General features: G+C 43.3%; 1 protein-coding gene across 1 annotated transcript; it reads left to right on the forward strand.

Annotated features, from left to right (window-relative positions):
- The first annotated feature begins 807 nt into the window (after window positions 1–807).
- Window positions 808–31,364, forward strand: GRK7 (G protein-coupled receptor kinase 7). Its single transcript, XM_032852378.1, has 4 exons — window positions 808–1,597; window positions 2,963–3,400; window positions 21,680–21,954; window positions 30,846–31,364. Exons 1-4 carry the CDS (start codon window positions 986–988, stop codon window positions 31,180–31,182), a joined length of 1,662 nt encoding a protein of 553 aa, XP_032708269.1. The 5' UTR covers window positions 808–985; the 3' UTR covers window positions 31,183–31,364.
- Window positions 31,365–62,663: the final 31,299 nt, after the last annotated feature.

Consider the following 62,663-nt stretch of genomic DNA (forward strand, 5'->3'; position numbering starts at 1 on the left):
AAGCTTCCTGGCTTCGTGAGGGGGTGTTGGCAAAGATGTGGAGGGGCCACGCCTGAAAGCGCCCAGCCCCGGCTCTCAGCCTCTCAGTGCAAGAGGCTCCTTCACATTCAGATTCTGCTCAGTAGACTGTGCCCTCAGGACGGTTGCAACCACAGGTGGTGAAGTGGTGTTCTCTTTCTGCTTATGTCACTTCATGGGATGTTTCAGGTCAAGATGACCTCCCCCTCTTTTCCTAGCCTAGTACTTGGGTCTCAGGCTCCTGGGAACGAGGAAAGCCATAACTGGACAATAGCTGCCGGCTGTTCAGCATGCAAGTGGCTGTGGGAAAGCCACCACCCACTCGCGGGCCGCAACGTGAGTCCCCGAGGGCCTCTGGGAACACGTCTCAGGACTCAAAATTTCAGAGCATCCCCCACCCCCACCCCCCAGAACCTGCTCTGAGTCAGGCTGCTAGACAAGGAAGAAAACCTCTTCTGCTTCTCACCGTTCCTCTTCCTGACTTGGCTTGGCGCTGCTAAGCATTTACATAGCTTGAGCCTGGCAGGAGACAAGTCAAATTAGAAACAGCTTAACAAAATAATGCTGTAAGCAACAAACAGCAGACCACCTGATGGGGACTCCTTTCCTTTGGAGAGTGGTAGCTGCCTACTCAGAGAGCAGAGGCGTCTGGAAAAGCCTCCCATGATGAACAAATAGTCCCCGCAGGTGTGTCAGGCTGCTTTCCTCTCGGGGACAGGAGCGTGACCTGTGGTGTGCCCTTCCCTGGCCAGCTATACATAGCCAGCAAAGCTTCTTACCAGAGAAACCTCGTTCTGTACCCTCCACCAGTCCCACCCACAGACTAGAGGGCTCTCGCTGTAAATCCTCTGGAAGCTACTGAACCTGGCAAGGAAACCAGCCAGCTGGCCCCCAGACCTGACTGGGTCCCCACCACTGCCTTCCAGCCTTCCTTTTCTTGTGCCGGGAGCGTACCCTGTGTTCAGTCATGGTCGACATGGGGGGCCTGGACAACCTGATCGCCAACACGGCCTACCTACAAGCCCGGAAGTCCTCAGACGGAGACAGCAGGGAGCTGCAGCGGCGGCGCCGGAGTCTGGCACTGCCCGGGCCGCAGAGCTGCACCCAGCTCCGCCAGTCCCTGCCTCAGGACTTCAACAGCCTGTGCGAGCAGCAACCCATTGGCCGTCGCCTCTTTCGGGACTTTCTAGCCACTGTGCCCCGGTACCAAGAGGCCGTGGCCTTCCTGGAGGAGGTGCAGAGCTGGGAGCTGGCTGAAGAGGGCCCTGTCAAGGGCAGCATGCTACAGGGGCTGCTGGCCACTTGTGGGGCTGCCCCTGCTCCAGGGCACCCACACCCCTTCCTCAGTCCAGCACTGGCTACCAAGTGCCAAGCAGCCTCCACCGAGGAAGAACAGATAGCCCTGGTAGCACAGGCCAAGGCCGAGGTCATGGCTTTCTTGCAGGATCAGCCCTTCCAGGATTTCCTGGCCAGCCCCTTCTATGACAAGTTTCTGCAGTGGAAAGTCTTTGAGATGCAGCCGGTGTCAGAAAAGTACTTCGAGGAGTTCCGAGTCCTGGGGAAAGGTGGATTTGGGGAGGTAAGTATCTCAGAATGGCCAGACTGGAAGGTGAAGTACACAACATAAAAGGGGTTTGTTTTGCCTTAAAAAAAAAAAAATCTTAAGAGAACTTACTTACAACTAATTTCAGTGCCACCTATGGAGAATTCCTAGCTCACTCTCACATCTTTTTTCTGGTCACCACAGGAAATAAAGTGAGAGTGGCATAGGAAAGAAACAAAATGTGGAGTTGGCCAAGAATCTTTGCCAGGGGGTCTACACTAGAAGCACACTGAAGTGCCCCGGTCACTTTGGAGATGATAGCAACACACAGACAGCGGGACCTCTCCCTTTCCCTTTAATTGTGGTACTGGATGTAATTTGAGAAAAACTTCAGATATCTGAGAAAACACTTATCTTGAAGTAAAGTCTAGAATCAGCTATATACCACTGCTGTGATCAGCCCTTTCTTTTTTTTAAGTAGAAAAACATTTTCTAGTGTTTGTGCTACCCAGGTGAGTCTGAGAAAGACATGTTTTGAGATAAAATTCACATAACAAAATTAACCACCTACCATTTTAAAATATACAATTCAATGGCATTTAGTACATTCATACTAATGCTGTGTAACCATCACCTCTACGGAGTTCCAAGACATTTTCATCACCCCTGTACCAGTTAACAGTTACTCCCCAACCCCTCCCACTGCCGCTGGCAATCCCTGGTCTGTCTTCTGTCTCCATGGTTTTGCCGACTCTGATGTTTCGTGTAAATGGAGTCACACCACACTTGACCTTCTGTGTCTGGCTTCTTTCACTAAGCATAGTGTCTAGAGGTTCATTCACGATGTACTTCATTTCTTTTTATAGCTGAATATTCTGTTGTGTGGATATACTATGTTTCACTTATTCATTCATCCGTTGATGGACGCCTGGGTTGTTTCCCCCTTTTGGCTATTGTGAACAGCAACGCTACGAACGTTCCTGTACGTGTGTTTGAAGACCTGTTTTCATTGCTCTTGTAACTATGCCCAGGAATGGAATTGCTGGGTCTCGTGGCAATTCCATGTTTAACTTTCAGAGGAACCACCAAAATCGTCCACATTTTAGGTTCCCACCGGCGAAGCATGAGGGTTCCAGTTTTTCCACACCCTTGCTGACACTTGCCGTTTCCCCTTATTTTTCATTATGGCCCACCTAGTGGGAGGTATAGTGGTACCTCATGGGGGTCTCAGCTCTTTCTTGAAGAACCCCTATTACGTACAGCTTCTCTTTTCTCAGAAGCCTGCCATCTTTTCACCTCACCTGATTTCTGCCCTTCCACACCCCAAATCAACTTCGCTCCCTTTACTTCCCAGTGCTTCCTACCTCTACCTCATCTGGTCCCTTTCTTTCTCTCCTTAAGGTGTGTGCTGTCCAGGTGAAAAACACTGGTAAGATGTATGCTTGCAAGAAACTGGACAAGAAGAGGCTAAAGAAGAAAAGTGGGGAGAAAATGGCTCTTTTAGAAAAGGAAATCTTGGAAAAAGTCAGCAGTCCTTTCGTTGTCTCTCTGGCCTATGCCTTTGAGAGCAAGTCCCACCTCTGCCTGGTCATGAGCCTGATGAACGGCGGGGACCTCAAGTTCCACATCTACAATGTTGGCACACGGGGCCTAGCCATGAGCAGGGTGGTCTTCTACTCGGCCCAGATGACCTGTGGAATCCTGCACCTCCACTCCCTCGGCATTGTCTACCGCGACATGAAGCCAGAGAATGTGCTTCTGGACGACCTTGGCAACTGCAGGCTGTCTGACCTGGGGCTGGCTGTGCAGATCCAGGATGGCAAGCCTGTCACACAGAGGGTGAGTAGCTCTCCTCCGTCCCAAGGGTGGGGCACAGAGTCTGAGAGAAGAGGAGAGGGCTGATCTGTTTCTCAGGCAAATAGAGCCTTGGGCATAATTCTTCTAATTTCCTTCTTCCTAAAGCCCTTATGTTGTCATCGTGCCTCAAGTGGAGTGATGTAAGAGGATTAGCTTAACTAGCTATTTGGGGGCTACTTTGTTCTCTTCTCCTGGCAAGCACAGGGAGCCTTCTTTGTGAGTTGGAGATGGTCTCTGCTTTCACAGTGAGATGGAAAGAGCTGAATCCATATCGGGTGTCTAGTCTGTTCCACTAAAAACCAGCGCCCCAGTGCCATGATCCTGAGTCAACAGAACCTTGGTTTCTTCCTCGGGAAAATTTTAGGGGCTGGGTCCTAAAATTCCAGGATCCTGGTAGGTAAACTTTAATAGGCGAAGAAAAAGAAGAAAGAGAAGAAACCCCTAATTTAGCACATTAAAGTAAACATCTCCTTTCCCACTGAGTGCAGAGGGATGGGATGTTTTACTTTGGATAAAGGTAAAATTTTGAATGAGAATGTGTAGAAGAGGACAAAGGCAACTGATATTTATTTTGACCAAATTGGTTCAAAGGGGTATGCAGAGAATTCTTTGATTAATTAAGCAATTCTGTTAAGTGAACAATGCAAACTCTCTGGGATTCTGGCAGGTCTTTACCACCGAGTTTCTGTGCGCATAGGTGGGGAAAAGCTCAGGAAGACAAGGGCCCAAGTCAGGCTCTTAAATATTCACTTGACACTGTTCTTGTACAATTTCCAAAAATTATAAGGCATAGAGGATAACCAGGCAAGGAAGTGAGAAAAATCATGGCCAATTCGGGAAAGTGCAGGTGATTTTATGTGGCTGTAATCTAAGGGGTGCTGATAAGATGTGTAGGGCTTGGATCACGAAAAGTCATTGGAGTGCTTTCATGTGGGGGCCCAGGAGCCACTGAAGGCTTTCAAGAAGGGGAATGACATGAGTAGATTTGCATTTTTAAAAGACCAGTTTGGGTTGTAGACGGGAGGCAGAGGACCTGGTTAAGAGGCTAATGCAGTGGCCCAGGAAGAGATGGTGAGTGCCTGTAGAAAATAGTAGGATTGAAGATGTGGGAGGAGATTGGTGTCATTAGAAAGAGACCTGCTAGGACATCAAGACTAGCTGGGTATGTAGGTGAGGAACAAAGAGGGAATCTCGCTCCAGTGGAAGGAATAGCAGAACTGTGGAAAAGCTAGCAAATTTAGCGATGATTGCGTTGTATATGAGACAGGCACATAGAGATGTTCCCTGGGCATTTAGACCTGTTGGTCTGGTGCTATGGAGGAATATCTGGGCTAGTTATTGGGATTTGTATTCACTGTGACTTGGGAAGCTTTAGGCACCACTGAGTCATGTGGGAAACAATGAGGGAGGAGGACAGGAATGGAAGCTGGGGAATATTAATGTGCAGGGGTGTGGAAGAAGAACCTTGAAGAGGTTAAAGAAATAGGATGAGTGGTAGGAATGGCATAGTCATGGGAGTTCTATCAGTTAAGGGTTGATTTCAGCAGCATATCATAGAAAACCCAAAGAACAGTGGATTAAACCAGACAGGGGTTTATTTTCCTTATGTAACAAGTCCTCTGGAGATTAGTGATGCTGGCATCAGTTCAGTAGCTGCAGGATGACAAGATGAATATCTCTGGCATTTTGGCCTTTTCCTTGTGCCATAGCCATCTGAATTTGGAAGAGAATCCTGAGCTCTAGGTAAGAATGCAGCCCAGCGGGTATCTTGACCTGGGTCTTGTAAGATCCTAACCAAAGAACCTTGCCATGCTGTGCCCAAATTTTGACCTACAGAACTGTGAACTAATAAAGGAAGGTAGCTGGGGGAATGATTTTTATATGATAGCATCAGAATTAATCAAAAGATAGCAAGATGCTAGACATTGTGAGAGGCACAATGTTTTCCTTTCCAACAGAGCTCAGAATGGACTTGATTCTTCCAAGTGACTAATTCTTCCCTAGGTAGGAGTTCGTTGTGTTGGAGGGGCACAGACCCTTTCAGGCTTTTGGGGGACACTAGGTGAAGCACTTTGGACATCACTCTATAGGCAATAGGGAGTCATTGATAGTTTTTCAACAAGAAAGTGGCATGACCAGAGTAATTGTTTTGGAAGATGATTTGGACACTGTGTAAGATAACATAAAGGAGAAAGAGGCTGGGAGTGGGGGACCCATAAGCAGCTACTTGAAGGATCTACACATGAGGTTATAGGGGTTGAGGAAAGGCCTTGGGCTCTGAACAGTCCTATGTCCACAGTTCAGGCCCCCTGGCCTACGCTCCATCAAGACCCACACCTAAAAAGAAAAGAAAAAAAAAAACCCACACCTGGACTTCCTTCTCTTAAAACACATCTTCCTCAGTGGAAGGAATGAGGAAAGCACAGAACCACTCCTTAAATGTGGTGACGGAAGGAGGAGGCACCTCAGAGAAGAAAGACACAGGTGGCTCTGCTCAGGTGTGAGAAACATGGAGGCAGACACACCAGGAGAGGCCGGGATGCTTAAGCGTGCTGGCTAGGGGGGTGGAAAACCTGGGTCCCTATGCCAGCTGTGTCACAGACTTACTGTCTGCCATCCTAGGTAGGCCTGAAGGCCTCCTTCATCTCTAAGTTTTTTGTATCTATGAGATAGTCTTTGAATTCTTTGGAAGAAAAGACTCGTAAATTCAAAAGATTAACATATGGAATAAGTTACTATGATTTGCTAGACTATCTGGGTTCTTATGGGACAAAATGAAGTTACTTAAGAAATGAAATTAATGATTTTCATGCCTAAGAAGCTCATGGCTTGGCTTAATCTAGGTGCCTGAGCCATGGATTCCCTGAGAATCTCTCCCTCTGTTTCCCTGCTCTGCTGTCCTCAACGTTAGCCTCACTCTCACTCAGCTGATTCCCACATAAAGGCCACCAACGTCTCCATACATATGCTACAACTGAGCAACCCCATGGAAAGAAAACACTTCCTTACAAACAGGTCTTTCACATTTCCCAGGGAAGACACTCAGTGGATACCTCAAGTCACATGCCCAACCACAACCAGTTCCACTGGCCAGGATGAGATCACTGATGTTCCCAGGAGCCAGAGAGAAGGTCTGTCCCATCTACATCTCAGGGACTGACAGCAGAAGAATATGTTCTCCAAAGGAAAATCAGGATGGAAAAGAATGAGAAATGGATGTCAGCTAGGCAAAAAAGAGTAGATATGCCTAATAACTGCTGTTACCTCCATGGCTTGAAAAGTTTGAAAGTTTTCTGACCCCTTACCAAGAGATGATAAGATCTAGATCCTTTATAAGAGGATTCTATGAGGTAGGAATATTATTAGCTCCATTTTATAGATGGAGAAATTGAGACTCAGAGAGATTAAGTTACCCACTCAAAGTTATAGTGCTAATATGTGATACGAATGCAGGTACATCAGATTCAAGGGCACTTACAGTCTTAACTCTACCCTGTTAAATTCACACAGAAAGCAGGACCTGGCCTATGGTTTTTAATGCTATAAAAAGCCTTTCTCTCAGTAGAGCTCAGAATGAGTCCATGTGATGACATTAGCATTTCTTCCTCAGGCTGGGCTGATATTGAAGACCAACCACAAGTCCAGTTGAAGTTCTGACAGAGTTAAGACTTCAAAAAGGAGCACCCCCACCTACACAGGGAACGATGTGACTAATGTCACAGGGCCAGTCTCCCACACATAGGCACAAGATAAATAAACATAGTCCCAGCTACTGTCTGTGTTCACTTTTAATAAACGTGATAAGCACTCCTGCCTGTTCTCAGCTGACATCTACATGCGTACAATAAAACTAATTCACATCACTTTTTTAGGAACTCCAGGAAAATATAATAGGAACATTGGGTGTGGTGTTCATGCTGGGACTCATTGTAAGTGGAGAACAGTGCCCTTCAGATTTTATGGAACATGAATCCTTAAGACATGTTCTTTTGTCAGGAATGGGAATGAGTTAGAACGTGAGCCCAAAGCTCGTGACATGTTTGGTTACCCTGTCCTGCTCTGAAGCTTCTAACTCCTCATATTCAGAGGGACGATGAGTGACAGAGGTTGGGCATCACATTTATTCTGAATCTTCTATTGTCCTGAACATGATGCTAGACACACACTGAAGAAGTGATTTTTAAAAGATCTCGGAATGTGTTTCATCAAAATTCACACCTACATATTTCATGATCATCATGACCCTACTCCAAAATTCTTTCTCTTTGAGAATTCACTTCTGAGAAACAGTGGAAGAGCCTTATAGGAGTGGAATTCTGGTTACTTCTTGGTCACACATGGTCTTCACCAAAACTATAACCACTATCATTAACTAAATTTAGTTCCTCGTAATTTTTGACCACTACCAAAACTTCAAATCCATTCTCAAAGTGTCTATTACTATTAAGGGCATTCAAAAATATTCCTTAAAGCCTTAGGATTGTTTTTAACATCTCTTCATTCAAAAGGCAGTCATTCGTTCACTCTCTCCTTCATTCACCATGTATGTAGTGAGCATTTCCCATATGCCAGGACTGTTCTAAACCTAGAGGATTGAACGATGAACAAAAAATGGATGTGATTTTCTGCCCTCATGGAACTTAGTCTAGTGGGGAAGATAGAGTATAATAATCACTTGCAGGAATATAAAGTTTCAATTATGATAAATGCTGTAAAGATGTGGTACGGAGCTCTTCAAGGAGGATTTAATTTAATCTGTTAGGATCCGAGAGTTGACCATAAGGGAAATACAACCTAACTTGATATCAGAGGGATATCAGCAAAGTCCTTGGAGCAGTGTCTTAGGTTGGCTTCCCTGGAAATAGACTTGAAGACACATTTCCATGTGGAAGACTTATTAGGGTACATTCTCGGGAGATCTATGCATGAGGAAGGCAGGACTGGGCAGAGGGAGAAGCTGATCCACAATGAAGTAGAACCAAGACCTCAGTCAATCCTTCAACAAGCTCTTGAGTTGGGCTGGCCCTTCAGAGTTGTCCCAAATAGGGGTCAGAGATTAGGTTTTTGTATGCCCTCATGGGCCAGTCGGTGACCTTGGCTGGCTGCTAGCAGAGGGCAGCTTAGGCTAGGCAGTTGCCTGGGACAGAAAACGATCCCAGGGTAAGGTGCAGCTGTTTGCCATCAGTATTTAGTGGTCCCAGCCAGGGCTGGCTACATAAATTTCCAGGCACCTCCCGAATTGCAAATGGGGGACACTCATTCAAAGACCAACCAAAAGCTCTCTCATTTCTTCCATGCTTAATGTTGTTGAAGTCTGGTGGTTTTTGATATTCAATGTCACATGCCCTTAGGCTTAGAGAGATAGGAGCAGGGGAAGACCCTCATAGGCATCTGGGCCCCACCCAACAGGTGGGCCCAAGGAAGCAGGTGTTGACCCCAACCCTGAGACCAGCCCTGCACCTGAGTCCAGGCACCCGGGGGTGGGGGGCAGAGGGTCATAACAATTGCTGAGTAGAGATAGTGGAGGAGAAAGCCAAGAGCCCATGGCTAGGAGGCGGAAATGTGGTGGGAGATAGGACTGTGTGTAAGCCAGGCCCCACGCCCCAGGGGCATGCTCCAGGATCTCACTGGACTTAACTGACAAGATCCAAATTAAAAAATGTGTCAAGATAGCCTCCACACAGCATCGAATGCCCCATAGGGCTGCTGCTGAGCACAGGACACTGTTCAGCTGCACAGAGGCTGGTCTGATAGTGATGTAGGCCACACCCACAGAGGGGATCTGGGCAGAGCACCTCAGTCTCCACTCCAGGTGGGAGAGCCAGTGCAGAGTACCTGTTGCTTTTAGGGGAAATGAAGGGAAGCCAAGAAAGGAAAGCACAGAGCAAAAGGAAAAGTGGATCCAATGAAGCTGGAGAGGTGGCAGGGGCCACCCCAAACCTGGCATTACAGGCCATGTTAAGAACTTTAGTTTTTTGCTTAAGAGCATTAGAAAGTCTTTTTTTTTTTTTTTTTAAAGATTTTACCTATTTATTTGACACAGAGAGAGAGAGATCACAAGTAGACAGAGAGGCAGGCAGAGAGAGAAGGAGGAAGCAGACTCCCTGCTGAGCAGAGAGCCCGATGTGGGGCTCGATCCCAGAACCCTGGGATCATGACCTGAACCTAAGACAGAGGCTTTAACCCACTGAGCCACCCAGGCGCCCCTTGAGCATCAGAAAGTCTTTGAAAGGATTTCGCCAAGGGGGCAAAGTGCTTAGAACTCTGTTCTGAAAAAAATGTGTCTGAAGTGAGAGATCAGAGGGGATCTCAAGTGGATTATGGTCATTTGTAATCCAGGTGAGAGAAGGCAGCAGCTGAGACCACAGAGGAGGTGGTGGAAAGAGAGCACAATGGACAAACTGGGAAAAGATCTCAGCATGGATAGGCCTCAGTGATGGGTAAGGGAGTGAGAGAGGTGCAGGGAAAGAGGGGCATCAGGGGTGAGGTATTAGGGGTCACAGGTACGGACTTGGGCCCCAAGTACAGGGAACAAGTTGCACATGTGCTTGCCTTCAGAAGTGCTTGTCCCCAGGATAGGGAAGAGACTGACAAGTGAAAGGGCAGTGAAAATACATGTGACCAAAGCTGTCCACCTTGGGTGCACAGCAGGGGCACCCAGCCTGACGTAGGATCATGGGGTCAGGAAAGGCTTCCCGGAGGAAATGACAACCAAGTTGAGACGTACAAGGCGGACAGAAGCTAGGCAGGTAAGAAGGAAGTCAGGTAGGCAGAGGGGCCAGCGTAGGTCGTGGTCCTCAACAGAAGGCAGTTCTGGCCCCCAGGGGACTTCTGGCAATCTCTGCAGATGTTTTGGTTGTCGTGATGGGAGAAATGCTACTGGCATCTAGTGGGTAGAGGCCAGGGCTGCCGCCAACATCTTACAGCGCCCAGCACAGCTGCCACCACAAGGAACAATCTGGCCCACAACGTCCATCCTGTCACAGCTGAAAAATTCAGCCCAGCTAAAAGCCTGGAACGAGAGGCCTGGGGCTCAGGCACAGAACCAAGTGATTCTGCTGCTGCTGAGAATGTGGAGTCACAGGGTGGGACGGGGGTGACAAAGGGGACAGCTGGAGAGCATAGCAGATGTCCCTAAGAGGCTAGAGAAGTCTGACAAGGGCATTTGAATTCAGCACCTGGGGTGTTGGGGAGCCACTGAAGGCTTTCGGGCAGGAAAAAGACAAAACAGCCTTGGAAGGACACTCAGGAGGAGGGAGTTGGATGACAGTGAACAGTAGGCAAACAGGAGGGAGTGAAGCAGAGGGCCTGGGACCTGGGGGGCCCTGGCGCTGCACTGTCCAGCGAATTATAGCAGCAAGGAGAGAGAGCCAGGAGGTCTCTAGGGCTGGCAGTTGGGGACTCTTCTGCAGGATGATATGATAAGGGACCAAAAAGTTGCATCATTATTGTTGACATGGACACATGTTGGAAGCTCAGAGCATCCACCCAGATCAAGTGCATCTGATGAAAGATGGTCAGCAGGCCCAGCCAGAGGGAAGAAGTGTGTGTACCAGTCCTGGTTCTGCCACTTCCTGGGGCTGCTGGGCACAGATGGCACAGGCTGACCCCTCCCATGGGATGCCTGGCCATAGGGACACTGAGGACTGAGGGCCAACCCCTGCTCTACACACCAAGCCATGCGGAGTGCCTTCCTTTAATTGACACAGACAGGCCTCTTAGTCTGGCCTTAGCCCTGCACTTGACCCCAGGAAACTCACGCCTCTTCGGTGAGCCTGGTTAATACCGCCTGCCCCTTAGGCTTGATGAGAAGATTAAGAAACAGGGCAGATCAAGGCCAGCAGAGGGTCAAGACCTATGATAGGCACTCAAGGAATGATTGCTCTGAATATTCCAGGAAGCCAAGGACCAGACCCCTCAGTCACAAGCCCTTTTGTTGCACTGTTTCTCCCTCACCTGTTGGCACTGTAGCTGCTCAGGTGGACTTTGCACCTGTGCTTTGTTTGGGAGAGGCACAAGGAGCCAGCAGGTCCCAGGGCACTTCAGGGTACAGGGGTCTGGGAGCGTGCCACTCCCCTCTAGACTGCCATGCACACGCAGTTGCCCTGCTTCCTCACATTTTAGGGACACCATGAAAATATGCCTCCGGGGAACATGAAACCACCGAAGACCATACACCAGTGGAAGAATCACAACTATTGATCTCTTCCTATGTGCCAGGCCCTGCCTTTCAGTCTGATGGACTCTTAGAGGCTTTGGAGGTTTTCTTCTTGTGTAGATGTCCTGCCTGGGACAACTGGAACCCAGGCTTGGTGACCATGTCTCTAATGCCTGTTGAGGGTGGGCTGTGTGCCAGGCTCTTGGGAGGTATTCAGTATGTTTTATTGCTTTAATCCTTATTATGGACCTATGAAGTCAGAGCTGTGAGGCTCAGAGAGGTTGAGAAACTGGCTGGGGGTGACCAGCTAGTAATTGGTAGAGCTGGGATCTGAGGCACAGCAGAACGACACCAGGCTGTGTGGCTGTGGAAAGCAGGATTGCAGAAATCTCTCTTTTGGATTCCCTGCAGGGTCTCTCTGAAATGGATGTCCTCCCAGGGATGTCAGAAAGGGCAGGAAGCTATGTGGGGCAAGGCTACCACTGCACCTAGGAAGTGGCTGGCAGAAAGCAGACAAGGAGCAAAAGCAGGCTCTCTGGAGGCTGGACGCTGCAGCCTGGGGCTGAGCACGCAGGAGGAGCCTCGGAGCTAAATCCCCTGGGGTCTCAGGCCGCATTCCTCTGAGGTCTGCAAAGGCCACCGCTTAAAGGCGCAGAGGAGCAGCTGGGAACAAGAACAAAGTGGCCAGGCCCCCCTCGGAGGAAGGAAGGAGTGAGCCCCAGGAAACAGCTGATAGCGCTAAGCTCAGCTTGTTTTTTTCCTCTGCTCAACAGTTCTCCTGCCACGGCAAACAAAAGATGTACATTCTGATTCCCTCTTCTGTTTGGATTGTACTGTCCAGTGGATCTGGTTTGTGATGAGCTGGGGGGAAGAGGCATCCGCGGGCAGTCTCTTGCTCCTCTGGCCAGTTTGCTGGGCCGCACGGACAAACACAGAGAGCTTCCTTTTCTGCATCTTTCTCCCCACCCAGGCATCAAATCCAGCTCAGCCTAGACACACCAGGAGAACGATGTTGGCATTTCTTCTAATGATTAAGTGTGCCACCTTTTCAGATTCAGTGGGAGCTGGAGGCTTACTGGTGACCTTGACCTTGAAAGACCTGCAACATACACACGCATGCATTCACACACACACTTTTTCATGGATATATAAAACTATTAAGAGGTGAATTGTGCCCTCTCAGTCCCATGGAAAGGCCCCTCACCATTCTCGGCACTGCCAACGTCACAGTCCATTGCTGCCCAGAGCCACACTGGGACTGTTCAGAAGGCAGAATCCGCCCAGCCTGGCCTTGCCACTTGGCTCCCATAGGCCTAGGGGTAAGAGTGACAACAGCTGCAGGGTCCGTGGAAGCCAGCATCCAAGAGCAAGAGCAATGTAAGGGGTGTTTACACCGGCCCAGACAAGCTGGCTCTGATCCTGATCCCACCCTAGGGTGCTCACCCTCCTCAGAGTTTCAACACCTGTAGGTGTCCGGTTGTCCTGATGGGCCTGAGCAATACACATGCAGTGACTATAGTAGATGGACTTCTTGCTGCCCCCTGGGGGGAAATATGGAAGGAGGTGTTATTATTGGCTTCCTAAACCCTGTGAGGTCTGATGCTTGATGCCCTGCAATGCTGGGTATACCTTGTTTTGCCTGACAAGATATTGACCATGTGGGTCCATCAAAAGGCACAAAACAAAATGAAGGAAACAAAACAAAAAAACATATACAGAAACGTCCCCTAGGAGTTTTGTTGCTGCTGACATTTGGGTGATCCCTCTAGTTCTGGCAATGGCAGTTCTGGCCACAAGGGCTGAAAGTGACTATTTTGATGACACAGAGACGGATGTGTGGAGGCCCTTTGTAACTGCAGGAGTTAAACTGAGCTGTGAGAGGTCAGCGTGGTTGGACCCTGCCCCATGCTGCTTGGCCTGTTCTCTCCTCCCACCCCACTCTGAGGAGGCAGTTCACATGCAGAAGACAAATGGCATAAAGGGCAGGCAATTAATTTTTTCAGCTGGAGGCTGCGATGGAATTTGGGTGCTTAGAATCTGGCGTGCGCCTCTAATTCCATTCTTCTCTGTGAAATACCTCCACTCCCTAAGGAGGTGGTGCCCTTCAAAATTCCATCACTGACATTTTCTGTCTTTAGGGCCAAGAGGTCAATTTAGTCCTCAAAATTATTTGGAATGGATCTAAAGCTACCCCGCGTGCTTTAGATCTGTCTTGTGCTGTCTTGTGCTCCTTCCATTACACCAAGAGGCTGTAGTGCTGTAAAGATGGCAGGCTGATTCTTCATTTATTTCTCTGGGGAGGGAGCAGGGTGGTCCTGGAGCATGGCTCGGGATCTGGTTCCCTCCTTCTAGCAACCTCTGTAGTGTGGAGCAGCCCAGCCAGCTGGATTAGCAGAGATACAGGCAAAGGATGCTGGGAAAAGGGGAAGAGAAGCAGCTTAAGCAGGAATGCACCAAGATGAGGTCTTGGTCCCCGGTAGATGGGGAGCTCGAAGGAGAGGACTCTAAAGAGAGAAAAGAAATACTGGCGGGAACTTGGAAGGGTAAGAAAAAGCCACATAACCTATTTCTGTAGAGGCAGTATAATGTAGTGGTTTAAAGTACAGAGCTGTGTGCGAGTTTTGTGTGGGTAAACTTGGGCAAGATTTAAACCCTCTGTAGTTCAGTTTTCTAATCTATAAAATGGGAGATAAAATAGTTTCTATCTCATAGTTTTCAAAAAGATGAAACAAGATATTTACATAAAGCCGTTAAGAAAATATTTAGCATGTGATAAGCACTGAATAAGTATTTTACATTATTATTTGCAATTTTTTTTTAAGATTTTATTTATTTATTTGACAGATCACAAGTAGGCAGAGAGGCAGGCAGAGAGAGAGAGGAGGAAGCAGGCTCCCTGCTGAGCAGAGAGCCCGATGCGGGGCTCAATCCCAAGTCCCTGGGATCATGACCTGAGCTGAAGGCAGAGGCTTTAACCCACTGAGCCACCCAGGCATCCCCTATTTGCAATTTTTCCCCTAGCCTGTGTCTCACATCCTTTGTTAAGGATAAGTCATATTCTCCACGCTCACCCTATACCTTCTACTGAGCAACTGATGTTTAACTGGTGTCCCAATTAACTATTTTAACCACTGAAGTCACTCGCCTCTGAAATCTGCTCAATGCAGGGGTGCCACACACAGAGCAAGCTCACAATCAGTGTTGCTATGTAGGATTTACCAATTACCACCATCTATACTGCAGTTGGATGTTGTTTGTAGTCTTTCTTCCTGCTTCTCCTCCCTCAGCAGAAGAGATTGAACAAGAGAGAAGCTGGACCCAGGAACATATTGTCCAGCTGAGAGTTGTAGAATGTGAAATATTATGTACAGTGTGGAGACTTCAGTCCCCTCCCCATCTTAGCTCCCAGAATGAGACCGAGCAGGCCAACCCCTCTCAAGTGGGGTATTGGAGCATCTCTCTCTCTCTCTGGAAAATGGAGTAGCCTAACATAAAAGGTCTGTGGACAGTCACAGGTGGCGTCCCCACTGAAATGGCTTGGCAAGATCACCCTACAGTGAAGCCCATTAGTTGACAAGCTTCTTGTCGGCTTTTTGGTGTTACTTTCTTAAATGTGAGTAGTGAAAGATCACTTGTTATTTGAAGGAACCCTCCAAAATGAAAGACTATGCAAAAACAAAGAGGAGAAAGAAGCTTATAAAAAGTAGGAACAATGCAGTGAGTAGAAGGGAACATTTTTTAAAAAATGTATAATTAACATCTTATGAGATTTAAGAGGAGATACTGCATCCATGAAGCAAGAAAAGATACTGGGGTCGGGGCGGGGGGGAGGGGGTGCTCCTGGATGGCTCAGTTGGTTAAGCGACTGCCTTCAGCTCAGGTCATGATCCTGGAGTCCTAAGATGGAGTCCCGCATCAGGCTTCCTGCTCAGCAGGGAGTCTTCTTCTCCCTCTGACCCTCCTCCTTCTCATGCTCTCTCTCCTCATTCTGTCTCTTTCTCTCAAATAAATAAATAAAATCTTAAAAAAAAAAAAAGAATAGATACTAGAAAACAAGGAACATTAAGAGAAGAAAAAGGACGCTTGGAAATTAAAAATTCACAAATAAATTTGCAGAAGAATGTGGATAAATCTCAAAAACATTGTGTTAAAAAAAAAAGAAATCAGACACAAAAGAATATCTACCATAAATTCCATTTACGTGAAATCCAAGAACAGAAAAAACTAACCTATAGTGAGAGAAATGAGAAAATGGTTGCCTAGGAAGTGGGGAGGAGAATGGACTAGAAAGAGACACAAGGGAACTTTCTGGGTGGATGAAATATTCTATATCTTGTTTGGGTGGTATTTATGTGGGTATATTCAATTGTCAAAATGTATTGAACTGAATATCTATAACCTGTACACATTATTCTATGTTAATGATATTTTAATAAAAAGCATTTACAGAAGTGAAATTTCAGTAAGTCACTAAGTCACAGGAAATACAAAGAATAGAGGAAAATGTTAAATGACACCACAGGGATGCAGTCAGCAAAATCTGACCTGGGGCACTCTAGAATGTGACCAGCTTTTCCAACAAAATCTTCCAGGGGACTGGGGAGGCAGACAGATGAGGAACTTATATATTCGCAGAGATTTAAGAGACATACTATGACACTGTGTAAACTTTATTTAGATCCAAATTTAAGCAAACTATTTAGAGGACAATTTTATAGGACAACTGGAGAAGTGTGAACATGTCCAGATATTTGATAACGTTAAAGAATTAGTGCTTTGGTTTTGTTTGTTTGCTTTTAAGTGTCCTTATCTTTTAGAGACTCATAGTGAAATACAAATGATATGATGTAGGAAAGTCTGGACCAGTGGGAGTCAGTAGGGGACACAGATGAAACAAGACTGACCATTTGTTAATAATTGATGAAGCTGAGTGTAGCATATACTGGGTTTATTATTCTAGTCTCTCTTTTGTATATGTTTGAAATTTCCTATAATAAAATACTTAAAAAAAAAAAAAAAGAAGAGTTGGGGAAAAAATAGAGGAAGTCTCCTGGGGTCAGGGGAGGAAATCCTAGAAAAAGACAAAGAGATAGAAAATAGAGGCAAAAGATAAGAAGCACAGGAGATATGTTCAGGATTTCCAAAAACAGAAAGGAAAGAAAATGGAAGGGAGAAAATGATCAAAGAAACAATTTGGGAAAGTTTCTCAATTCTGACAGCCATTAGATCCCGGATTGAGTGGCCAGCCAGTAGCCAGCATCAGAAGTGAAAAAACCCCCACACCAAAGTACATCATTGAAAAATTTCATCAGAGGTGTACTGAGCCACAAACATCACACACCTCTGACAATCCCTCTCTGCCTCTTCTCTCTCTCCTGGAGAGCACCCTGTTGGCTTCTCTTATAGGCCAAATTATGCCTCCTTTTTTAGAATTGGAGGAAATATCATACTGTGCAACGTGAGTCCTGGTTTCTAGCAAGTGCTGAGGGTCTGAATGATACCTGGAAATACAGACAAGTTAGCGTTGTAATCCTTGACAAATGGAAATAGGAGATGGGAGGGAGCTGGGCAGATGGATTTCCCCCTTCTTCACTCTCCCTTGCAGCTCCTCTTTATGACCCTTCTAGAAGATTCTCTTGTGCCTGATGGACCAGCAGCTACCTGGTAATGCTTGGCATTGCATCCCCCTCCCTCACTCCTCTTTCCCTCTGCATTCTTTTTTTTTTTTTTTTAAGATTTTATGTATATATTTGAGAGAGAGCTCTGGAGAGCATGAGTGGGGGGAGGGGGCAGAGGGAGAGGGAAAAGCAGATTCCCCACTGAGTAGGGAGCCCACAAGGCAGGGCTGGATCCCAGGACCCCGGGATCATGACCTGAACCAAAGGCAGATGTTTAACAAAATGAGGCACCCAGGCACCCCCTTCCCTCTGCATTCTATTATAGAGACTTTCAAACATACAGAAGAGTTGAAAGAATTTCACAGCAAGCACCTATATACCCATTACCTACCTGTTTACCACGAATATTTTGAGCAGCTTTATTGAGATATAATTTAAATTCCGTAAAATTGACCCATTTAAAGTATACAATTCAATGGGTGTTAGTACATTCATAGAGCAAAGCAAACATTATCACAATTTTAGAACCTTTTCTTCACCCCAAAAAGAAACCCTCTACCCTTTAGCAGTCACTCCCAGTCCCCCTGTCCCAACCTTAAGCAACCACTAATCTACTTTCTGGCTCTATGGAATTGCCTATTTTGGACGTTATATATAAATGGAAACAATATGTGGCCTTTTGTGTTTGGCTTCTTTCACTTAGAATTAGATTTTCAGGGTTCATCCATGTTGTAGCACGCATCAGGACTTCATTCCTTTTTATAACCAAACAGTATTCCATTGTAAATAATTACTATTTTATTAGATTCACTTTATCACATGTCTCTCCATCTATCCATCCCTCTATTGATCCATTAATCTGTCTTGTATCTTTTATGTATTTCTATGTAGGCTTACTTCCCTTCTTCCCCAACCCTCAGCACCTTTGCTTTCACACCTCTCAAATAAAGCTTGTATCACATGGTCACCTTAGGTACAAAGGAAGCTGAGAGACGGAGTGCCCAGCCTTCCAACCTCTCTGGTAGAGGGAAAGGGGAGACTGGGAATGGATTTTTGCTACTTTGGCATACAGTGTTTCTCAGTCTCATCCACATCTCTTCCTCCATTGCATCCCACAGATCTTGTGTTCCAGAAATGCCAAATTCCTTAGGACTCCCTGAACACCCACATTATTTCTGGCTCCATCTCTTGCAGGTGCTCATTAGCTGCCTAGCCTTCTCTGGGGTTCAGCTCAGCTGTCACTCTTCAGTGAAGTATCCGCAGCACAGACAGACACACACACACACACACACATACACCCTCTGGCCTCCCTTTGCTTGTTTTATACTCCCATTATGGCATTTACCATACTCTATTGAATTAACCTTTTGACCTGTCTCCACCAGCCCGTAAAACCTGAAGGGCAACGGCCAGGTATCATGTGTCTTGGTTTCCCTAGAACTCACTGTAGGGCATGGCTCAATAAATATTGGTTGGATAGTGAGTGGAAAACATCTAGTTACCATCTTCACTGTTGTTTATTCGACAAATGTTTTGTTGGGCATGCACCATGTGAGGCCGTACGGTGATTTTCTAGTTTGGATACAAGTTGAGTATCCTGGGTCTCGGGAGCCTACAGGACATTTCTGTCTGGACAAATGCAAAACTAGACAGGATGCCAGGAGAACAGATGTAAACTGGGACTGTCCCAGGCAAACCGGAACACATGGTCACCCAAATTATATATCAGCTTCTATGAAAACAGCAGTGCCATGCTGACTCACGCCTGGCCTGTCAGACCCAGTCACTTCCAGAGCAGGCCAATTACTTCTCGTCAGTGCTTGGGTCATATATGCTTTTCATTGTTGTTACCCATGTAAAAATTATCCATGAAATTTAATATTCTTAGGGCATTTTATATATATAGTGCATATAAAAACATATACTTAAGCAATTAGAAAAAAAATCATCTGATAAAGAACTGAAAACACTTTCCAACCTTTTTTGATGTCCTAGAATGTATGTTTGTAATCAGTGTGAGAAATCCATTATATATAAAAAGTTGGTATTAACAATAGACTCTAGGGGCACCTGGGTGGCTCAGTGGGTTAAAGTCTCTGTCTTCAGCTCAGGTCATGATTCCAGGGTCCTGGGATCGAGCCCCACATAGGGCTCTCTGCTCAGCAGGGAGCCTGCTTCCTCCTCTCTCTCTGCCTGCCTCTCTGCCTATTTGTGATCTCTGTCTGTCAAATAAATAAATAAAATCTTTAAAAAAAAATGGACTCTAGTCTATTATGGGCATTTGGAGGTTTCCAGCTTGTGACCATTATGAATAATGGAACTATGAACATCTCAATGTGGATTCCTTTTTCTTTTGTATGAGGCATTATTTGGAGGTATATACTCCCAAGATGGAGTAACCTGGTTGAAGCAGGGGGAAAATTGATATATATTATTTTCTATGACTCAATATCTTACTGCTCTTCTAAAAGTCTTGGTCAATTTACAGAGCACATCTGTTTCTTACAACTCTGCCAATAATTTATATGATCATTTTTATGTACTAATAGAAGCTTATTGTCATGTAGGGTGTTCTTTGGCTTTTTCTTTTTTCTTTTTCTTTAAAGATTTTATTTATTTGAGAGAGAGAGAGCAAGAGAGAGAAAGCATGAGGGGGTGTGAGGGGCACAGGGAGAAGCAGACTCCCTGCTGAGCAGGGAGCCTGCCACAGGACTCAATCGTAGGACCCCATTATCATTACCTGAGCCAAAGGCGCACACACACAACCATCTGATCCACCCAGGTACCCCTGGTGTTATTTGAATTTTTAATTGCTACAGAGGTTATACTTATACTTTAACCAAAAACAAGTTAGTTTTTGGAAAACAGTGTGTATGTATGTGTGTATATGCGTATGTGTGTATGTATATTTGTGTCTTTTATAATTACAAGGTATGTTATAGATATTCATTAAATATTTATTGGGGGTACCTGGTGGTTCAGTCAGTTAAGTGTCCAATTCTTGGTTTTGGCTCAGGTCTCAGGGTTGTGGGATCAAGCCCCGTGTGGGGCTCTGTGCTGGGCCTGGAGTCTGCTTGAGATTCTTTCCTTCTCCCCCACCCTCTTCCTTTGCCCCTCCCCTTGTGCACACATGTACTCTTGTTCTCTCTCAAATAAATAAATAAATAAATTTTTAAAAAATTTGTTGAATTAATGAATATTAAAATAACACATTCACAAAAAGACAATAGCTGTATGATTCCACATACATGAGGAATAGACTACTAGAGTAGTCAGATCAGTAGAGACAGAAAGTAGAATGGTGGTTGCCAGGGCCTAGGGAGTGGAGACAATGGGGAGTTGTTGTTTAATGAGTATAGACTTTCATTTTTGCAAGATGAAAAGAGTTCTGGAGATGGAAAGTGACTATGGTTGCACAACAATGTGAATGAACTTAAGACTCTTGAACTGTACATTTAAAAATTATTAAGGTGGTAAATTTTAAGTTAAATGTATAAATACATATTTTTGTAACTCAATGGTCATTTGGCATGTATCATCAGTAGAAATGGACCTACAAAATACAGTCATGCATGTTAAATGAAACTTCATGTGTGGGGCTTTTTAGATTAAAATGACTGTGCTAATTTTTCAATGCAGGGACAGGCAGAGATGTGTGATATTAATATCATTATATAGCAAATAGAGTAGGAATCACAGACCAGATAATATATGAACATTCAAGGGCACCTGGGTGGCTCAGTGGGTTAAAGCCTCTGCCTTCAACTCAGGTCATGATTCCAGGGTCCTGGGATCGAGCCCCCCGCATCAGGCTTAGCGGGGAGCCTGCTTCCTCCTCTCTCTCTGCCTGCCTCTCAGCCTACTTGTCAAATAAATAAATTAATTAAATCTTTAAAAATATATGTATATATGTATGAACATTCAATATTAACAAGAAAGTGTTCAACGTTTAAAAAACCATGCATCTAACTTTCTATTGTCTGTGGATAAAATACAGAGGCAGAGCTTAGGGGAATCATAGAGACATCCACTTGAACTTTTTACCTTAATGATGAAGCGAGGGGCTAAGTGACTTCCCTGTTTCAAGGACAGCCTCATCTGTCCCTTTTATTTTATTTATTTATTTATTTAGTAGGCTCATGCCTAGCATGGACTCACAACGCTGAGAAGACCTCTGCTGAGATCAAGAGTTAATTGTCTGAACCACCCAGGCACCCCTCATCTGTCCCTTTTATAATGCACTCCAGCTAAATCATCTTTATGACTTATTGGCAAGAATGGATGACATGGCATACCCCAGCTCCCCCAGAGGATGCTAGGAAAGCATAAACTAGAACAGATTAGACACATTGCCACCCCAAATACTTACGATTCCCTTAACAAAGAAAGAAAAGGAGAATGGGTATTGGAAAGGCAATCAGCAGCATCTGTTACACTCACATTAGTGTTTTTGTTTTGTTTTCTTTCTTGTTTGGGGGGCTACAGGCTGGAACCAATGGTTATATGGCTCCTGAAATCCTAATGGAAAAAGTGAGTTATTCCTATCCTGTGGACTGGTTTGCAATGGGATGCAGTATTTATGAAATGGTTGCTGGACGAACACCATTCAAAGATTACAAGGAAAAAGTCAGTAAAGAGGATTTAAAGCAAAGAACCCTGAAAGAAGAGGTCAGATTCCAACACGATAACTTCACAGAGGAAGCAAAAGATATTTGCAGACTCTTCTTGGCTAAGAAACCAGAGCAACGTTTAGGAAGCAGGTAAACTACCGTGTAATAGAGTTGATTAACAATGTCAGCACTGTCCACAGGAATTTGGAAAATACTTGGGATTAGTGATGAAGACTTGGGGTTAAGTATTATTATTTTCCTATTATTATTTGCATATTATATGGTTAAGTATTTCTGACACTTTCAAACACTGTGAGCACTTGATGTGGAACGATCTCTAAGATATATATATTTTTTTTTTTAAAGATTTTATTTATTTATTTGACAGACAGAGATCACAAGTAGGCAGAGAGGCAGACAGAGGGAGAGGAAGCAGGCTCCCTGCTGAGCAGAGAGCCTGATGTGGGGCTCGATCCCAGGACCCTGGGATCATGACCTGAGCCGAAGGCAGAGGCTTTAACCCACTGAGCCACCCAGGTGCCCCTCTAAGACGTAAAAAAGGTGCAAAAGAGCATACATTTAAAAAAAAGAAGGGGAGGAAAGGGAAGGAAAAGAAAGGAAAGGAGAGAAGAGAAGAGAAAAGAAATCTATAATTCAAATAGTTGCAAAAATTATTTTGGGCAGAGTATACAAAGAATGTATGTGATTGGTTGTCTCTAACAAAAAAAAATTAGGGGCGGGTGACAGGGATACAAATGATTTTTCACTCTATAACCCTATTATCTCTTTAATTTTGAATCATGAATAAATGATTCAAAATGAACAAAATTAAAACTTAAAACCATCAGTACTGGGGCTCCTGGGTGCCTCAGTTGGTTAAGCGTTTGCCTTTGGCTCAGTTCATGATTCCATGGTCTTGGGATCGAGACTCACACCCCACATCTGGCTCCCTGCTCAATGGGGAAGTCTGCCTCTCCCTTTGTCCCTCACCCAGCTTGTGCTCTCTCTGGCTCTCTCTTATTTATTAAATAAATAAAATATTTAAAACAAACAAAACCCATCAGTACTGAGAGTTAGAGCTCTAGGAAATTCTGCCCCCCTTTTTTATTTTTGCAAAGATTTTATTTATTTATTTGACAGGAAGAAACATATCAAGAGAGGGAACACAAGCAGAGGGAGTAGGAGAGGGAGAAAGCAGGCGTCCTGTTGAGCAGGGAGCAGGGAGCCCGATGCAGGGCCCAATCCCAGGACCCTGGGATCATGACCTGAACCAAAGGCAGCTGCCCAATGACTGAACCACCCAGGTGCCCCAATTTTGCTCCTTTTAAATGTCTCTCTAAGGGGTGCCTGGGTGGCTCAGTGGGTTGAGTTTCTGCCTTCGGCTCTGATCATGATCATAGGGTCTTGGGATCAAGCCCCGAATTGGCTCTGTGCTCTGCGGGGAGCCTGCTTCCCCCCCTCTCTCTGCCTGCCTCTCTGCCTACTTATGATCGCTCTCTCTCTCTGTCAAATAAATAAATAAAATCTTAAGAAAAAAGTCTCTCCAAGATATCAATTGGTCAACAGATATTTAGTGACTGCATATAATATTGCTAGGTATGTTAAGTACAGTTAATGTTAGTTTTTTGTGGTTTTTTTTTAAAGATTTTATGACGCAGGATGCCTGGATGGCTCAGTGGGTTAAAGCCTCTGCCTTCAGCTCAGGTCATGATCCCAGGGTCCTGGGATCGAGCCCCGCATCAGACTCTCTGCTCAACGAGGAGCCTGCTTCCTCCTCTCTCTCTGTCTGCTTCTCTGCCTACTTGTGATCTCTGTCTGTCAAATAAATAAATAAAATCTTAAAAAAAAAAAAAAAGGATTTTATGACCCGAGCCGAAGGCATAGGCTTTTACCCACTGAGCCACCCAGGCGCCCCCAGTTGATGTTAGTTTTAAAGAAGGTCGAGTATCATTGCTTACAGGGAATAATAAGATCAAGATTAATTTTAGAAGAAAAAAAAATAAGTGAAAGCTGACTTGGAAAAAGGCCCTTGGCAGTGGGTGACTGTGATATATAGAGGAAAAAAATAAGGGCTTTAGATTCACAGACATAGACTCTCATCCCAGCTATGTAGGTCATTTTAACTGAAACAATTGAGTTATTTTCTCAGAGTCTCAATGTCCTCATGTATTAAAATGGGGGAGTTATGGGTGTAATGATTAATTTTATGACAATTTGACTAGGCCACCATACTCAGATATTTGATCAATTATTCTAGATGTTTCTGTGCAGGTATTTTTTAGATAAGCTTAATATATAAATGAGTAGGCTTTGAGTAAAGGAGATTTTTCTTTGTAATGTGGATGGGTCTCATCCAGTCAGTTGAAGGCCTTCACAGAAAACAACTGACTTCCTGAAAGAAGAGGGAATTCTGTTGGCAAACCATCTTCAGAGCTGAACTGCAACTCTTCCCCTGGTCTCCATCTTGATAGCCTATCTTGCAGCCTTCGTACTTGCCAAACCTCCACAACTGTGCAAGCCAATTCCTTAAAATAAATCTCTCTCTTACTCTCTCTCCCTCTCTCTGTGTCTCTCTCATATACATGCACACATAGTGTCAGGGAGAAAAACTTCTCTACCCTCTTACCTTTGGAGACCTGCAAACTAAACTGACAAAACACAGATTAGTACAAGAAAGGACAGGTTTTTATTTATGCACATATACAAGAGTATATGGACCCTTTCACAGAAAAATGTGACTGGGATCATCAGTTAGAATTATAGACCATCTTAATAGGGGAAGGGGAGGAGGTGAACGGTACTTGCAGGAAAACAAATAATTTCTTAGAATTGCTGGGAGGAAGGGCACTTATGGGAGAACAAATGACTAAGGAGAGATAAATGGGCCCTTAGGAGAAGAGATGGGAGATATGATAGTTTTGTGACAATGTCTGTTTAGATGTGGTACAGACTTCTGTCACTGGTGATAAGAGTCAATCTTTCCCAGCTCTAAAACTCCCAGAGAGAAGATTGATGAGTTGAGTTTGGGGGGGGGGGGGGGGGGTGAGTCTCTGCTTCTAGGCAGAGGAGGGGAGTTCAGAACCTGTACCTTTTGACTCACAAATGCCTTCAAAATGATTTTTATGTTACTGTGGTACATTCTGGACCTTTTCAACATCCTGCTGGTTCTATTTCTCTAGAGAACACTGACTAATACAGTGGGATACTTTGAGGTTTAGCTATAGCATATATAAAGTTAGATACAATGTGTGTTATAACTCATTCAATAAGTGGTAGCAATTATTACTAACTTGTTCTAAGAGAGATACCAGATAATATTATGACTGAACTTTGAGCTTGAATGTCTTAAATTCTTAGATTGAATTTTCAAAATTTAAAAATATATACAAATATGAAAGCTACAACATGAAGTAATATGACTGATTTTTACTATTACCCCAGACCGGATCTTCCAAGCAGCTGTCCAACAAGATTGTCCAACAGTCTTCCAAGCAGCTGTCGATGAAGTCTCTAGAACAAGGTTGCTTATTCTAGAATACTCAAAATATTTGAGTATGGAGGTTAGCTTTTAATTCTTGATCTCTTTTTTTTTAAATAGAAAAACAAAATCCATTTGTAATTCCTTCCAAAGCATAACAGATACCAAACTAACAAATGAGTATTTTGAAATTTGACGGAAATTCTACATTTATGTGAAGGAGACCGTGGAACTGATTTTTCTGTGTAGATTCCCTTGTTGTTGCATTCATGTGGTCAGAATAGGCCGTGTCACTATCACAGGCAAATCCCAAAGTCATCGTGGCTTGAAACAAAGGGGATTTTTTTCTCCCTATCACAAAGTGAGTTACAGGTGCAGCAGCACTCCCTTCGGGTACCTCCCTTGGAGCAGAGACTCAGAGAGCCAGGCTGCATCCATCTCACAGCTCAGCTGGAGCCCGTGGTGTGGCTCACAGAGAAGAGAGCAGAGACAAGCTAGGGGAGCTTTCTACTGCCTCAGCCCGGGAGTGACTCAGTCCTGCATCACTTACACTCATTTAGGTTTGCCCTGTGCAAGGTTGAAGGGTCTGGCAAGTGTTGTCTTCCTGGTGCCCAAGGAAGAGGGGAGAACCAGAAATGGTGACCCCAGACCATCTCTACCATCCGGGTTCTCAAGTGCAGGGAATCTACAAGGGCATACAAACAGTGGCGGAGGCAGCAAAGAAAGACAACAGTCTCTTCAGATGACATTCCTGAAGGGAGCACCGCCTGCTTGGTGTGTTTGATCGAGAAATCTATCTTGATACTCTATAAACACACTTTGGGTATATAAAATGAAGTATTGACAAACTTCTTCATGAAAATGCCACCTTAAAGCACTGGATCATTGCCTGAAGTCGCTCCATCAAGCAAAACCTTTTTATAAAGCATCTGTTGTTGTGGCTGTTTTGAATAAAACTGTTTACAACATTAGAGAAAAGGCATATAAAAACCAGCTGTTTGGTGAAAAAGAAAACCTTCCAACGTTTTCATTTCAACTCTTTGTATTTTTTCTTAATTCAAATGAGATGATGTTTGATTAATTTAGTGCTGTCCTTCGAAGGCAAGCAAATGCCTACACAACACATTACACAGCAGAGAGGTCAGGCAGGGCCCTCCCTCTTGCATTCACAAACACTTGAAATAAATTTTAAAACCCTTTTCCTTCTTTAGACACCACTGAAAGGAGCTCCTCCTTTGTCTTCGTAGGTCTGTGAATTAATTATGTTTTGCATAGAAGTTGAAAGCTTTAAAAAAAGAGGTTGGAAGCTTTTCTGAGCATCTCACAAGGACTGTAGATAGGGTTTACAATGTTTTCTAATAAAATTAAAGCCGAAGACCACTTAAGTATTTTGCAGGTTTTCTTTTCATCACTCAATGCAGCAGAAAAGATCAACAAACCATGGGAGTCTCTGACTTAAGTGCTTCTCCAACACATCATCTTGCACCCATATGCACTGTTCTTGGCAGACCAAACTCCACAGTGGTCTTCATGTATGGTCAGGTGGTATCTTTTCTTTACTGACTGTTATAAGAAAATCCATTGTAATCTCTATGTAGGGTTCAGTAACACAAGAGCTCCTATAAATGTTCTGAAATAGAACCAACTCCAATCAGCAGCAGAAGTCTTCCTGCAGCTGCCGGGTTGGCTAGTGCAAAAGATGTTGCCTCCATCAATAGCCTCTCCTATTTTTCCAAAGTGCACTACCTAAGGATGGGCCAAAAGATCCCTGCATGAAGCTGCCGGGCAAGATTCAAGAGTAAAATAACATCCATCCTATTTCTAGTACAGAACTGAGGTGAGAGTCATTAGTGCAAAAGATAAAGTGATAAGATCTGCAGTGGTCCAGACACTAAGTAAAAGGAATAGGGGTTGGAAAGCCTAGTCTTTTGTTGTTACCATCAGCAACCACAGACACTTGAGAAAGGGCACAAAGGATGGGCCTGCCCTGCCCAGGGTCATCTAGTCAGGGTGCTAATCAACATAAAGAAAACCTTTAGTGGCCTCTTGTTCCCTTTCCTTTGTGACTAGTTCCAAAAAGGCTGAAGTGGCCATCCCTGATGGGTGAACCAAAGCTATCTGCGCCTGTGGCTTGAGGTGTTCCTTGAGAATATCCTGTCATGACTGGCTTGGCAAGTTTTCAAGGCCACTGAGCCCCTGGGCAGTCTGTTTATCCAAGTTAAAGTTGTTCTGAGTGACTTTAAGGTGCTTTCTTGACCTGTGGGATGGTGGGTTCATGCTTGCTGGTGGCCATCAAGGATGGGACAAGCTCCTTCCTCATGGCACCTGGTCCCATTCCAGCTCCTTTGATTTCTTTGAGACACAGAGTCTTGGGATTCATTCCTGATTTACATAGATGGAATTCTAGCTCGATCCTTGTTCTGCCACATTTAAATTCTTTTTTTTTTTTAAAGATTTTATTTATTTATTGGAGAGAGAGACAGAAATAGAGAGAGAGAGCAGGAGCAGGGAGGAGAGGGAGAAGCAAGCTCCTGTTGAGCAGAGAGCCCAATGTGGGTCTTGATCCCATGATCATGACCTGAGCCAAAGTCAGACACTTAACCAACTGAGCCACCCAGGCACTCCTCTATCCTTGTTCTGCCACATTTAAATTTTATTTGCTACCCTCCCCACCACCAAAATTTGATACCTTAAGATGGTGAAATGTTGCTGTGTAAGTTATACCTCAAGAAACTTAATTTAAGAGAAAAATCCATCTTTGAATCTTTGAAGCTATCTCAGTAACCCTCCCTCAAGGCTCTAACTCTACAGGATGTAAACCACACAGACACTGGTCAGTAGATTTGAGTAGATGGCAAGCCTGCATTTTCCTTCCTTTCAACCGATGGAGGCTTGGTGGCTTTGGGAAAAAAAGAGGCACCTGTAATATCTCACAATACAGTTCCCCATACCTGTTTTTCACTTGGGTCATAATGAGATAAGTCCAAGGAATCCTGCATCAGCCTTTCTGGAAGGGGCTAGGCCTGCACCACAGAACAACCCAGGAATGGCTGGACATCAGATGCCTACAGCATCTTTTTTGTTGTTGTTGTTGTTGTTTGTTGTTTGTTTTTTCTTTCAAATTTTTTTTTCCACTTCCTTAATTTGCTATTGGTTTACTTGTAGAATAATAGACAATAAATTGTAAATTCTTTATTTTGACGCATAATTCACATAAATCTGGTTTCCCCAGAGCTCTAGGAGGTACAAAGCTGTCCCAGGGTCCACTGTGTCAGTTGAGGATCTAAGGAGTGGGTGGGGCTCTGAGTTCCCGCTTCACCCAGATCTGGTTGAAGGCATTCAATGCAAGAAATAACTACCCCTTCCCCCTTTTAAGGCTAAATGATTTTATTGTTAATGATAGTGCTCATAATAATAAAACAACTTTGTGTTTGAATCCATTATCCTCGAACAGCTCCAACAAAATTTAACAAAAACCTGTTACTCCTATAATTTCATTAGAAAAATGAAGATAAGTATTACGCCCATTTTTCAGATGAAGTAACAGAAAACAAAACAAAACAAGAGTTATTTTCTTCCACATAAGTAACATTTTTCAGGGTAGCATCCAGGTCTCTTACCCATATTTTAACCACTAGTCTATTGCCAAGAGTAATAAAACCAACTGTACATTCGTATTGTATTTTTTGGATTTTCTGGATTTCTCTTTTCCATAATAATATTTGATTACAATTTTCCTTTGAAAAACTCACCTATGTTTGATTTTTTTCAGATGCACAGCTATATATGAATGCAGAACCAAATGAAGAGGTTAAAAATACAATGAAAAGATAGGCATTGTTGTGATGGTTAAATGTGATAACATAAGCACAGAGCTTAATTTTGTGTTAGCTGAATAGGTTCTGGATAAATGCCAGTTATTCTCACTACTGTTATTAGTAATGTCATTATTGTGTTTAGAGCCTGTTAGATAGAGTCCGCTGTAGTAATTATCTGACAGAGTAGGGAATCTGTAAGGGGGTATATGGGAGAAATCTTCAATCCTTTTCCTAAAAGCTTTTTGATAACTGAAATAAAAGTAAAAGGAAACCTATGAATGTGATTAATTTTTATGAAGGTTGATTTATGACAGAAATTGATTTTTCCCTAAGGAAAGACATTTCTGGTTTTTATTTATTTATTTATTTTTTAGATTTCTAAATTTATTTTAGAGAGAGAATATACAGGGGGAGGGGCAGAGAGAGAGGGAGAGAGAGAGACTCTCAAGCAAACTCGTGCTGAGTGCAGATCTCAAGGTGAGGTTCAGTTCCACAACACCGAGATCATGACCTATGCCAAATCAAGAGTCAGGCACTTAACCAAATAAAAGCCAGGTGTAAAGTTAAAAGGTAGCTTTGTGAAGAGGCTCATATAGTGAACAATGGAGACCTGCCAATAACCATGTGAGTGAGCTTGGAAGCAGATTTCCTCCCCTAGTCCCAGTTGAACCTTCAGATGAGACCACAGTGCTGATGAACCACCTCATGAAAGACCTTGAGCCAGAGGCACCCAGTTAAGCCTTTTCTAGATTCTTTTTTTTTTTTTAAAGACTTTATTTATTTGACAGAGAGAGAAATCACAAGTAGACAGAGAGGCAGGCAGAGAGAGAGGGGGAAGCAGGCTCCCCGCCAAGCAGAGAGCCTGATGCGGGGCCTGATCCCAGGACCCTGAGATCATGACCTGAGCCGAAGGCAGAGGCTCAACCCACTGAGCCACCAGGTGCCCCAGCCTTTTCTAGATTCTTGACCCACAGAAGCTGAGATAATAAATGTTTATTGTTTTAAGCAGCTAAATATTGGAGCAGTTTGTTATACAGCATATGTAACTAATAGATAAGCAATAGATAACTAATACAAGAGGTTACACAATTGGGAACATACATTTTTCCGCCTTATTCTAAGGCAAATACTGGCATAATTTCTAGCACATTTCTAGTCTTGAGCATTGAATGTATGTTCATTCATGCTACTAAATATTACTAATGGATTTTTTAAAATTCTTTAAAAATATTGTGGCAGTTGGGGGAGGTAGGTAAAAATCATGTCACATGAAGATTGAGGTGGTATGGGTGCTGCTTTTTAGGGTGTGAGTGGAGTTGTGTGGAAATAGACATGCTTTCCTTGTTCTATGTGACCCTGAAGAGTAGAGCAAAATGCAATGACTGGAAGTTGCAGGCAAGCAGGTCCTGGCCCCACTGAATTTTGCTTATATTTCAATAAAACACTAAGAATAAAAGTCATGTCAACTGCTTGACTCCAAAAATTAAATCTACATATGAAGGTTATCTGCAAACAATGAAAAATTCTACTGTCTGTGTAAGATGGAATTGTGGGTGACCTTTTAAAATTGTGGATGATTTCTAAAGTTATTATTTTTCCACATTATTCTTTATGTCATTATATTGTCTTTGCAATTAAAATGAAATGTATTAGAGGAAAGGAATGCTAGACACTGTGTATTGTTAGAATATTTCCTGTTTTGATTTGTCACTGTGTCTCCAGCTGACCATGTCCTTTCTTCACAGAGAAATGTCTGATGATCCCAGGCAACACCCTTTCTTCAAAACCATCAATTTTGCTCGCCTGGAAGCTGGCCTAGTTGAGCCCCCATTTGTGCCAGACCCTTCAGTGGTTTATGCCAAAGACATCGATGAAATTGAAGATTTCTCTGAGGTTCGGGGAATCGAATTTGATGATAAAGATAAGAAGTTCTTCCAAAGATTTGCAACAGGTGCTGTCCCTATAGCATGGCAGGAAGAGATTATAGAAACGGGACTGTTTGAAGAATTGAATGACCCCAACAGGCCTACAGATTGTGGGGATGGTAATTCATCCAAGTCTGGTGTGTGTTTGTTATTGTAAGTTGTTCTCTCCACCAGATGGGCAGCAGGAATCTCACTGACATAATCCCCCCAAATTTCCTAACACATGAAAATCTGTTGATGAGGACTGATCAGTCAGGAGGGGCATTTCAACCACAGAACAGTTCAAAGGACAGGTGAGCTCACCGCTAGGACACATTTTTCTCCCCTCTTCTCCCCCTCCCTTCCCGCCTTTTCCCTGCTCTCCCCTCTCTCCTTCCCTTCCTTTTCTCTCCTATCTTCTCTCCTCTCCTTCTCTCCTTTCTTCTTTCTCTCTCTCTCTCTTCCCCCCCACTTCTTTCTTCTTTCTCTCTTTTTTCATAAAGATGAGTAAAGTCTCAGTTTTCATGAGGCCTGGGAAAAGGAACACTCAGGTTTATTTTGATAAACTAAAAGCATGAGCCCTCCACCATCATGTCCCTGAAAATTACACAAAGTCCTAGGAATAGAGAGTGGAACGTTGTGGTATACCCAGAAAATGAGCATTTGCAATTCTTGGTAAATAACCATTTTAGTTTTTCTTTGTTTATATCCTTTTTCCCTTCATCTTTCAGTATTTCTTCTGCTTCTGTACTTATAAAGGATTTGGAAGCTTGAAATAAATGTTCCTCATATTCTCCCCCCTAAAAAGAAGTGGATTGTAATATTTTGGCAATATTTTAAATTACAGAATAATTTTTAATTTACTGAGAGTCTCTTTTTCATATTTTTGAAATATTTTACCATTATAATGTTGAAGCATTTTAAATGGAAACATTCATGAGATCTGTGAATTAAGGTGTTCTATAAGTTGAGTCTGCTTACATGCATTTTTTCCACATGCCATTGGTTCCCAAACTTGCTGAACTTTAGAATCACCTAGGGATCTTTTAAAAATACCAATGTCTGACTCCTACCCCCATATTTTAACTGATCTGGGATGCAGCCCCGGCATCTAGATTTTCAAAAGCTCCCCGGATACTAGTGATGTGTGGCACATTTGAGAACCAGAGCCATGTAAGCAGAAACACTGTTATGTATGGGTTCTTGCTCTGGTTGCTCAAGGTTTCAGTTATACATTTGACAGCAACTTTTCAAATACCCCCCAAAACATGTAATTTTTGCAATTGCAGTATATATGAAACTGAACATCATCTGTATTCATCTTGTAGACTTTCCTGTCCTTGTACGCTTTAGTTATTCACATACCTTGTGAAGTAGACACTTGGCTATTTCAAGACCTGAAGGAGAAACACAGCCTTCAGCAGCTGATTTAAACAAATGGTAGCTGTCAGTTCAAGTGGCTGCCCAGCCAGCACCTTACTATAGAATTAGCACTTCTCAAGACCACAACCAAAGTGAAAATTCTAAGGGTGCAAAAAAATATTTTGGCACAATTATAAATCCTGAGGTGATTATACTTAAAGAAAAAAAAAGGGAGGCACATTATTGGCTCATCTGGTAGAGCATGTGACCCTTGATCACAGGGTCATGAGTTCAAGCTCCATGTTGGGCATTGAGCTTACTAAAAAATAATAATAAAATACAAAAATAAAAATAATAATAAAACGAAATTTTAAGAAAGGATAAAAAGGATCTATGTGTGCATAAGGAAATCTCACTTGTGCCATTGGTGATGAACCTGGCTGAAATCATTTTAAAAGTTTTATCTCTTGAGTACAGGAGCCAAGAGTTGCAAAAACACCAGTCAAAAAGTAGTTGGTTAACTGGAACCCAGCCAACAGTAATCCTCAATTACAAGACAGCATTAGCCCTATCCTGCACAGTAAGTAAGAAGCAAGAAATCCTCTCGGGCTTGAGTCGTGGGTTCATGCATCTACTACTGACCCTCCTGCTCATTCTCTATCCTCAGCAACTCTTGATGCTCCAGATCCTGCCCTGGAGATACTGCAGAGTCCCGAGTCATCAAAGCAGATACAGGTGTGTCCTGCAGATTCTTTTTCCTAAGGCAAGAAAGTAGATTAAAATTTTATAAAATCTGTAACAAGTCTATTTTAACAAAAAACCAAATTCACCATTAACAGAGATCCAACTGACCAGAGCATTCCAAGAGTAAGAGGTCTTAGTATTTAGCTTTGTAATTAGACATTTAAAAGTAATGTGTTACTGCATTGGTTCCATAAAGTGAATGTCTACTGCTCTTGATAAACTTTAATACAAATCTGTGTTTCATTTCTTAGAACTAACTCAGGAAAGTAAATTGAGTAAGATAACTATATTCAAACAATCACCAAGTAAATATGTATTGAGCTAAATTACACATTGAGCCCCATCCTGGGCATTTAGGGGACACCACAGAGAAATAAGACAGTTGTCTAAGAGAGGCCATATGGTATAGGGTAGAATGCAGACTCCTGTCATTGTTATTATTCACATTTTAAATGAGAAACTGGGGCACCTTGGTGGCTCAGTCTACTGAGCATCTGGCTTTTGATTTTAACTCATGTCATGATCTCAAGGTCATGGGATCGAGCCCGGAGTCAGGCTCTGCAGTCAGTGGGGAGTCTGCTTGGGATTCTCTCTCTCTCTCTCCCTCTGCTCTCCTCCCCTGCTTTCTCTCTCTCTGAAATAAATCAATCTTCTTAAACAAATGAGAAACTGAAGCTCAGTGATATTCTGTAGTTTGTCCAAGATCACACAGCTTTTCAGGGGTGTAGCAAAGACTAGAAATAATGGATATGAAACACATAGCACATGAGTTGCATATAGTAGGGCATAATAAATTGAAGACTGTGGTCAATAGGTAGCAGCAGGTCAAATGATTCTAGGTCAGGGAACAAACTAGTATGAGCTAAACTTGGCCAACTTAATTAGAAGTTCCAAAGGAGGTGAGAGAAGGAAGAGAGCTGGGTGCCGGGGAGCAGTTTAAAGGAAAGTTTTTATACACAATGAAAGAAAAATCTAATTAGAATAAATGGAGACATTGGAGTCCATCCCAGGCCCCATCCTTATCACATGCCAGGTACAGGACCTACCTGGGGCACAGCAGAGGGAAAGAGGCTTCCGGCTACAAGAGTGGGTTATGTGAGGGACAGACCTGATCAGGTAGATTAAATATCAGATATGGAGAGAAATAAGTGAATGCAGAACCATCTGCTCAGGTCGTGGGTGGAATTCAAGTAAAGACTTAAGTAAGACGAAACCAGATGTCTCACCAAAGGAAGAAAGTGATTTTTGAAAGGGGTGATGCTTGCTTATTTTCCAAAAGTGAAAATGAGCTTAGTTTTTTATAGAAAGTTTCATAAACATAATGAAACATCAGGGAAAGCAAATACATATATGAGTGAGGTATTCGACAAAGAAGAACCAGAGTGAAGTCATCTTTATTCTTCCAGTTTGTCAGGGGTTATCTGGAATGTTTGTTTTCTACAGGAGGAGATGGGTTTAAAGGAGATGGAGAAGCTATGGGAAGGGACATAGAGGCAGAAGGTACACATGAGGTTTTCATAGAAAACAGTGATGAATTATTGAGTTTAAGATTGTGTCCCATGAAGAGATGAAAAATATTCTCAGTTGTTTATTTTCAATATCAGATTGAAGATGTTTCTCATTTAGGTGAACAGGCATGGAGGTGAAAATTCAATTAATTGGGCTTCTTAGGAACTGCATGTCTTGAAATCATGAGAGTCTATCAGATCAATTTTTTAAGATTATTATATTGTATGTATCATGAAGGCAGTTTAATAATAAGACTTGATTTATGTAAATTGGCCATGAAAACTAGTGAAAATGCATAATCCTTGCTTCTTAAAGAGTTGTCCTGGACAGTTTCAAATCTTAAGAATTTTTTTTTTAATGACACGAGGGGAAAAAAACAGATGCAAGAATGGAGGACGGGGTGGGATGCCAGAAAGACCGTATTAGCCATTTTGATGATCAAAAAATTTTTCAAAGACTTACTGATCATCTAGACTAGTCATCAAGACTTTCTTGGACTATCTAGGAAAAAAAAATGCAGTTATTTCGGTTTAGTTATTTGTTCAATACATATTGTTACCTGCGTGTGCCAGGCTCCATTTTGGTTTAGGGAGAGATGCTTGGTTTTCTCCCTTTAGGATTTTTAGATTGAAAAGTGCTTTTGTTGCCCCTGTGTGTCAGTAAACCTTTGTATCTCTCTGGGTGGAGATGAGTTTTGTTCTTCTCACTTCTTCTCAGGTTTTCTGTACTGACCACATTTTTATTTTAAAAATCAGGAAAAAGTATATCATTAAAGCAAAGCAAGGCCAGTCACAGCTGGACCCCTTTCTGGCTGATGGGTATCAGCCTGGATCCTAGGAGTAAAGACCTGACTCCTGGTCCAAGCCAGCAGAATCTCCTTGGACAGAGCCAGCAATTGGTGCCTAAGGTTAGGCCAGATTATTGGTTCCACAATCTAGACCATGAACTGTGGTGGCTCGTGGTGAGGTTTTACTAAATCTCAGGGAAATGAAAGCAAGTACAATGCAGCAAAGTTTCTCATGCACTATTTACTTCAAAATATCTTTTTATGCAGCAGCTCTTTCTGCCATGGGTCCTACCCCCATGCTTTAGTAAAATCACCTTTTTGCACACACTCACACACACACACACATAAAAATCTTTTTATGCAGAAGTTGGTATTTGGGACACCTGGGTGGCTCAGCTGGTTGGGCTGCTGCCTTCAGCTTGGGTCATGATCCCGGGATCCTGGGATGGAGTCCCACATCCAGCTCCTTGTCCAGCAGGGAGCCTGCTTCTCTTTCTGCCTCTGCCTGCCACTCTGCCTAATTGTGCTCTCTTTATGACAAATAAATAAATAAAATAAAATTAAAAAAGCTGATATTTGACAAAAGTAAAATTGGAGACCCTCTGGAGCCCCTCCCTCAAATTTTTTTTGAAATTTTACGGACCTGTGACATCTCAAAATCTGGGAACCCTTGGACCAAATGACCTTGAACACTCTGATTGTAAGGAAACATTAGTGCTTCCCTGGAAAACTGATGCATTGCCTGGAGGAGGATATGCAAACATTTTCTGTAAAAGACCAGAGTGTAAATATTTTAGACTTTGCAAAGGGCAACTACTTATCTCTTCCTTTGTAATAGGAAGGCAGCCACAGATAATGCACGGAGAAATAAGTATGGCGGTGTGCCACAAAGTTTTATTTATTAAAAAAAAAACCAGGTAGTAGGACTACATTTGGCCCACAAACTGTAATTTACTGATCCTAGTCATAAATTATCTTACTACTAAACTGAAGAGGTTATCTGACTCTAAAGGAGCTATTTTACAACTCTATAAACTACATAACTAATGAGAATGCAAAATAAATCTTGTCTATAGATATGCAAATAACACCGCGGCCCCGCCCACCCCTTAGTTGGTCAGAGCTGAGATAACAAAGTATTGCAGACTCAGTGGCTTGAAAACCAGAAATTTATTATCTCACAGTTCTGGAAGCTCCAAGTGCAAGATCAGAGTGTCAGTGGGGTTGATTTCTTTTGAGGCCTCTCTCCTTGACTTCTACAACACTACTTTCTCCTGTCTGTTCATGATCTTCCTGCTGTGGGTCTCTGTGGCCTAATTTCTTTTTAGAAGGACAGCTGTCACACTGGATTAGCGCCCATCCTAGTGGCCTCGTTTTAACTTAATCACCTCTTTTAAAGACCCTATCTTCAAATACAGTCACTGTCTGAGGTACCTGGGGGTTAGGACTTTAACATAGGAATTTTGAGAGATACGACTCAGCCCCAAACTAGTTTATGTATTTGCTCATTCATTTCAACATTCCTTTACTGCATAGAGATTATGGGTTTTTATTACTTTTTTTCAACTGGTTGTAACACCAGTTTCCTCACGAATGAGTTAAATAAAAATCTTTAACATGTATTCATTTTTATTTCTGTATGACAGTCATTCATGATTTTACCCTTTTTTTTTTTTTTTGGAGGATTATGCATTGACACAGCTCAGAATGTCATAATGCCATCAAAGAACCTGAGACATATTTTTGAAATTCTGCTTCCATTAAAGGAAGTTCTCACCAAGAGCCATTTCTCTTTTTTTTCCTCTTATGAAACACACAGCAGAAAGAAGAGCCCCTAAACAGAGGGCTGGTGGGAGTGGTGGCATGCCCAGAAAGCAGCTAGCATTTCCTCAGCAGTCTGGTTGAGGTGCGTGGGGCCAGCTGACTAGTATATATTTTTAAACCAATTCTCCTCACCCTGCCTCTCCCATCTGCACTGCCAGTTGTCAAGTACATTCCTGCCATGCCCATACTTCCTGCATGCCGCAGGAGACGCTGTTGGGGAAAGAGAGGCAGAGAGGAGAAATCTGGGTGCCAGAAAAACCAAGAACAGCTTCAGAGGTTCACCTGCTAGTGAAGAGTGTGCCGAGCCCCCAAGCCCTCAAGGCCATCGCTGCAAACAGGCATTCCACTGACACACCCAGCCGAGGGCACCCTTGTCAAGTCCCTGTACCAAACACTCCCCTGCAGGGTTTTCCAGGGCAAATGCAGGATGTCCAGTTACATTTGAGTTGCAGAGAACAAATTAATTTTTCTTCTAGCATCATTAGATCCCCAATGTTGCACTGGACATACTTACACTAAAAAATTATCTATTGTCCATGAGTATAGATAATCAAGTAAGAATAGTCTGTGGCCAGGATGAGAGAAAATACAGGAAAACTGACCCAGGTCCTGGCTCACAGTCAGAGCTCCACCTGGGTTAGCCTGAATCTATCAATTCTGTCCTCCAGTACAGCTTCTGCAAATTATTTTTGTCTGGTCCACACGTGTGCTCGCTCCCACTTGAGGAGTTGGCCAGGTGGTGTTGCCAGCATCGCATCACCAGTGCTGCTGCAAATAAGAATAATGCAATAAAAGTTTCCATTTACTGAGCACCTACTATGTGCCCACTATGTCCACTATGTACTTGGCACTTTTGTGTATTACTCCCAAGGCTCACAGTCATCCTGTGAAGTAGGTATTATTTTCTGTATTTTATTGATGAAGAAAAGAAAGCTCCAGAGGTTAATAAGCTTCTCCAAGTACACAGTTAAGTTCTGAGTAAACCCACGGCCACCTGACAACTCTTGGCTTTGAGGTCACTGGTTTCCCCAGGCAGGAAATGCCTCTGTCCCTAGTCCCTGAAATGTCTCCTGTGGAGCTCAGAGCAGACTCAGTGGACCCAACCCGAGGAAGAAATCATCTTTCTTTCTTCTTTTCTTTTTCTTTCTTCCTTTCTTTCTTTTCTTTCTTTCTCTCTCTCTCTCTCTCTCTCTTTTTCTTTCTTTTTAAGATTTTATTTATTTTTTTGGTCAGAGAGAGACACCGTGAGGGACGGAACACAAGTGGGGCAGAGGGAGAGGGAGAAGCTGGCTTCCTGCTGAGTAGGGAGCATGATGCAGGATTCTATCCCAGGACCCCGGGATCATGACCTGAGCCAAAGGCAGATGCTTAATGACTGAGCCACCCAGGTGCTCCACGGAAGAAATAATTTCTAAGAAACATTCTGTAGGCTCTAGGCGGAGTGGCGGGGCTGGGACTAGAGTGAGGTAAGCAAGGTGCCTGGGGCACAAGATTGAAGGCCACATTCAGTCTCTGGGGCACACAAGTACAACATGGAATGTGCACAAAAACCGAAAGTGAATGCTCCAGTCATGCACCTTGGACCTTGCATTTCACTCGCCCAGCTTCTGGTCTTGTGGGCTAATGGCTCAGGTGCAGATACTTAGAAAAATCCTTTTGAAACTACATTTCTTTATTTCTTTGTCTCCTCAGAAATAATCCTGTACATTCATTCATTCATTCAACAAATACTAATTCAGGGTTTACCATGTACTAGGCCTTGTTGTAGGGGACAGGAATTGAGCCCAAGACAGACCATGCCCATCCTGAATTCCGCCCCCCCTCATTTGTCCCCATGAGCCAATGTGGATCAGTAATTTTTCCTGCTTCCCTTTAGTTGATGCCAAGGACCAAGAAGCATAATGCCTAAGGGGAATTGAAGAACCAGAATCCAGTTTTCCCTCTTCTTTTCCTCTTTATAAGAATTTCTTCCAGGTTTATGCTTTAAAATCCTTGTTCTTAAAAAGCTGTGCAATTAAGACTTGTAAACTCCTTATAACATCTCCCTTAAAGTGGAAAGTTACAGGCAGGCTAAAAGACACATCCAGACTGGATCTCGGTGAATGTTTTTCTTAACAAATGCCAGTGGAATGAAGGGGAGAAGGCTGCTTGGGCACATGTCATAACTGGTAACAAAGCAGACAATGGTGAAATAGCAACTCAACCAAACAAACATTCGGATGCCCTTGTCTGCACCCTGCTTCCTGGGGAGTGGTGTGCCCTCCGGCCCTCGCCTTTGCTTGGTTATGTTCTGGGCTTGGCCCATAAAACAGAAGAACAGATACTGCAAGGCAGAACTTTGCCCAGGCATGTGGAATTTTCACTATTACTTTATGTGTCTTCACTGGCAACATTTCATAGTCCAGCATTTGAGCAGTTCCTTCACTTAGTTCTGACATGCAGTGTGTGGACTGGCCAGACATCTTGCCTCTCCCTCCCACAGTCCACTCTGTCACTTTATCACTCGCCCTGCCCTACCCCCCCCATGTGTGGGGATGCAGAGAGGAAGTGAAATAAATCCCTCCATTTGATTTTGGAAGAGGAGTTAAGAAGAAGAAAGAAACCATCAGCCTACATCTGGATTCTCTGAGAATTTATATGACCTCCTGTATCTGCTCACCTTCTCCCACCAGCCATCCCCCCCTTTTTTTTCCTGTAGTGGAGAAAACTCAGCTAATTCATCTCAGATGTTACATTAAGTTGAAAATTTTCTTGTGTGTAACACTGGAGACACAGAAGGAGCCAATTGCTTTTCACCTCTACTGCCCATTAACCGTCTTGCCCAGTAAAAAGGACTACAGGCCAACATTACTTCACACAAGGAAAAAGGAACAGTGGAGAAGACAATGAGCAAAATGCAATTCTAACTCAAAGTTAACTTTCAGTTATACGCCCATGCCAAAGACTGACTTGGGGAGAATGTGTGTGAAGTCCCCTTTGGAAAAAATCCAGAAGGAATGTTGGACTAGTTCTTCCCTGTTTAAAGGTAGCAATATTGTGTCATGAGGACAGACCTGCCCTTGGCCCTGCAGTGTACTGGAATGATGGTGCATACGTCTTCTTGGGGGACCTTACCTTGGTAGCTTGAATTAGGCCATGGTGGGTAGATCTGCAACCCAAAAAACAGCAAAGCCCACAATTCAGGGTTTGTTTTCCTGGAGAGTGGATTGTTAAGCATTTATCAGCCCTTCACTGACTTGCCCCCAAAATGAACTGTGGTTGGTTAGTTATGACTCTGTCCAGAATCTGGCAAGGTCTACCCCAAGCTTGGTTCCATTTTTAGGAGGTAGACAAGGTCGTAGGGGAGAAACCAACTAGAGCGACAAGTCATAGCCCATGGAAGATATTCACCAGACAGAAAGGCTAAGAAATGTCAGGGAAAGCTGGATACAAAGCTACCAATATCTAAAAGATGAGAGTAAGAGAACATGAAAGCCAGGGGAAAGGACAAGAACCAGAACAACAACTGAAAAAAAAAAAAATACAGAGATAGGAAAACAGACTGAATGGTCTCTAAACTCACTGCAGAAATTTTACCTAATGTCCTGATAGCTTGAATCATCACTCCACAGTGGGGGTTCAGTAAAAACATGATGAAGTTCATGTTGGCATGTGATTCATTTGAGTAAAGTTACTTCACATTAATGGGATCTGCCACCTTTTCCATATGCACTGACTTTAAGCAAACATGGTCCATTTACCTACAAAAGTATAAAACAGAGAGTTACAAGAGTCCCCTATAGGCTCCCATGAAAGACTTCCTTCTAATGAGAATGCTGTCCTTCAGGCATAAACACCACTCCAAGCACCTGCCACACACCTAAGCCTTAGACCCCAAACCTATAATTATGAGATGCTGGGCTGCTGAACATCACTGAGAAGACCTTGAAACTCCCTCCTGCCCTGAAGTTTCCCCTTCTAAAAGATCTGAGATTGGAGGATCAGGTATAGCAACATGTGGTAGGCTGAGTAACAGCCCGGAAAGATATTCGTGTCCGAGTTCCCTATAAATGCTATATGGCAAAAGAGGCTTTGTAGATGTGATTAATTTAAGGACCTTGAGATAAAGAGATGATCCTTCATCAATAATCACAACTCTCCTTCTAAGAGGGATACAGGAGGCGGTCAGAGAAAGCTGAGCCACACAGAGAAACTTAGGTCATTGGTGGAGTCATGCACACTGAAGAAAAAGGGCCACAGGCCAAGGAATAAAGGAAGTCACTAGAGACTAAATAAAACAAGGAAATGGATTCTTCCCAGATCCTTGAGAAGGAACCAGCTCACAGTCAACACCTTGACTTTTAAGCCCAGTGAAACCCTTGGATTTGGGATTTCTGGCCTCCAGAACTATAAGAGAATAAATTTGTTTTATTAATTTTGTGGTAATTTATTACAGCAGCCATAGGAAACTAATACAGGGTGTAGCATATTTTTCCCAGCCTTGGAATTAAAGAATTTTCTGAGGCCTTAGGAGAGTTAAGAAAACATAAGGTAAAATTATTCTACAATAGGGTAACTATGAATTTCACTAATGAGCAGACCATGTCCCCTGTTCCCTAATCCTGACCTTCACCCTGCCCCAGGTCTTCTACTTTTTGGGCTTTTTAGAGGAAAAATATGAGAGGAAGAAGAAAGGGGTTATATATCAGTCTTCCCCAAAACTCTCTCTCCTTCTTCCTTGCACACAGATGCCAAATATTTCTGAGGGAAGCCACATGCCCTTACCTAGAGGATGGATTTTGATTGGTCTTTTTGCCAGTAATTGGTCTAGGCATGGTCATGTGACCTCACCCCGACCAATGAGAGTAAACAGCTGTTTGTTGGGCTGTTTTCAGACGGATTTTCTTGGCTGAAGTAAGAGAGAGACATGTAAAAAAAAAAAAAAGCCATTTCTGACCCCTTCCTTTTTTAATGTTTGTTGTGTTATAAAAGTTCAATGATGCTTTGCCCTGAGGCAGCCATCTGCAACCACAGGGCATGGGCTTGAAAAGAAGAGCTACCACAAGGAGGCAGAGCGGCAAGATGGAAGGACCTGGGTTTTTGATAACATCACTGAGCTGTGACACCTACTGAGTGACTGGCCTTCTTTCAGACATCTTAGGATGATTGTAACCTCTTTAGTGTTTAGATTTGCACTGACTGTCAAGTTTCTGATTACTAGCTGCCAGGCACATTTAAAGAATAAAAGAGGGAAGGAGAAAGGAAAGGAAAGCCAGAGGAATGCATGTCAGCCTTTGCAGAAGTGAGCTGTCAAGTCTCCAGCTGTTGCCAAAACTGAGAGTCCCCGAAGTGGACCGGAGGACTTCCTGTGGGGGCAGGGGGCTCCCAACACAGGTTTGGCTGGTGAAATGACGTTTGTGTATTGCCTGCTTGCCTCAAATCCCTTCTCAAACCCTGGGGCCAGTTATCCAAATGACTGACAGACGGTGTTACTTAGCGCACCAGCACCAAAACCATGAGAAAATCATGTGATAGCAAATATCACAGTAATCATAAGAGAAATTCATTTTTCCTTAACTTCCTTACCCTAATACAGAATTTGATGTGATTTGGATTTGGATTACATATGGTAAGAGGCACCATATTTTTGGTGCTCCAACTCTCAAGCAGTGAAATCAGAGAGTCATTAATCGTACCAGACTTAGGGCCAGGCTGCTTATGTTTGAATCCTTGTTCTGTTATTCACTGGTTGTCCAACCGTGGGCAAGTTGCTTGGGTGCTTTTGGTCTCAATTTCCCCATCTCTAAAAAGGTAATGATGCTAGTAAGAACACCTTCCTCTTAGGGTTTTTCTGAGGCTTAAATTCATACTTATATATAACATTTAGATAGTGCTTGGCACAGAGCAGATGCTATATGTTTATAAGTTGCTGCTGTTATAATTAGTGTTAGAACCTCTCAATAGCTCAGCATGGTCCCCTTGGTCACAGGGAAATGACTAGAGCCAAGGTCCATCAGACAGAGACCTCCCCTGGTTGTATGACTGAGAGCTGCGGGACCCGTCCCTCTCTCGCTGAGAGGCTTGCGCTGACACGCCTGGGATTCAGGTCAGCGGCATGAGAGTGATAAGCCCAAGGCCCTAGGGACACTCTGCATCCATCAGCCACCTATATCTCTGTCTGCACTGCAGGGGCACTGCACTCACAAGAGCCAACGGTTCCCCACATTCACTTGTCAGAGGTGGGTTGCCGACACTTGCACCAGAAGCTAGTCTTGACTGAGACATTTGCCCGATGAAGTTCTGGCCTCGGTCTGTGCAGAATTGCTCTTATTTGCTCCTGATGTGATTAAAAATGGCAAGGCTTTGGACCACTACCAATACTGAACTAGTTTTCTTATTATCTGGCCGGTAGTTGGAGTGCAATGAAAAATAATTCCTCTTATACAGTCTTGAAAAAAATTTTAAGTCATTTTTTCCTATTAAAAATACAAGGTGAAACAAAATTGGTCATAAGCTAATAATTGCTGATGTCGTTGGGCACGTGGCCACAGTGGGAATGGGGGTGGGGTAGCTATCACAGTTCTTTCTCTTTTTGTTTTAATTTCTCCTAAACAAATAGTTCAGAAAAAAGTACATGTTTATTGTATAAAATTGATTTAAAAAGAAAAGGAAAATACCAATCACTATCTTGAGATTAGCACTGTTTATATTTTGGTGGCTATATTTAGTGGACTGGTAATAGATTTGGTTCATTTGGTGGATTTTTGGTGGGTCAGTCTACCTATCTAACATCTATGTACGTCTATGTTCATTTTTAACCCTTCTGGGATCATGATGTATATATATTGTTTGATAATCTGTTTTTTCACTTAACAATATATTGTAAGCATCTTGCCATGTCAAAAAAAATTCCTTGTTAATCATATTTACTACTGCATTTCATTACAGGGATGCACCATATTTTGTCTACCCAATCCTGTTTTTATCATCAATATTTTCCAGTTTTTCCTTATTATAAACAATCCTGTAATGAACATCCTTGTGGCTAACTTGCAACATCCTTTACTATTTATCATTGTCCTAATATAAACTCCTAGAAGTGAAATGTTGAGGTATAAATACTTTTAAGGCTTTTGATAAATATTGCCAGATGATCTGCAGAAAGGTTATGCCGGGTTGTACTCCCAGGAGCCCCGGGTTGTGATCTTCTGATAAGATAATAGAAGACTAGCGGCACCAGAGACGGGTGGGCAGCTACCTCCTCAGCCTGTCTTTGCTGGGTTGCCTTGTGTCAAGGACAGGTACTACTTGTAGGCCTCAATTCTTCCATTAAGAAAACGTGAAGAATGTTATTCGAGGCTTTGAAAATCAGTTTGGAGCTTATCTGGACAACGCCCTCATTTCATAGATAGGAAAATTCAGCCCCAAGATTGCACAGCTAATTAAAAACTTTCTGGAATTTCTGTGCTACAGAAGAGCTATTGTGATGTTGTAGCCCTGATGACAATAATAGCTAACATCTGTGGAGCGCTTACTCCGCTTTCCATGAATTAATCATTTGATCCCTCCCCAGCCCCATGGTGTTGGTACCACTATATGCTCATTTTACATTTAAGTTAAGGGGACACTAACAGGGGAAGTAACTAGACAAAGGACACATCACAACTACTTTGAGAATCCCAGGTTCAAATCCAGGTAAACAATGTCCAAAACCCAAATGTAACCACAGATTGTGGAGCACATCTGTTAGTTTTGATCATGGAAGGGAAATTTAATCTATAGTCCCTTTCAAGCCAGGCTGGTCCCCACCCAGTTTTCCAAGTGCACACATGTGACTGGAATCTTGTCCCTATAATACACCCCACCTACCCTCATGCCTGTCACTGCTCACCTCCTCACAATGGAAGCATTTTTTTTTTCTTACCAAACTGCATTTTTGTAAACTTCTTTTCTGATCAATGATAGAAACTACTATTCTTTTTTTTTTTAAGATTTATTTATTTTAGAGAGAGAGCAATAGAGCAAGCGAGAGCATAAGTGGGAGGGGCAGAAGGAAAGGGAGAGAGAATGAGAGAATCTCAAGCAGATGCCGCACTGAGATCAGAGCCTGACACGGGGCTTGATCCCACGACTCTGACATCATGACTTGAGCCAAAACCAAGAGTCGGACACTTAACTGACTAAGCCACCCAGGTGCCCCAAGAGACTGTTATCCTTAAGCCAACCCTTTCTGGGTACAATTTTTGCGATTTCCTTCTCCTTAATCTGGTCAGAGTTGGAGGTCCAAATTTTAGCTCCTCAGTAGTATTGGAAATGTCAAACGCCCACCAATTGTAAGTTGTGAGTAGTTACTAATTGACAGTTCTTCCTGGGGTCTTCCTGCCAGAAGAAAAGAGTCCTGGCGGCACCTGGACTATTATTTGCTTAAAACAATGAAAGTACTCACAATAGCAATGAGGGAAAAGTTACTGGGCTGGAAAATAATGTAACCCACAAATAATCCCCAGGTCTCTTTGGAGCAAACCAAGGCAGAATTTTAAAAGCTCTCTCCTTCTCGAGTCTTCCAAGGCAGCAAACATAATGAATTGTACTGCCTGGACAGGAACAACCAGGACTCAGCTGCAGAGCCAGTCTGCAGCCCTCACAGGAGCAAAAAGAACTACTTAAATAAGAGTCCTTCATTTCAACTTTTCCCCCCTTTCCAGCCCTAACCTACACTTAGAATTCTGAAAGAGAACATTGTCATTAAAGAACAGGACAGCCGCTAGCAGATTACAATCTTATAATATTGTTGTTTTTGCCAGAAAGGAGTACCCCACCTCATGAATCATCCAACCACTATTCTTTGTTTGGCTTTTTCTCAGCTCATTTCCTTACTTCTATCAATTGCCTTTTTTTTTTTTTTCCTGATTGAGGAAAAACCTCACTTCGGGTTAATCCCCTGTCCCTGGTGCCAAAGCCTGCCAGCCCCACAACCCAGGTGATGTAGGCTACATCATAATTATCTGTGGCAGGAAGGAGCAATGGCGGACAGGTTCCGTGGTGTCTGGGGGCTGTGAGCTGGGGGACAGAGAGCCTGGACACCGTTCCTTTGCTCCAGGGTGTCAGCAAAGCCAGCCACACACTCACTTGCCACAGGGTAGTCAAACCAGAGATATTGTCTTTACCTAGCTGTGTGTTCTGGTGGGCTGTTCTGGCAGAACTCAAAGGTTAATAGTGAATTGTTATTATTTCTGTCGGTGTGCACAGTGCCATCTGCAGCACCCAACATCACAGAACGTTGCGCCTGTCCCAGGATTACAGCTCCTCGACCCTTCTGCCGGGTCAGGCCAGCAGCTCGAAGGCTCTGAATCATTCCCAGGTTCTCTTCACTTTTCCCTCAATCTTTACCTCATCTCAGTGCTTCATTTCCATTCCTGCCTGTTGCCTTGCTCTTCAGTGGTTTCATTAGGATTTCTCAAAGTTCCTAAACCTGGGTCAGCCACTTTTTGTACTTTTTAAAACTCCCAAAACTTAGAACAAGTAAATAAACATTCAGAAACACCTTTCAGAGATACAGGTGACCCTCAGGAACATTCCACAGGCTGCACTGAATTCAAAGTAGATGAGGAGAGTTTGACTTTGAGAAGGGTGGGTTCTAGGCTGAATTTCAAAGAGATAAAGTACATATTCAAGAGTCTCTTCTTGTAAATAGTCACTATCGTGAATAAATTAACCTGGCTGAAAGACAGGAGAGGGAAATGGGTAAACATGTGGACTCCAGAATCAGACCTGCCTGAATTTAAATTCCACCTCTTACTAGCCATGTGACTATGGTCATATTACCTAAGGTCTCCCCATCTGTAAAATGGAGGTGATCAAAGTAGCATATCTCATAGGATTGTTGTGATGATTAACAATGTTTTTGTAATTAATTTTTTTAAAGATTTATTTATTTATTTTAGGAGGAGAGGGAGAAAGAGAGAATCTTAAGTAAGCTCCCCACCCAACGTGGAGCCCAAAGTGGGGTTCAGTCCCACCACCCGGTCCCAAGACCCTGAGATCACCACCTGAGCCGAAACCAAGAACCAGACACTCAACCAACTGAGACACCTAGGTGCCACTATAATTAATTATTTACTTAACAGTAAGAAATCATATAATGTACTTATAAAAGTGTCTGACACGTGGTAAGCACAGAGGAAATATTAATTATTAATATTTTCAGAGAATCACAAAGTGCCAGGAGGATATGAGTGATTTTGCTAATGAAACTTAGTCTTCTGTTCTTAGAGTTTTCCCAGAAGATGGGTTGATCTTTACCTCCTTAAATTTATATTTGCTGCAAGCAGATTCTGGACCTCCTAGAGTTTGTGGCAGCAATTGCATACTTATTAGCAATAAACTATAATTACCAAAGTTTGCCCTAACATTCTATTTATATATAATATAAGTAATATATATATCCTAGGTTTAATTGGATGTGCTAAGTATCTTCTAGGTTAAGTATCTTCCCAGGAATTTCCCTTTAGTCTCCTATGTCCCATGCTTGGGAGTGGTCTCCACAGGTCAAAAGGCAAGGTCATGATTTCCTCTTTTACCCATAGACATAAGGCAAGTGTTAAATTTTCCTGGGACACACACACTCGTACACACACACAATCTTACATTTGCATAATGCTGAACAGTTTGGTAAAAACTTTCAAATACACTTGCCTTCTATCCCTGGAATAACACTTTGAAATAAGTGGGGCAGCTCTTCTTGCCTTCATTCCTGAAACCTGACACTTAGAGAAGTTCCATGACTCAACTGTTAACCCCCCAGCCCCCTGTGATTCTATGAATTTTCACACCTCCTAGGCTGGTCTGTGCTGCCTTTCCGCCTACCATGACTCTTCTAGAAGGGTCAACTCCAATGCCATGCTCTGCGGCGATATGCCTTCTCTCCTAGCCCCTGTAACTTCTCCCTCCCCTGAGCTCCCAGGGAATACTTGTATCATAAGGGGACTGATGGGGGTTCCATAGGTGCAAGAGGGAACCACCCAGGCTTGAATCTCTGATACTTCCCTCGCTAGCAGGGTGACTTTGGTCAAGTCCAACCCAACCTGGGATCTGTGTCTTCTTCAATTAAATGAGAAAAGTATTTCTACCACTTATTATGTACATGCATCAGGCACTTTACAAATTAGCTCATTTATTTCTCCCCAAAGTTTGGGCAGATTTTGACCCCATACTATCTGACTTCCACCAATCTCTTTCTAATAGATTATCCTCTACCTTTTAAACTGAAATGATTCTTTTGTGATTCCTGCTGCCCTGGTCTTTGAGAAGGTTAAATAGGCAAGTATGTAAACAGCTTTGAGACTCAGTAGATGGGTTGGTCTCCTGGCTTCTCTGCCCCAGTCACTCAGTGTCACTTGCCGTCCACCAGTCTGGCCTGACAAGGTGCAGGCTCAGAGGGGTCCTCAACATGCATACAGATATTCATCACACACTGCACATACGTAATATTTGCAACAACTAGTGACCGATTCCAGAAAATACCTCAATCTTTGTAAACAGTTGCAATTTTTAAGCTGCGAAAAACAACACATTGTTAAAAAGAAAACCACAGGTCCAAGATGGAGTCACTTACGCTAGGCCAAGTCACCAAACCTGGAACTTTATACTCATCCAAACTGCACTTTCAACCTTTCGCAGAAATGTAGGCCTAACCGGTTGAAATTTTCTGGTCAGTACCAATGAGGTAATCTGTCACATGTGTTCCCCCTCCACCCCTAAGTAGAGATGAGGTAATCTGCATGTTAAGACCCTCTGTCCTCCCCACTCCCACCAAGGGAAAGTGACCTTTCCAGAAACAATTCTTTCTTTTCTTTTGCTAATAAGGTCCCTGCCCTGCCCTCCTGACTATAAAAATCTTCTATTTTGTACAACCTTTGAAGCTCCCCTCTATTTGCTAGCTAGGGTGCTGCCTGATTCATGAATCATTTAATAAAGCCAATTAGAGCTTCAAATATACTGTTGAATTTTGTTCTTTAACAATATATACCTAACAATTCACAAAACAAAAGAATGCAAGCTTTAAGAATTATCATAAAGTTGGAGCACCTGGGTGGTTCAGTGGGTTAAAGCCTCTGCCTTCAGCTCAGGTTATGATCCCAGGATCCTGGGATTGAGCCCTGCATCAAGCGCTCTGTGCAACAGGGAGCCTGCTTCCCCCCCTCTCTCTGCCTGCCTCTCTCCTACTTGTGATCTGTCAAATAAACAAAATCTTAAAAAAAAAAAAAAAAAAGAATTATCATCAAGTAAAAACCCATGTAAATACCCCCCAGGTCAAGAAATAGCTTATCACCAGCACCCAGAAGCCCCCCTCATGCTCTTTTCTAAACACAGCTCCCACTCTCTCTTGCAGAGTTAACCACTGCTCTTTCATAGAAATTACTTGTTTATTTTTCTTAATAATTCACTGCCCAGTAGGTATCCCTAAACACTATAGTTACATCTTACCTATTGTAGAACTTTATATAAATGGGGGCAGACAATATGTATTCTTCTGTGTTAGGCTTCTATCACCCAACATTATGCTTTTGAGAGCCACCCATATTCTATGTGAAAGAGAATTTTTCATTGCTGTATAATATTCCATGGCATGAAAAACTGTATATACCATCCAGCTGCTGTGGTTTATTTTAGATTTCCATTGTTTCATATATATACATGTATATATGTGTTTATGTATATATTACATGCATATATATGCGTGTGTTTATATGTATTATCATTTACTTAATCACTTTTACTGCAGATAGATATGGGGATCCCGCTAGTTTGGGGCTATGATGAATAATGGTGCCTCGAAGACTCCTAGTGTATTGAATCTACTGGTCTTTTTCTCTAATTCACTGGGGGGTTCCATCTCTCCACTGTCCATTTCTCAACACACACTACCCCACCCCTACCACTTTGCTTGCTGTTTAGCTTGGAAATGTTAATGCATAACAGTACATGCTGGAAACCAAAAGCTATTAAATAAATGGGAGGTCAGAGACTTTCCGGAGGCCTCCCTTCCTTTCGTCTTTAGATGTGACTTCTGATAACAATAGCAACAACAACAACAAAACGCTTAAAAGTATGAAAAGAATTCTTATCCATTTCCTCCACATCTTGGGGGGAAGTAGAGGAGAAAGTGCTGATCTTGTTGGTATTGCTGGTAAGGCTGGGCCTAGGTTCTTAAAGAGCTCAAGCAGAGAGGTGATTCCATTTCTGCACAAGGACAGGGCAGGCAAGGAGTGGCTGGGCTTCCTGCTCTCTGGGCTTCTGCTCCCATGCAGGGCATGCTCTACAGCCAGTTTTCAGATAATTTGGGTGGAAGGACAGTGAGACCAGTAGCAAAGGGGCTCATTCTAGCTGCAGACCATGTGAGAGGCTGGTTGGGCTATCTGGGCCATCAGCGTGAGCCATCAACCTGGCTCAGAGAAAGGGGGCCTCTGTCACTGGAGGGAGGGTCTCCTCTCCTGCTTATGTCAAGAGGTGCTTGAGTGAACACCACCACAGTGGAGAAGGTGTATCTGACCACATGGGCTTCTTCCTGGGTAGATCATATATGGAGGGCTTGATGTTGTTTACAGAGGACAAGGCTGGAGTAGAGTAAGACTTTTCTATAAGCCATGAACGAGCCCATGAATCTCTCTACCCAACTCACAGATTCCTGGGTCATCAGACAGAGACACTATCCAGCTACTGTGATTTATTTTGGATTTCCATTGTTTTAGTGTGCTGAACCTAAGGTGTTTTTTTTTTTGACAATACAATGCTGGCAGAAACATAATTTGTCCCATCTTTCTGGAGGACTATTTGGTAATAAGAATCAGAAGCTGGAAAATGTGCTTTCCCTTTGACCTAACAATTTTACTTCTAGGAAGCCATCCTAAGGGAATAATCAGAAATAGACACAAGAATATTCATCCCAATACTGTGTATAATATGGAAAAACTCCAGACAACAGACAACCCCCACAGCCACGATATGGAACCAGTTAAAGAGATCTCTTTTCATTCTTTCAGAAATGTTATCAAAGAATGTTTACTAGCATGGGATGATGTTAACTCATGATAACACAATAGTTAAGTGTCCTCCCAAAGGGAAAAAGACTGAAAAGATACACATCTTCATAGAAATATATCCCTGGATTCATATGTAATCACAGAATCAGTATATACTGTGTGTAGTATTTTCAAATCTTTATTTTCTTTAACTGCAGAAGTAATATTATGTCATTGAAAAAATTTAAAGTGAACACCACTCTCACACCATTAGTCAAGATCACTTCTTGGAGGAACCACTGTCCATAGTTCATTCTGACAGTTGTAAGAGCTTTACAGTTCACAAAACATTTCTTCATTCTCACAACAATCCCTGCGGTAGAGTAGTTTTATTTTCCCAATTTTTATAGCTGAAGAAACAGGCTCAAAATGTTTAAATCTGGAACACCATCACTGTTTTCTGAAATACAAAAGGTGGGGGCGCCTGGGTGGCTCAGTGGGTTAAAGCTTCTGCCTTCGGCTCAGGTCATGATTCCGGGGTCCTGGGATCGAGCCCTGTGTTGGGCTCTCTGGTCGGCGGAGAGCCTGCTTCCCTTCCTCTCTCTCTGCCTGCCTCTCTGCTACTTGTGACCTCTCACTCTGTCAAATAAATAAATAAAATCTTTTTAAAAAATAAAATAAAATAAAATAAAATACAAAAGGTGCATCAACATGAACAGTCATATCCGTGGCTGGTGCTACGCCACTTTGTAGCATCAGTTCTATGGCCCTCTGGAGTTTTTTGAGGTGATGGCCTTCAACCCCCTCATGGCACAGGAGTTCCTCTGCTCCACTCCGAGAGGTGGCCCTTCAGCCACTTCTTGCACATGCCCAGGGACAGGGCCCCTGCTTTCCATAGGAGCCTCTCACTTCAGGGAGCTAAAAACCCCTGCCTGCAACTTGAATTCTCTAGCCCTAGTTTCCTTCTGAGTCCAGGTGCAGCTGGTGAGTCCTGGCAGACCTGGCAGGGTATTTACCCAGAGGGCTAGAGGCAGCGTTCCAAGAGCGGAAATACAGTCATGATAAAGAAAAAAAAGAGCTAGACTACAGGTTGGACCAAGGTTCAGGTTTGAGAGGCAGCTTCTAGGCTCCAAACAGAAAAGGAGTCAAGTGGACTGGGGGCTGAAGAAATAAAAAACCAGTTTGGAAGTTGCCCGTAAGTTAGGGCAGGCATACTGGTATTGGACTGCTTCCCACAGCTAGCCCTGCCTCGAGCTGGGCTAGATACTGGAACGGTGCAGAAATCCCCTCACTCTTCCATGTAATGGCACTCCAAATATTTGTACCCCTGCCATCATGATTCACCTTAATCTTCTAAACACCCCTGCAAGGTTCTGATGTCCTTTCTCATACAATTAATATTTATGGAGATATGGTACATTGAATCCTTTCCTTGTTAATTTGGTCTTAATTAGCCACCATCACTGATCAAGGGAAGAATGTCCTATCCTACACTCTGTTCACTGGGAGTGGGACACAAGGGGCTTCACTAATAAGGGATGCATGAATGAGGGATGGTAGATAAACAAGCATTTGCTGTGTTATTCTCTCTGTCTTTCACTGAGAATATTCCAAGTCTCCTTAGAGGATGTGGGAGCACAGTTGCTTCCGCTCACACACAAACTACCATGCTAGCTAAATGGTAGCCTGGTAAGCTTCCCCTTTTCAGGAGCTATAGAGGAATCCCCTTTTACACTGGGTGACCTCCACTAATAAGGAAAGCAAAGACTCTTTAATGAAATGGCTAGTTGATCTTTAGCTCTTGCTCTTTCCTTCAGCCTCCTCCTAATTTAGTGGGATTATAAGGAAGTTTGTTGACTACAGAGTAAAATACTTGATACTGAGCCCCAAGTGGTCCTTTCTACACACACGCACATATACATCTGCCTGATGGGCAGTATCCAAATAAGATTGAATATGTTAACTTGATATTTGGCAAGACTAGTAGAAAATTCCAAGTTACATTCCTTTCACAAGTAAGAAAATAGAGAATATGAGACCTTGTGATATTCAGATTAAATATTCTAACCCCTATATTACTGATTTAAAGCAAACCTCCCAAGGGGCACATGGCTGGTTTAGTTCATGGAGCATGTGACTCTTGATCTCCAGGTTGTGAATTTGAGCCCCACACTGGGTGTAGAGTTTATTTTATAAAAATTTTCTTTAATTAAAAAAAACAACAACAAACCACCCTAAAGTGGAAAACGGTCATCAATGTGGCTATTTAGGATCTTGAAGACCAAAAACCCCCTAAGGAATTACTGGATTGAAGCCACGCCTCTCATCTTTATATTCAAGATATAGGCTAGTAAAAAAAAAAAAAAAAAAAAGGTATATGGTAGAAATAGAAAACTGTTACATTTATAAAAACATATAACTTTCAAATAATTTATTCATTCACTTATTCACTCATTTGGTTCTGAATGATAAAGAGCTGGCCATGCACAGATCTAAGAAAGAACATTCCAGAGAGAAGAAAGACTATTCCAGAAAGAGGAAACAGCAAGGCCAAAGGCTCTAAGCGCAATTGAGCTTGGGAGTTTCTGAGAAAGCAAGAGACGGGTAAAGCTAGAGTATAGTAAGATGACAAGAAGAGAGGTAAGGGAGGAACCAGTAGGAGTAGGCACCTTAATATAGGTCAAGGGAGAGGTCCAGACTGGAGATAGAAATTTGGAAGTCAGCAGCCAGTAGAAGGTATTTAAAGCCTTGAGATTGGAAGTGGACATCTACTGAGTATGTTCAAGCACTGGGATATGTCAACCATTATGAGATTCAGAATGATGAGGCTGGAGAGGAAAGGCTGGGAAATTGGAGAACTGAGTCAAATGAAGAAAGTGCTAGAAAAAAGAGAGAGGGATCCCGTGTGTCAGACACTGCTGCAAGTCTGGTAAGAATGAGGACTGAGAAATGCCAGGGGGATCTGGAAGCATAAAAACCCTGGGGATATTGGCAGGCACGATTTCTGCAGAGTAGAGGAGATAAAAGCTTGGCTGGCATGGACTCAAAAGAAGAGGAGAGGAAGTAAATGTAGATAATTCAAGAAGTTCTGCTGTAAATGGGGAGCAAAAAGATGGGACTGGGGTCAAGCAAAGTTTTTTTCAGATGAGAGGCATGGCAACATGTTTGCATATTGATGGAAACAATGCACCAGAGGGAAAAGCTGATAACGGTGCATACACCCCAGAGAAACGGGAACTGACAGCTACCAAAAGACACAAGATCGTTCACAGCCACTTTATTCACAATAGCTAAACACTGGAAACACCCCACATATCAACCAGTTGTTTTCTGGCTATCAATTGTTGTATAACACACAATCCCAAAACTTAGAGGCTTAAAATGAGAATATATCAGTATGATTGTATCTTATGGTTCTGTGTCAGGAAATCAGACCATGCACAGCAGAGACAGCTCATCATTGCTCTGTGGTCTCTGGGGAACTCACTGGGATGACTTGAGTGTGTAGGGACAGGCAGACCATCTCTCTTTTTCAACCCCCAGCCTCCTCACATGGCTAGCTGAGGCTTCCTTGCAGCATGCCACCTTCTAAATAGTCAATCTTCTTACATGATGGCTCTAGGCTCCAAGGGGAAGGAAGCAGAAACCACCCAACCTCCCAAAAGCAAGGCCTGGAATTAGCATAGGTTGGTCTCCATCAGGTTCAATTGAACAGGGCAGGCACAGGACACCCCTGTCAAGGAGACAGAGAACTTACCCTCAGTGGGAGAAACAGCAAAGAAGTTGCAGCCATCTTACATCTGCCATAACCAGTAAAACAGGTAAATAAATTGTTGTATACTCGTACAATGAAGACTGCACAGAAATAAATGAGAATGAACTACTGCTACTTACAGTGAGTATATCTCACAGATACAATGCTAAATGAAATGTCAGACACAAAAGAATACATTCTGTTATGTCTCATTTATATGAAGTTTTCTTGGCATCACTGATATATAGTGGTAATGGTGGATAGAAGTTGGAAAGGTGGGTACTCTTGAGGGGGTACTTATTTGGATGAGGCCTGGTGGAGATGTTAAAAGTGCTGGAAATGGGGGTGGTTCAGTGGGTTAAACCTCTGCCTTCAGCTTAGGTCATGATCCCGGGGTCCTGGGATCGAGCCCCATATCAGGCTCTTGGCTCAGTGGAGAGCTTACTTCCCCCTCTCTCTCTGCCTCTCTGCGTACTTGTGATCTCTGTCTGTCAAATAAATTTGAAAAAATCTTAAAAAAAAGAAAAGGGTGCTGGGAATGTTTCTAGATCTTAGTAACACTGGTATATACATATGCAAAAAGTTGCCAAACAACACAAATAAGATCAGTGTTCTTTACTGTATTATTAAGTAGACATACTTTTTTTTTTAGGACAACTTTATTTTTTTTTTAAGATTTTATTTATTTATTTGACAGAGATCACAAGTAGGCAGAGAGCCAGGCAAAGAGAGAGATGGGAAGCAGGCTCCCCATTGAGCAGAGAGCCCAATGCGGGGCTCAATCCCAGGACCCTGAGATCACGACCCAAGCCAAGGCAGAGGCTTAACCCACTGAGCCACCCAGGCACCCCTGAAGGACAACTTTAAAAGAAGGGAAAAAATGGTGCGTGTTAGAGGAGACCATTGCTGGAAGATTGTATCAGAAATAAGAGGGGATAGGATCTCGGTGCATAGGGTGGTTGGTGTGGTAGAAGTGTGTGGAACTGCTCTTTTGATTGCTGCTATTTTCTCACTGGAAACAGGAAGTGGGTTAGAAGCTGACAAAGAGGAGAGGCAGGAGAAGTAGAGGGCTAAAGAGAAGAAAAATTGGGAAAGAGCAGTCTAAGAAGGAAATAAATGTTTGAGGACTCCCAACATTACTAATACCCAATAGAAGTATTTGGTCATGAATTTAAAGGGAGACAGTGGGGATGGGTGAAATAAATGAAGGGGATTAAGAGTACACTTATTGTGATGAGCACTGAGTAATGTATAGAATTGTTGAATCCTACATTGTACACAGGAAACTAGTAAAACGCTGTGTGTTAATTATACTTCAGTTAAAAATATTTTTTTAAGATTTTATTTATTTATTTGACAGAGAGAGAGAGATCACAAGTAGGCAGAGAGGCAGGCAGAGAGGGAGGGGGAGGTAGGCTCCCTGCTGAGCAGAGAGCCCGATGCGGGACTCGATCCCAGGATCCTGGGATCATGATCTGAGCTGAAGGCAGAGGCTTTAACCCACTGAGCCACCCAGGCTCCCCCCACCAAAAAAATATTTTAAAAATAGGGGCAACTGGGTAGCTCAGTTGGTTAAGCATCCAACTCTTGGTTTCAGCTCAGGTTACGATCTCATAGTTGTGGGATCAAGCTCTGCGTTGGAGTCCACTGGGGGTGGAGCCTGCTTGGGATTTTCTCTCCCCCTCTCCCCCATACCCCCTCCCCATGCTCTCTTTCTCTAAAATAAATTTTTTAGTTAAAATAAATAAGTGTGGCAAGTCAGCATGGTTCTGTGTGTCCACATTCACTGAATGCAGGCAGGGAGGTGGACTCCATCCCAGCCGGGGTTTTGCTAGGGAAGTACAGTGGAAAGAAGCAGGGTCAAGGGAGGTGAGCACATATGCAAGGGAGTAAACATCAGAGGATGAGAGTCCATGGGTGAAGAGGAAAATGAAGCTGACAAATTGGTAGAGTTTCCATATTAGAGGAAAGTAGCTAAAAATACAGGAAGTGAGGAGAGGATGAAAACTGACATGGAGGTTATGCAGGAGCCAGAACTATTGGTGATAACAATGGCTAAGCAGGGTGGATGACTGAGGTTGGTGTATTGGTCAGGCTAGCTCTGCTGTAACAACCCCTAAATCTCAGTGGCTCAGCACATAATGTTTACTGCTTGCTCTTGCCCACAATCTCATGCTTGTTGGTGAGGCAGGGGTGAGGATTGGCTCCCTGTAGTCTCTTCCCATGGCAGCTCGAACTCTTGGCCCACACTTTCCAATACTGAGCATTTGAGATGGGACTTGCAGAACTAAGAAACTAAATTTAAGATATTATTGATGTTTAATTAATTTAAAATTATGAAAGAATGCTTGGGACAACTTCAGTATGTGCATCTATTTTATGAAATTACAGTAGTCTCCCTTATCTGGGGGAGGGTGCATTCCAAGATCCCCAGTAGATGCCTGAAACTGAGGTTAGTATCAAACCCTATATATACTGTGATTTGTCTTCTACATACATACATATGATAAAGCTTAATTTATAAATTAGGCACAGTAAGAGAGTAAAAATAAGAACTAACAATAACATAGGAGAATTATAACAATATACTATAATAAGAGTTAGTGAATGTGGTCTCTCTCTCCCAAAATATCTTACTATATTTGCCCTTCATATGTTGAAGTGAGATGATAAAATGCCTATCAATGAGACGAAGTGAGGCAAATGATGTGGCGTTGGGGTGTAGCATGGGTCTACTACTGACCTAATGATTCCTCGGAAGGAGAATCATCTGCTTCCCAGCCTGATTGACCTTGGGTACCTGAAACCACGGAAGGCCAAATCGCAGATGGGGCAGGGCGGGGGGCAGGAAGCTGTTGTACATGAAGATCAAGTTTGGTTTTTTTAAATTAACATATAATGTATTATTTGCTTCAGGGGTACAGGCCTGTGAATCATCAGTCTTACACAGTTCACAGCACTCACCATAGCACATACCCTCTGTGTCCATCACGCAGCCACCCCATCCCTCCCACCCCCCTCTCCTCCAACAGACCTCAGTTTGTTTTCTGAGATTAAGAGTCACTTATGAGGGGCACCTGGGTGGCTCAGTGGGTTAAGCCTCTGCGTTCAGCTCAGGTCATGATCTCAGGGTCCTGGGATCAAGCCCCACATCGGGCTCTCTGCTCACCAGGGAGCCTGCTTCCCCTCTCTCTCTCTGCCTGGCTCTCTGCTTACTTGTGATCTCTCTCTGTCAAATAAATAAAGATTTTATTTATTTATTTATTTATTTATTTATTTATTTGTCAGAGATCACAAGTAGGCAGAGAGGCAGGCAGAGGTGGGGGAGAGGGGGAAGCAGGCTCCCTGCTGAGCAGAGAGCCCAATGCGGGGCTCAATCCCAGGACCTTGGGTCATGACCTGAGCTAAAGGCAGAGGCTTTAACCCACTGAGCCACCCAGGCGCCCAATAATCTTTAAAAAAAAAAAAAAAGAGTCGCTTATGATTTGTCAAGATCAAGTATTTTTGATGAAAATTTGGCATCCAAATTGATATGTGCTAAAGTATAAATTACACATTAGATTTCAGGGCCTTACTGTAAAGAAAGAGTATAAAATACAGTTGAGCCTTGAGCAACCCTGGTTTGAACTGTGTGGGTTCACCCATACATGAATTTTTCACAGCAGCGTGCTACAAATGTAGTTTCTCTTCCTTATGATTTTCTTCATAACAGTCTTACACTAGTTTACTTTATTGAAAGAATATATAATACATATAACATATAAAATGTGTGTGTGGTTTTCTTTGAAGATTTTATTTATTTATTTGACAGAGAGAAAGAGACCACAAGTAGGCAGAGAGGCAGGCACGGGGGTGGGAAGCAGGCTCCCTGCTGAGCAGAGAGCCCAATGTGGGTCTCAATCCCAGGACCCCGAGATCATGACCTGAGCTGAAGGCAGAGGCTTAAGCCACTGAACCACCCAGGCGCCCCTACAAAATGTGTGTTAATTGACTATGTCATTAGTGAGGCTTCTAGTCAACAGTAGGTTATTAGTAGTTAATAATAACTACTTCTGGGGGAGTCAAAAGTTAGGCATGGATTTTCAATTGGGTGGGGGTCAGCACCCTAACTTCCATGTTGCACCTCAATATAATTTTTATATTATTACATGTTGAAATGATAATATTTTTTATATATTGGGTTAAGTAAAAAGTATTATTAAAATTAATTTCATGGGTTTCTTACTGCATTTTTTCAAGCAGCTACTAGGAAGTTTAAAATTACATATGTGGCCCACGTTACATCTCTGCTGGACAGTGCTGTTCTAAGGACCTCAGAATTCTCCACTGGATCCTCTCCATCCAACTAGCAGATAATGAGAGGGAGAAAGCAGAGGGCTGCAGGGGCGGTTTCCCTATGGCTTTGTGCAGAACTCAGTTATGATGCCACCCTGAAGGAAGAGGGCAAACGTAATCTGCCCAGGAAGGAGAGGAAGCGGATTTGGTAAGCAGCAAGCTGGCCTCTGGCGCAGGTAGGGTGGAAGGACGAGATCACTGAAGTGAGGCTGCGGAGTGGCAAGGTAGTCTGCATGGGTTTTGAGATTACCATGACTTTGGAAAAGAGTGACCAGGAACAAAAATCTTCAAGACCCCCAGGGAGTACAGTTGAATCAACAAAGGGGAATCTTTAGTAGATTCTGATAACATGTGCATCCAAGCTCAGAGCCTTTGAAGAAAGAGGAACAATGATCCTGAAGAAGCAACTGGGAGACATGAGGACTCCTCTCCCACCCTCAGGCCCAGTGTCGCAGGTGTGCAGGGAAGGGAAAAAGAAGGCCCTCCAGAAGTGGGTTCTGGCCACACGGTGTCTTTACCAGGGACTAGCATTCAGTGTGTGACTTTAAGCAAGTTATTTAACATTCTGTTTGAGGCTTCCTTATCTTAAAATAGGGATAATAATAACATTTATCTTGGGCAGCTGGGTGGTTGAGTCAGCTGAGTGGCTGACTCTTGGTTTTGCTCAGGTCATGATCTCGGGGTTATGGGATCAAGCCCCACACTGGGCTCTGCACTCCGTGGGGGGTCTACTTGAGCTTCTCCCTCTTCCCTTCCCTCTGCGGCTCCCCCTACTCATATGCACGTGCGCTCTCTCTAAAATAAAATCTTTGAAAATAATACTAATGCTTATCTTACAGGGATGTTGTGTTAAATACTGACACCTGTAAAGTATTTAGCATGTATATGAATTAATTTCTGAACATTGTACTTAAGCACACTGGTTTCTCCTCTCTTTATACCTTCTTCCTTTGTGGATTTACTTGCTTTTGGTGAGTATTCATCTGGCGGTGCCCTCAGATAAATGAAAGCAATCTGTTAATTCTGCCCTTGTTCTAGGACATGCTTCACTAGCAAAAATCAGCAGTTTCACGTAAAATTTATGTTGCCTTTCAGAAGAAGGGCTTGGCTTTGACACGAGGTGAAATGGATTTGATGTTAGACTCTACTTTGGGAAAGGAGCACACATTTTTTTCTATAAATAGAACAAAAATCTCATTTTCGAAAGGAAAAAGCTTTGTGTGTGAAGAGGGAAGTCCTGAGAGGAGGGTGTGGCTCCTTTCCAAATCACAGTAGATGAAATTGCGCAGACTTTTTTCTTATTACCTAATATGGACTTGTATATAAACGGCAAAAGGGGGAGAGATGTGAGCAGTCCTTCCAATGCTCCATTTTTGTTACACCATTTCCAGAGCCATGCCCAAAGAGTCAAAGGCTTCCATTAATGTTGCCCCAAATAAGATACTTCAGCAGGACATCTGAACATAAGAATTAAATTAATGCTCTGGATTTCTCTTTGCTTTCCAGAGGGGACATCCTACAAATCGGTCTTCAGGTCTCACACCAGAAACTAAAGAGCTCCTTAGACGTTCCTCTGAAATGTGATTGTGCTGGGGGACAGGTGCCAATCAGAGGCGCAGGCTAGGAAAGGAGGTAAGTGATTCTTCTGTTCCCCATGGCTAGATGAGAATGGTGAAGGTGAAGTCCAGCCTCTCCATTAGAAAGTTTCATCCTGTGCATAATTTTTAAAAAATCTCTTACCAGTGACTTGATCTAGGAGAGGGGGAGTCTGACCCTTTGCAATGGTTTTGCAAGTTTCTGTCCAGCCCGTCTGACATGCAGGGCACTCTGGCGAGCCCCCCACCCCCAACCAGAGGGGGCCTACCCCACCCAACCTCATCCCTGGAGCAGGTCCCAGTTTTTAACATCAGAACTGGATCCAAAAGCTTGAGGCATTTCAGGATGTGAAATGTGAATTTTTCAGAAGTTTCATCTCCCTGGTGTTTCATACCACTTGGCACATAAGTCCCCATCAAATCCTGTAAGGAAGGTGCTTCTGTCCTTGTTTTATTTATGAGGGAGAGGACTCTTGGAGCAGTTATGTCTTTTCAAAGGTCCCACAGCGATAAAAAGGGAGCAGCAGTTGGGTCAGACTGGCTCTCTGAGGTCAAGTGTGGGGCTCCCACGCAATGCCCACTCTCTCTGCTGATTAAAAACTAAACTAAGCCAAAATAAGTACTGCTTCCCAATCTAGCTGATTTTATCACAGAATCACTGTGACCAATGATTCTGTGTGCATGGCACCCACTTTCCTAAGTGGCAGCCACAGCCACCGACAGTCCCTGGGCCCCTCCCAGACATATTCCCAGTGTGTGAATTGTCTTAGGCAATAGCGGTCGAAAGCAAATGGAAGGAAACTGCACATGCTGCTTTGCCTGCCCCTGAGTTTTTTACTTAGTATTTTCTCAGTGGTTCCTCTATATTAGTGATTAGTAACTCATGAAGTATGTGTATGGGGTCGGGGGGATTACTGAACCTGATCATCAATCACTTAAATTAAAAAACGTGGCCATTAATTCCTCCCCCTCATGCTGTAAACCTCCCAAGAGATCCCCAGGGCTTATAAAATCCTCTCTAAATTTGTAGCCGGGAATCCAGGTGCCTGCATAACCCGGCCCTCATCCTCTATTCGAAGTTTCTTTCCCTGGAATCTTGTGTGGAACTGTTTGCTCTGTCTAGCGGGCGCTCCCTACCCTCTCAACCCACAGCTTTATACAGTTAAATGACTTCCAGGGCCTCATTCCAACCTCATCTCTTCAGATGAAACTCCGCTGACCTCCACAGCTAGAAGGGATTCCTCCTTCTTCTGAAACTCAGTAGTAATGATGGTTTGACAGCTGACCATCATCTTATCCACAAATATTAGTTAACTAAACGAGTATTCCCAAACCAACTGTAAATCACCAGAAAGATGTAACTAGTTCTTTAGATCACCAACACAATGTATCTGTTTGAAGGGGAGATAATCGACTGATTGGCTGATGGGCTGGTTTTCCTTCTAGTGTTTGATGTTTGTATTCCAGAAATTAATCGATTACCCTGGCTCAGGAGCAAGAGCTGGTGAAAACAGTTTGGCCATTATGGTTTATCTGATAAGCAATGGTGATTCTTTCTGAGAGCTAATGGTGCTGATGGTGCCTGTGGCCCTCCATTCTTTGGGTGGTTATACAAAGGGACAAATCAGATCCCTCTTGGTTGTAGAAATGCCCTGTGCACCTCTCTGAGGAGAATGGAGACCTGGGGCTATTGTCTTGCTATCTGTCTGCATTTCCCCCTTCTATCTATTTATTTATTAATATTCCCAA

This window comes from Lontra canadensis, unplaced genomic scaffold (genome assembly GCF_010015895.1).
Source record: "Lontra canadensis isolate GAN:19392208 unplaced genomic scaffold, GSC_riverotter_1.0 scaffold6, whole genome shotgun sequence".
Lineage (NCBI taxonomy): Eukaryota > Metazoa > Chordata > Mammalia > Carnivora > Mustelidae > Lontra > Lontra canadensis.

Coding starts and splice junctions, on each gene's coding strand:
- GRK7 (XM_032852378.1), top strand. CDS start 986: ATGGTCGACATGGGGGGCCTGGACAACCTGATCGCCAACACGGCCTAC. Junction 1,598..2,962: donor GGAAAGGTGGATTTGGGGAG/GTAAGTATCTCA, acceptor TCTCTCCTTAAG/GTGTGTGCTGTCCAGGTGAA. Junction 3,401..21,679: donor GCAAGCCTGTCACACAGAGG/GTGAGTAGCTCT, acceptor GGGGGGCTACAG/GCTGGAACCAATGGTTATAT.